Source organism: Diaphorina citri, unplaced genomic scaffold (assembly GCF_000475195.1).
Source record: "Diaphorina citri unplaced genomic scaffold, Diaci psyllid genome assembly version 1.1 scaffold361, whole genome shotgun sequence".
Lineage (NCBI taxonomy): Eukaryota > Metazoa > Arthropoda > Insecta > Hemiptera > Psyllidae > Diaphorina > Diaphorina citri.
The window spans coordinates 155,978-221,428 of NW_007377796.1; the positions used below are offsets into that span (position 1 = coordinate 155,978).

At 36.1% G+C, this 65,451-nt stretch overlaps 3 protein-coding genes across 3 annotated transcripts in view; 2 read left to right on the forward strand and 1 right to left on the reverse strand.

Annotated features, from left to right (window-relative positions):
- Positions 1 to 8,429, reverse strand: part of LOC103508040 (ras-related protein Rab-23) — a 55,504-nt gene extending 47,075 nt beyond the window's left edge. The window contains exon 1 of the mRNA XM_026822755.1: positions 8,332 to 8,429. Within this exon, the coding sequence (XP_026678556.1) occupies positions 8,332 to 8,394 (63 nt within the window). The 5' untranslated portion in view covers positions 8,395 to 8,429. The remainder of the gene's footprint in view (positions 1 to 8,331) is intronic.
- Positions 8,430 to 29,155: 20,726 nt separating this feature from the next.
- LOC103508041 (cilia- and flagella-associated protein 57) lies at positions 29,156 to 37,641 on the forward strand. Its single transcript, XM_026822756.1, is given in 12 exon segments — positions 29,156 to 29,478; positions 29,874 to 30,044; positions 30,092 to 30,293; positions 30,502 to 30,580; positions 30,871 to 31,516; positions 31,519 to 31,671; positions 32,646 to 34,160; positions 34,381 to 34,675; positions 35,140 to 35,361; positions 36,256 to 36,432; positions 36,716 to 36,901; positions 37,403 to 37,641. Coding segments are annotated over 12 exon segments (3,984 nt in total). The 5' UTR covers positions 29,156 to 29,269; the 3' UTR covers positions 37,532 to 37,641.
- Positions 37,642 to 39,848: 2,207 nt separating this feature from the next.
- LOC103508043 (tubulin polyglutamylase complex subunit 2) lies at positions 39,849 to 54,755 on the forward strand. Its single transcript, XM_026822757.1, has 5 exons — positions 39,849 to 40,077; positions 43,924 to 44,091; positions 48,300 to 48,467; positions 48,908 to 49,158; positions 54,681 to 54,755. Exons 1-5 carry the CDS (start codon positions 40,002 to 40,004, stop codon positions 54,753 to 54,755), a joined length of 738 nt encoding a protein of 245 aa, XP_026678558.1. The 5' UTR covers positions 39,849 to 40,001.
- The last annotated feature ends 10,696 nt before the right edge of the window (positions 54,756 to 65,451 follow it).

A 65,451-nucleotide genomic window follows, 5' to 3' on the forward strand; every position in this document is an offset into this window, starting at 1 on the left:
TATTAGAGGTACCTACAGCTATACCTACCTAAATAGTAGAGGTAAGTAAGTAAAGATACCTACATAAATAGATATAGAGACTGGTAAAGATAGAAGATATTCAGGACATTTCAGTAATTTCAGTGGCAGGAAGGATAATGAAAAATGACTCATGTTTTCAGCGGGGGATCTTGGAAAACTACACAATGTGTTAACGTGAATTTCAATTCTTGATTTACTAGTAAAAAACTTGGATGATCTGACATTCGAAGTCGCTTCGGTTATGAATCGAATGTCTTAGCAACTCCATTACTGAAACTATATAAGGTAAGAACCGACTAATAACAAGATCACCTGAGCAACACTGATACAATAAAAGCCACATCAAGTACATATTAATATACCTACAAAAAAGTCCGTCTGAGTCTAATACTATTTAGACCCAACAGGTTAATAGACCTAATAAGGAATGATATAGGTACACTCTTCTTGTAATGGTATAATAGTTCACTCTTCATTGTGCAGAAGATAGACTACTTGAACATCATCATAACAAAACATACACTCCAAGTGCCTAGGAGATACACAGATGACCAGGTGGTGCTCATCTAAATGTTTTCATTTTGAATTGCACACTTTCCAAACTCTCTCGTGAAATTTTGTTTGTGCTTCATACATCATTCGTTGTATCAGATGGAGGGCTGGCAAATTCCAGCATGGGTTTCTTACATTGGTCACTAATCTTCCCAATAGGATATAGTATTACCAGAAGAAGTATTGCATTTGTAGACAAGTGCCTAGGAGATACACAGATGACCAGGTGGTGCTCATCTAAATGTTTTCATTTTGAATTGCTCACTTTCCAAACTCTCTCGTGAAATTTTGTTTGTGCTTCATACATCATTCGTTGTATCAGATGGAGGACTGGCAAATTCCAGCATGGGTTTCTTACATTGGTCACTAATCTTCCCAATAGGATATAGTATTACCAGAAGAAGTATTGCATTTGTAGTTATAAAGTGGTCTTTTGACACCATGGACAAATCAAATAATATCATAAAACTGATCATGGCAACCGTTTTGAACACTGAGAATCCAACAGCACGCATCTTGGTTGGTAAATTTTCCAATATTATCAATTCTAGTAAAATTGAGCTTGCTGAAGATAGAGCCAACATCAAACATATGAAAACAGTCATTAGAGTTGTGGTTGTTGTAATGGAACTCGAATGTATCACTGTGTACATTATACATAGCAGTACAGCATGGGCTAATATAAGACTTGACAACATGGATGTTCTCTTTACTCTATCACTCAATGGTCTCAGGATCAATAGCAATAGCACGGGTGATACACAGAGGGCTACAACATGAACTGTGGTTAATGCTTTCATTTCGGGAGTCAAGTAGGATATTGGCACTAGTTGATTTACTAAATGCTTCGGAAATGGAATCACATGATTTGCAGCATAATTGATAATAACATTTAGTAAAAGGAATTGACTAAGTAACATGTTCGTCCACACTACAATAGATATAAGCAGTAGGCATAGGGTTTTCTTCAAATATTGGTTGGCAGTAAAAGGAATTGACTAAGTAACATGTTCGTCCACACTACAATAGATATAAGCAGTAGGCATAGGGTTTTCTTCAAATATTGGTTGGAAACTAATTTCAATGTTTTCTTTCTTATTTGAATGATTTCAGAAGGTGTTGTTAAGGCCTCCTTCAAATCCATGAATTCAATTAATTTTCGAGCATGCACTTTTTTCGGTACCTTGTAATCTTTTTCATGTTGAATTGCATTAAGTGTGAAGATATGTCGAAGATATGCACCAACACGTTGACGTTGATAAAGAAGAAAACGAAGACTTGGATGTAGCACCTGAGATAATTGAAACATCACCAGACACAGTGTGGCAAACACTGCTAGGAATTTCAATGTGTCCATAGAAAATAAGAGGGGTGGATCTAACATGAATAGTAACAATGGAAGAGCCGTGCTTGAATAGTATGCAATTGTCAATGTAAAATATGATTTACCTCTTGTTTCCACCAGACACAGTGTGGCAAACACTGCTAGGAATTTCAATGTGTCCATAGAAAATAAGAGTGGTGGATCTAACATGAATAGTAACAATGGAAGAGCCGTGCTTGAATAGTATGCAATTGTCAATGTAAAATATGATTTACCTCTTGTTTCTACAAAAGAGTACTCGACAAAATAGACTCTTGTGCTAATGTAAATTCCACTCAAAAGAATACTTGCTGCTATGACATTGGTGTAACATAGTCCCATGTTGCTCGATAAAACCAAACAAACAATACAAATAGGAAGAAGATGCAGTCCAAAGTTGAACATAAATAGTCTGCCATTGATATCCACCAGAAATCCCAGGGAGAGATATCCCATTATTTGACCCACGAAGAAACAATTGTACATGTAGAAAACATTCACATGCTGTTCTTTGTAATAGCTAATTGAAGGTATTGCTGCAAAACATGCTCCCAATAATGCAAATGTACTCACACCGACAAGAAACATGATCAAGCACAAGACAGACGTTGTCATTTTGTTGAAGAAACCATACTTGGATGTTGCCAATAACTCTTCAAAACTAGTATACATGATAATGACCAATACCGCTCCCGCCAAGACATGGACTTGGACTTACAGTAAGCTAGAGACGTTGTTAGTGAAACTGGCGTGTTTTTACTAAGATTTTGAAGTGTTTAGTTATTCATTTAATACACATTAACAATTAATTATATCAGCCATATAGTAACTTCAAAGAAATAATTGTTACATATGCTTTAGGAAGTTATTCCGTTTCAGGAATCTCATCGCAATATTGGTATTTCCTCTCTTTTGAAAAGGTGAGAATGTATGATCTTGGTATGACCGATTCTCATTCTCATAAGGCACATTACAACACTAATCTTGGTATTAATATTGCGTTCTTATTGGGACACCCTTTATGTTTGTTTACTTTATTTGAAATAGGCTTAACATCACTGTTAAATTGCCAAAGTCCTTTAGTGACGGGACTTTACCCTCTCTATTGGACGAAAAGCTATACCTAGTTGTGTACCTACAATAATATTACATCAAATTTAATAAATTTTATGGGAACATGGGTTAGGTATTCTTTCCTTTGAATTTTCGAAGCAGCCTGAATCCAATCCTGAATAGATTCAAAGTTTGTTTATCACCATAGAAATAGGTGGATTCCTTGAGCTTCAGTAGTACAATAGGTATAGGAAGGCTCGAGTAGGTAGGTATCTAGGATTCTAGGCCTAACCCTCACCTCTTACCTAGATTTAGATTTAATGGAACCCTTGAAGTTAATGTACATATGTCATAGGATGACTATCAAAATGAGTAGGTAATTTTAAGTGCGAGAGTTATGATATGATTATCAAAATTGAAGACCAAATGGTGGAGATTTCCCTAGGCCCTTGGGCAATAATTTCGCCCTGTTTGTCATGTAAAATGAAGTAGGGAGTGCAATAGTAGACAATAGTCACAAGTTTAGAATTATTGCAATAGGGGTACAATATCTGTAACTTTAGAATTATTGCAATAGGGGTACAATATCTGTAACTTTAGAATTATTGCAATAGGGGTGAAATAGCAAAATATTAAGTATGTACCTATTTTGCCATTTTGTCCTTTTAAGCAAAGATCTTCAGCTTCAGATACTTTTCTGAATGGGCAACAATATTCTTTACCCTCTTGGGAGGTGAGGAAAGATAATGAGAAGTTTTACCAAATGTTTGGTAGCAATGTACTTGTGTAGGGTTAATAGCCTCTAGTATTTTAGCTACCTTCAATCCTTCATCCATATTTCAGCTGAATTGACTCGGAATTTTTCGTTCCAAATGATTCCTCCTTCTCTTTCAACCGTAGAGCAGAAAGTGTAAGGTTCGATGCTTTTATGCTTAGGCAACAATCTTCTTGAAGATGGCGAGGAGTTTATCAAATGTTTGGTAGCAAAATGTACTTGTGTTGGGTTAATAGCCTCCACTCTAGTATTTCAGCTACCTTCATAGATATTTCATCTCCCTTCATCCATATTTTTCAGCTGAATTGACTCGGAATTTTTCGTTCCAAATGATTCCTCCTTCTCTTTCAACCGTAGAGCAGAAAGTGTAATCATCTCACGTCCTCTTTGGAGTCTATGGCTTCCAGCTTCTAATATCCGAACTGATCTGGGATCGGGATTCGTAATTACCTACTCGGAACATAATTATTTCTTAAGCTCCAAGCTGTGTATGATATCTGTAATGGGGGCTCTTAATTATCAGGTAGGCCCTATTAGAACAACTCCTGGTCTAGATATACATACCCAGACAGTTATAATCTCCGTAAGTCCAACACAGCCAACTTCTGTTCTTCGTAAACCGTGGATCGTGGGGAAGTTGATTTTGAATGAAGTGGTGAATCTCTCTCCAGGCATTTTCCTTCAGCTGTGTCCACTGTCCACACATATTCGACGGCCGTAGATAGACAGTCTATAATTCTATATCGACTGTAATCGTCCACATTGCCTCGAGGAGGCAACACATAGACACTTAGAAAGACAATCTATTTCACCTAAATAGACTATCTAATAGTTTACCGTCACTGTCACTACCTAGTCGTACAATACCGTCACTATCTTCGTACAATACTGTCACTATCTGGTAGTACTCGTACAGTACTACACTCAATACTCTGGTCTATCTATTCCAGAAGAAATTCTATTGGAAATGGACGTTGTTAATAGGCGGACTTCATTCCATACCAACGTTCCTTCTGATGGAAAATCAATTTCATCCTAAATTCTAAGCTCCAAGCTGTGTATGATATCTGTAATGGGGGCTCTTAATTATCAGGTAGGCCCCATTAGAATAACTCCTGGTCTAGATGTACCTAGACAGTTATAATCTCCTTAAGTCCAACACAGCCAACTTCTGTTCTTCGTAAACCGTGGACCGTGGGGAAGTTGATTTTGAATGAGGTGGTGAATCTCTCTCCAGCCTTTTTCCTTAAGCTGTGTCCACACATATTCGACGGCCGTAGATAGACAGTCTATAATTCTATATCGACTGTAATCGTCCACATTGCCTCGAGGAGGCAACACAAAATTTTTTAGTAAAGATGGTAATGTAAGAAAATTTCAAGGTAATTATGATGTTAAAAGGTTGAAAAAACTAGAATCATTATCATCTTCCCTGTTGCCATCACTATCATGATTCATTACACTACAACAATCATTATCAACAGCATAATCATCATCATGGGCAGTGCCTATTCATGTAATGAAGTCTTGAGAATCGAATGGAATCATTATCATCTTCCCTGTTGCCATCACTATCATTATTCATTACACTACAACAATCATTATCAACAGCATAATCATCATCATGGGCAGTGCCTATTCATGTAATGAAGTCTTGAGAATCGAATGTTTTGCCAAGCATGAGCTATGAATGTACGGATAATGTATCTTGCCATTACGTCTCGACTGTATTTAGATATAACATTACAATGTTGATTCAACATGAGCTGTCTGTCATAACTGATCCATCGCTCATCATCTAACATCTTTGATAAAATATGGTCCTGTTGATCCAGGCACAATTCTTTCTATTGTGCTCATATTATTAAGATGGAAAATTAAATTAATAATAAAATATATATCTTGCAAAAACTATATGACTAATACCTAAGTAGATAAAAATTAAGACAAGCCGTACCGCATTAGAAAAGCCGTCTTACTCAAAAAAGGATTAAGCCTGCTTAGGTTCGTCTTCCATAAAAGGTTTCATTTGAAAGCTCCTTAAAAGCTCAAAACAGTCAAAACCCTCGTTATTTTTAAAGTGCGTGCTCATTACGGATTATACCGTCTGGCTTTGTTGAGGTACTTAGAGATACGAGTATAGCCATTGGTTTAGCTTGGCTCATGACAAACATAATGCTGAATCTCTGGGTTTTAAGAGGTTCGATAAAGGGAACGGTAACTGCTGAGGTCTTATTGTACCGAAAGTAAAGAGAAGGAAGACAGGATAGCAGAAGGCCAGCCTTTCCGAGAACGAACATTACCCCCTGAGGGAACTATAACTGCTGAGGTCTTATTGTACCGGGTTTAGTAAAGAGAAGGAAGACAGGATAGCAGAAGGCCAGCCTTTCCGAGAACGAACCTTATCTGTTTAGAATAAAGTTTTCCCCAGGCGGAAATCCAATCAGCAAAATCTCTAGTGAGGACACACCAACACTTCTTCCGTCCTCAGATTAGAGGAAGCAAAGGTGTTAGCACGTCGCATTACCTCACGTGTTTACTATTGGAAGGGTCAACTGTCAAGTGTAATAATACTGAATGATTTCTCTCTTTGCAGGTTGTGATAGTTGGGAATGGTGCTGTGGGAAAGTCCAGTATGATCCAGAGGTATTGTCGAGGGACGTTCACCAGGGACTACAAGAAAACCATCGGGGTCAAGTCCAGTATGATCCAGAGGTATTGTCGGGGGACGTTCACCAGGGACTACAAGAAAACCATCGGGGTGGATTTTTTAGAACGAATTATTGAGTAAGTACATACATCACCATATTTAATCATAAATTATTTTATCTGCAATCTCCAATAAATACAATTTTACTCAAGGTACTGAGTACTCGTTTGTACATTGTTAAGTGAACTTTGAACCTTAGGAAAGCGGTCCCTTAGGCCAGCCACTCACGCCCCGAACGTCACAGTTAAGCTGTGTCCACACGTAGTTGAAGTCGACTGATAAGTAGATATTCTGTTATGAATATTATTACTTACATTACGCAACATGCATAATAATTATATGCATAAAGGAGACAACTTTAAGCCTAGATCATTAATCTAAAAGAAAGTGAAGAAATTATTATAATTATGCTCAAGATATATCAATTACGTAGGAGAGTGCAGTGCCCACAAGTGTTAACACTTGCGTAATATGTGGAAAGTATAACTTGCTAAATCCTGGTTACTATAGACTCAACCAAAAAAAGTTTTTAAATAAAACAATAAGGTATAACTTTAGGTATAATGTCTACTGTACACGGTATAAATTTATAAAACTACCTAATTTCTCGAAAATTATAAAAACACAAGCTCTATTTATGATTATGACACCAACATTTTTTTTTTCCTTTTAGGCGCTTTAACTACCTATGTGTTATAACATGTCGTTCGCGCCGGTCCTCGTCTTATATTTTATCGATGATGTACCCACAAGTGTTAACACTTGCGTAATATGTGCAAAGTATAACTTGCTAAATCCTGGTTACTATATCGTGGATGGATGTCGTCAGTGTGGAAAGTGATTGCGAAATATACCTCGTTACAAGTTCAGTTTAAGATCGGAAGAGCGGTTCATCTGTTCTCTGAACTATTGATACTCACATTGAATTCAAATTGGCAGGATTATAGAATTTTAAGATCCATTTCAAGCATTGAACTCCAAACTCATGGAAGTCGTGATGATTTTTATATTGATTCAAGTTTGAAATTTTTTAATTGGTTTTCATGGATAAATATTTAATATGAAGAGAAGACAAGTTTATCTTGTCTGCTATTTATTGATCGAGTTATAGTTGGGCCTTGTATTCAAAGTGCTTCAAAGAGCTTGTCTAATGAGGACTGCGGGGGAAAGCATGGTATTGAAAGAGGTCTCAAAGAACCAAAGGAGGGACAACCAAGCCGGGCTCAAGTATTCTCTAAGAAGGCTTTATCTAAGTAGCACCATAACTGTTTGGTCTTGGTTTAATGGAAATAAATAAATGTCTTTAAGTTTTACTAGGTATTTTTAATGTACACTTAAAATATCTTCCTATATCTTCAATAATAATTGTTAGAAACTGCAAGATTCTCGAGTTTCTTCTCACAATTCTCTGAATATTATTGTAGCTGGATAATACTGCAGATACCTAAAGTAATAAAAGCACACTGCATACAATATGCATACCAACAAACCCGTCAATCACAGAATGGTGACAAGTAAATTAGCAAAACAGTTCTAATATGACCACAAAGAATAGATAATGATCTCCATGTCTATCTAGAAGAGTTCGAGATGGAACTAAAGAATGCAAAAGAAATCATTCAAGCACACACGAACATTCTGTATAAAAACCAATGCATCAGAATCAGACGTCTAATCTACGCATACATAGAAATAGAAACTGACTTGATTCACCCATACATTGTTGATAAATTTTATTATTGGAAATAATGGTCCTTCTTAGAAAAAATGGTCTTTCTTAGCCAAAATAATCTGATACTCTCATCCAGATCCAATGTTAATTCTGGAACCTGGAAGTCCTTTTAATTATCAACTTACCTTGAGGGCAATCTCCAAATCCTCCTCCCTCATGGCAAATCCTACTGGAATTTTCTCCAGCATGAGGTAAACCTATGATGTGTATTCAGTCACTGGAATTCCTTTATTTTTTTAAGAGCTTTGTTTATTATTTTTATTTTGCAGAGAATATTCTTAATATTTAAAATATTGAGATAATGAGGTATAAAATTTTCTACCGCAGAACTTGTAGAGTGCCAAGGTTCAACTTTTTTAAGTCGACTTCATATTAGCTCAGTCGTGTAGGTACAAGGTAAAATTCACTTTTGCCAAGTATGATAAAGACCTCATTGGGACTGCAGCTTTCAAGTTTTTCAACACGGTAAGCTCCTGATGATATTTGTGATTCAGAGATAAGGGTTGTCAGTTTAATGTTCATGTTCAAATGATATGTCTGGCTCGTATTTCTCTTATAAAAGAAATGGAATGTTAGGTTTCTCGTTTGTTGAAAAAATCAACACATCATACCTATCCACGTAGGTACACGTATGGTATAGGTTCCGTAATATTTCCTTGAAATTGTTGTGCTCTATAACTATAGCGCGTTTGAAAATCCTATATTATTTTACCTCCTTTGCTACTGAATTTACAAGATATAAAATTCTTCGAATTTGCAAAATTTAACTCCATTGATATATATGTTAAGAAGTACATTGATCCACCGATCCACATTCCACCCTAAAGTGCCAAGCAGAAATCTGGTAGGATCAATGAAGATCAAGGATAATTTCTCATCTCGTCTCGAAAAATTTTAAGGCAAGAAATAGATTTTGTTTCGTTTCATGGAAAAATTGTGAGAAGAGACAAGAAATGTCTCGACAATCAAGAGATGAGACAAGGCTCAGCATAATTATATTCTTAGATTAATTTATTTGACGTGATAATCATCGGCATTCAATTTTCGTAAATGTCAACATCAATTTTGAAATTTTGCAGTTTTGAAAGTTTCTTTTAACTCCATTGATATGTTTTAAGAAGTACATTGATCCACCGATCCACATTCCACCCTAAACTGCCAAGCAGAAATCTGGTAGGATCAATGCAGATCAAGGATAATTTCTCATCTCGTCTCGAAAAATTTTAATACAAATAGATTTTGTTTCGTTTCATGGAAAAATTGTGAGAAGAGATAAGAAATGTCTCGACATTCAAGAGATGAGACAAGGCTCAGCATAATTATATCTATTCTGTGATTAATTTATTTGACGTGATAATCATCGGCATTCAATTTTCGTAAATATCAACATCAATTTTGAAATTTTGCAGTTTTGAAAGTTTCAAAAAATCATTCATGTCATAAAATTAGATAAGGATCCTAATTTCACCAAAAGTGAATATGTGGGTCAATTTCATCATCAAATTATAAGAGTTGATTCTTTGTCTCACGATCTTTACCTGTGTAGCCCAAAGGTATCTGATGTATCACCTTACTCATTGAAAATTCATAATCAAAATGGCAAGCTCCGCTGCTCCAGAAATGAAACCTACCACTGATAAAAAGTTCAATGACAAGAAATAGATTTTGTTTCGTTTCATGGAAAAATTGTGAGAAGAGACAAGAAATGTCTCGACATTCAAGAATCAAGAGATGAGACAAGGCTCAGCATAATTATATCTATTCTTTGATTAATTTATTTGACGTGATAATCATCGGCATTCAATTTTCGTAAATGTCAACATCAATTTTGAAATTTTGCAGTTTTGAAAGTTTCAAAAAATCATTCATGTCATAAAATTAGATAAGAATCCTAATTTCATCAAAAGTGAATATGTGGGTCAATTTCATCATCAAATTTATAAGAGTTGATTCTTGGTCTCACGATCTATACCTGTGTAGCCCAAAGGTATCTGTATCACCTAGTGATGGGCCGAGTGAATGATTTTACTCGAGTGGACTCGAGTTTGACTTCACTCGAGTGCACTCGATTATTATTTTGTTCCACCAAAAGTGAATATGTGGGTCAATTTCATCATCAAATTATAAGAGTTGATTATTTGTCTCACGATCTTTACCTGTGTAGCCCAAAGGTATCTGTATCACCTTACTCATTGAAAATTCATAATCAAAATGTCAAGCTCCACTGCTCCAGAAATGAAACCTACCACTGATAAAAAGTTCAATAAAAGTTAGTAATCTAGAGCAGGCTTAACGACCAGTTGTGATTGTTCATAAATTAGCAAAACAGTTCTAATATGACCACAAAGAATAGATAATGATCTCCATGTCTATCTAGAAGAGTTCGAGATGGAACTAAAGAAAGGAGATCCAAGAAGAAATCAGTATGAACACTAAACTAGTTTCATAAATAGTTTTTAAAATTTCAGTATAACATACTCGTAGTCATGAGATTCTCCACATTGATTTGAGAAGAACAGGAAATATTGGATGACAGTCCAATAGGTGCCCATTGACTTGTGACGCAGACTTGCTGAGAACTGGATTATTAGGCGAGGAGATCCAAGAAGAAATCAGTATGAACACTAAACTAGTTTGATAAATAGTTTTTAAAATTTCAGTATAACATACTCGTAGTCATGAGATTCTCCACATTGATTTGAGAAGAACAGGAAATATTGGATGAGGAATACATAGAGTGGAAATGAGACTTCAAGTGGTAATATGTAAGTATACTGAATATGCCTTCAGCTCTGCACTTTCATGTAATGAACCATCTGAAATATATCATACGGATTTGATAAATAGTTTTTAAAATTTCAATATAACATACTCGTAGTCATGAGATTCTCCACATTGATTTGAGAAGAACAGGAAATATTGGATTAGGAATACATAGAGTGGAAACAAGACTTCAAGTGGTAATATGTAAGTATACTGAATATGCCTTCAGCTCTGCACTTTCATGTAATGAACCATCTGAAATATATCATACGGTTGGATGGAGGTAAAGTCGTTCAGGGAAACAAAATCGATTCTTAATATGACTCATCGAAAGATAAGATAAATTATTTAATATTTATTAATGGCGAGTATTGTGCTGTTTGGTGCCCCTTATACCGGCATCGGCAGCCCAAAGCAATCACCCTAGTTAGGGCTGATTGTTGACTCATCGAAAGATAAGATAAATTATTTAATATTTATTAATGGCGAGTATTGTGCTGTTTAGTGCCCCTTATACCGACATCGGCAGCCCAAAGCAATCACCCTAGTTAGTGATTGAGAAGCTGAAGAAAAACACCGACCCCGTCTGTACACGGGAAAAGGCGAAGAAAATAGAGACTGACTTGATTGACTCATACATTGTTGAGAAATTTTATTATTGGAAATCATGGTCCTTCTTAGAAAAAATGGTCTTTCTTAGCCAAAATATTCTGATACTATCATCCACAGATCCAAAGTTAATTCTGGGACCTGGAAGTCCTTTTACAGAGACTGACTTGATTGACTCATACATTGTTGATAAATTTTATTATTGGAAATCATGGTCTTTATTAGAAAAAATGGTCTTTCTTAGCCAAAATATTCTGATACTATCATCCACAGATCCAAAGTTAATTCTGGGACCTGGAAGTCCTTTTAATCATCAACTTACCTTGAGGGCTATCTCCAAATCCTCCTCCCTCATGGCAAATCCTACTGGAATTTTCTCCAGCATGAGGTAAACCTATGATGTGTATTCAGTCACTGGAACCTGCAATTGGGGAAGGGAAAACAAAATCATTAGATACATATCAAAGAAACAAACAAGAAAGTGAGTGTCCCGAAGGCTTCCTATCTTCCTAAAATATATCTAATTAATTGATTCAATATTTGATTAATACTTCATCACAGTAGGAAATCATGATATCCATAAGAAACCAAGTACAATTACGTTATAGAATTATTGCCTACCGAGATTTGATTTTCAACATAAAACCAATGTCTACAACCAAACATTAGATTTTTTCTTCAAGAATGGCTAGGCATAGGCAAATATCTTTTCGTACCTATTGTATGTATCAGTAGAGTACCCTAACAAAAAACCAAAACCCACTAAACTAGGTAAATGAAATTTTGCGCTGCGGTACCACTACTGTGGCAGCTTTTCTGCTAAGTTCAATTTACTTTGTGGTCTTTGTGTGTTTGATTCATGTCTTGTGGTAGGACATTACAATTATTGTTAGGTAAGTATAACAAATTTCAATTATTGCCTACCGAGATTTGATTTCCAACACAAAACCAACGTCTACAGCCAAACACTGGATTTTTTCTTCAAGAATGGCTAGGCAAATATCTTTTCGTACCTATTGTATGTATCAGTAGAGTAGGTATAGGTACTCTAACAAAAAACCAAAACCCACTAAACTAGGTAAATGAAATTTTGCGCTGCGGTACCACTACTGTGGCAGCTTTTCTGGTAAGTTCAATTTACTTTGTGGTCTTTGTGTGTTTGATTCATGTCTTGTGGTAGGACATTACAATTATTGTTAGGTAAGTATAACAAATCTAGATACCCTACAGAAAATCTTGGATGTTGTAGGAGTAGGACTTGAGATACCTGTCTTGCCATAGGTACCTATGTAGGCACTTCAAAATGATTTGGTGTCTCCACATAATACAAACTAACAGATCTTTATTAAAAATTTGTACTTGTAAAGGCAAGCACCAAAAACTTGTAGGTAACAAACTCAACATCTTAGTTGGTACCTACATTTCAATTCAATGATTTTCAAGTCAAGTAGGTATTAGCTCTAAATTCTTATCCGAGTATTCCTAAATTCCTAATAAAGGCAAGCACCAAAAACTTGTAGGTAACAAACTCAACATCTTAGGTCTTAGATAAATGATCTCCCTTTATTAGTTGGTACCTACATTTCAATTCAATGATTTTCAAGTCAAGTAGGTATTAGCTCTAAATTCTTATCCGAGTATTCCACTATTCCTAAATTCCTAGATAGATAGATGTCTTGTCAAAATCAAGTTGGGATTTTTTCTACAAAATTAAAGATATCTTTGGTGAGAAAATAAATTCCTAGATAGATAGATGTCTTGTCAAAATCAAGTTGGGATTTTTTCTACAAAATTAAAGATATCTTTGGTGAGAAAATCAATTGAACAACAGCACCAATAATCGTGGGAATAGAATGATAGACCATCAGTTAAAACAAGACTCACGTCTTATGAGTAAGTACCCAGTACCCACTGATGTTGGAATGGTAATAAGATACCAAATATTAGGTATTATTTACTAGTACCAGCCATAGGTAATTTGAACAGTTTCGAAAACTTAGTCGTTCGTGAAAACAGAAATGTGCTAGAGGTAGGTAGTTAATCTAGTCATGTACCTACCTACACATAAATAGGCAGTGGGCACTTGCCGCTAATAAGAAAACAATATCATATGTACCAATTAGATGCATTTACCCACTTTCAATAGGCCCTTACTAGGTACTCAAAATAGATATGTTCCAGGATAACGAAAGCTAAAGGAATTAATACACAAAATGTGGGATCCATGCATCATAAATTTTTGACAAAAGGATCAAAAAATAGTACCCTCCATAGGTACCTCTACAAAATTGTATAAATTTTACCTATGAAGGTACTCTCAAACTTCCAGTTGGCTATTACAAAAATTGTTTTTGTTTGCTCGTAGGTACTCAAAATAGGTATGTTCCAGGATAACGAAACCTAAAGGAATTTATTAATACACAAAATGTGGGATCCATGTATCATAAATTTTTGACAAAAGGATAAAAAAATAGTACCCTCCATACCTCTACAAAATTGTATAAATTTTACCTATGAAGGTACTCTCAAACTTCCAGTTGGCTATTACAAAAATATAGGTACTCAAAATAGGTATGTTCCAGGATAACGAAAGCTAAAGGAATTAATACACAAAATGTGGGATCCATGTATCATAAAGTTTTGACAAAAGGATCAAAAAATAGTACCCTCCATACCTCTACAAAATTGTATAAATTTTACCTATGAAGGTACTCTCAAACTTCCAGTTGGCTATTACAAAAAACAACTGCTGATGCTAAGGTCTTATCGTCCCGAAATCGAAGAGAGAAGGAAGTCTTGCTAGGGGACGTTACTTGGACGATAAATTGTTACTAATTTTCTAAAATATAAATGTACCTAACTACGAGTATAACCTATAATACCTAAATACCTAGGTACCTAGTATTTTATTGACTGAAAGACCTGCAGCCAAAGTAACTGCTGATATTAAGGTCTTATCGTCCCGAAATCGAAGAGAGAAGGAAGTCTTGCTAGGGGACGTTACTTGGACGATAAATTCTTACTAATTTTCTAAAATATAAATGTATCTAACTACGAGTATAACCTATAATACCTAAATACCTAGGTACCTAGTATTTTATTGACCGAAAGACCTGCAGCCAAAGAAAACAGGAGGCACAGGAAGATACTTTATCCTCAGATGTACTATGGAGGGTTCAGTCTAAAATATTCTCGTCTTTTTAAACATTGTGTCTTGTCCGTGTTATTCCCAGGCATCTTTTGTTTGATGTTTGGTTCACCAAGTCTATTGATGGTATTTTTACTTTCTATTACCTTTACGTATAGGGAACCTATACAAGGTAATGAGAAAGTATTGCAATCGGTCCAAATTTTCAAAATCAAATATTCTCAAGGATTGGTTCCATTATAAGAAATAGATTAAGGACAAAGATGTGGGTATTGTTACTATTGTTCTAATTTTAATCTCATTTGTCTTGGTGCCTATAGGTTTATTGACATTGTTAGAGGACAAACTTGGAAGATTTTTACTTGACTATAAAGTTGACTATAGACTACATTAAGCATAAGCAGGTACCTACCTAGATAAGTACCTTTATTCCCAAGTATCTAAGTAAGTTAGTGAATTTCCAAGGCCCATCCGATGAAGACCACCGAAGTATATACTCCTATTTGAATGGACACTAGACTGGAAAGGTTTTTTCTTCCTATTAGGCGTTTTAACACTCTTGTGTCGTTCGCGCCGACCCGACGTATAAAGTTGACTATAGACTACATTAAGCATAAGCAGGTACCTACCTAGATAAGAACCTTTATTCCCAAGTATCTAAGTAAGTGAAATTCCAAGGCCCATCCGATGAAGACCACCGAAGTACATACTCCTATTTGAATGGACACTAGACTGGAAAGGTTTTTTCTTCTTATTAGGCGTAACACTCTTGTGTCGTTCGCGCCGACCCGACCCCTCTTGTTCTAGATTTTAGTATACTTGTAGTTCCGATACATTTTATATGGGTATCCGACCCGACCCCTCTTGTTCTAGATTTTAGTATACTTGTAGTTCCGATACATTTTATATGGGTATCCTACATATCTAACATAAGTGTAGAATACCTATACAATACAATATTACAATAACTTGAGTATAACGTACTTCACCACAAGCTGTACTAAATTTCATTTATTTATTTGGCAATTTGGTATTTGGCATGTTAGCGGGTCATCAATATTGCATCTCATCTTTCATGTTCCTCACAAACATATGGGTATTTATTTTTTATACCCGCTTATAGGCCTTAACGGAATAATTCTGGGAAAAGAACCAGTTCATTAAAACCGAAGTACTGATATATAGAGAACTAAAGCACTCTGGAGGATAGATATTGAATTTTTTCCTCTTCGATAATGGAAGTGTACTAACACCTGAAGCAGTGTATTAGAACTAATGAAATATAATAACATATTGTTTTTACATAGGTACGGGGAGCAAGTTGCATAGGTAGGTACTGTAAAGTATAAATCATGATCATGATGTATGGGAGAAATAATTATATGATTTTTATTCCAGTTCAGCAAAATGAAATATAATAACATATTGTTTTTACATAGGTACGGAGAACAAGTTGCATAGGTAGGTACTGTAAAGTATAAATCATGATCATGATGTATGGGAGAAATAATTATATGATTTTTATTCCAGTTCAGCATACTGCATAGTTTTTGCAGAGGCAGTACGTAGGTATAATAAATGCACGATCTAAATTGCATTTCTGTTAGTTTTGCGAAATCCAGAGCGGATTCCAAAGTTTGATCTAGAAAGCGTGCGTACACTACTGATCTCAACAATGATCTATGTGGGAGGCTGAGACTGAAAGATCTAACAACATTCTCTTGTCTTGTAAATAACGAGTAAAATATGTAACTACCTGATTGCCAGAGTCAGAAGTTATCTTCCACAATCTACAATATATCAAGGCTCATTAGCTCACCATCAATCACACATGATAAAATCATATCTCTGAGTTCTTTGCTCATTTGCCTATATGATAATGTTAATAATTCAAACATTAAAAGCACACGGTTGGATATTGTATATCAAACTTTAACATTAGGATGAAGATGTTCTTCACTTTCACTCAAGGTTAGACATAGGTCATCCTTGAAGTTATTGTTTGCTGAGATGAAGATGATTTCCATATCTTTCTACACAACAGCGACGTCAAAATCAATACTCTATCTATCAATAATGCATCTACACATACATCAAGTCGAAATCATCTATCAAGTCTTTTTAAGGTTCCACACAAACATACAGTCTGACAAGGCGATTATGAGCTCACAATCATTTGAACATGATATTCTAACATGGTGAATTTCACACACAAGTTTGCGATATAGCCACATTCACACACAAGTTTACCAAATGGTCTGTTTAAGATCAAGCGATTATGAGCTCACAATCATTTGAACATGATATTCTAACATGGTGAATTTCACACACAAGTTTGGATATTGAATTTTTTCCTCTTCGATAATGGAAGACATGTACTAACACCTGAAGCAGTGTATTAGAACTAGGTTCTTGAAGTTTCCTCATAGACTTCCTCGTAGTTCTACATTTCTACACCTATTTACTGAATTTTTTCCTCTTCGATAATGGAAGTGTACTAACACCTGAAGCAGTGTATTAGAACTAGGTTCTTGAAGTTTCCTCATAGACTTCCTCGTAGTTCTACATTTCTACACCTATTTAACTCCATTGATATATATGTTAAGAACATTAGCCCTCTAATGAAATATAATAACATATTGTTTTTACATAGGTACGGAGAACAAGTTGCATAGGTAGATACTGTAAAGTATAAATCATGATTATGATGTATGGGAGAAATAATTATATGATTTTTATTCCAGTTCAGCATAACTGCATAGTTTTTGCAGAGGCAGTACGTAGGTATAATAAATGCACGATGTAAATTGCATTTCTGTTAGTTTTGCGAAATCCAGAGCGCCATATATTGCCGGGCGAGTTCCCTTGCCTATCCCTACCTCTGGACTCGCACGAACTGCCTGGCTCACCCTTCCAAGCGAGGAAACGCGTTTCGTGTAAACAGTGGCGCGAGGATGAGTCACTACCTACTGATCTCAACAATGATCTATGTGGGAGGCTGAGACTGAAAGATCTAACAACATTCTCTTGTCTTGTAAAGAACGAGTAAAATATGTAACTACCTGATTGCCAGAGTCAGAAGTTATCTTCCACAATCTACAAATTCTCTTGTCTTGTAAAGAACGAGTAAAATATGTAACTACCTGATTGCCAGAGTCAGAAGTTATCTTCCACAATCTACAATATATCAAGGCTCATTAGCTCACCATCAATCACACATGATAAAATCAAATCTCTGGGTTCTTTGCTTATTTGCCTACATAATAATGTTAATAATTCAAACATTAAAAGCACACGGTTGGATATTGTATATCGCTTTTTAACATTAGGATGAAGATCTTCTTCACTTTCACTCAAGGTTAGACATGGGTCATCCTTGAAGTTATTGTTTGCTGAGATGAAGATGATTTCCATATCTTTCTCTACAACAGCGACGTCAAAATCAATACTCTATCGATCAATAATGCATTTACACATCCTTCAAGTCGAAATCATCTTTCAAGTCTTTGTAAACATTGTGTCTTGTCCGTGTTATTCCCAGGCATCTTTTGTTTGATGTTTGGTTCACCAAGTCTATTGATGGTATTTTTTAATACCTAGACATCCTCAATTAACTCTCTGGTATGAGTGCTATGTCTATTAAGCTAACATTATTCCATTCCTTTCCTTTCTTAGTGCGTACAGATCTTCTTGCATCGGAATGAAACAATTTCGGAGAGTTAATCTGTCCCCATTTTGTTCCTTGAAAATACTCTAACAACTTTCATCGATCAATTAATTACTTACGTACCTATATTATTATCAAGTTTTTTTTAACCTTTTTTTTATAAGGTTTCTTCACTTGAAGATAACTTTTTCTCAAATCACCGGATACTGACGAGATCTTTCTACTTTAAGAAATGGCTCCACATGTTGAGAGTTTTCTCTCCATTGAAGTTTCAAATGATCTTGTGTTTCCAACATGGTTCTCGAAACTATTGATACTCACATTGAATTCAAATGGGCAGGATTATAGAATTTTACGATCTATTTTAAGCATTGAACTCCAAACTCATGGAAGTCGTGATGATTTTTATATTGATTCAAGTTTGAAATTTTTTAATTGGTTTTCATGGATAAATATTTAATATGAAGAGAAGACAAGTTTATCTTGTCTGCTATTTATTGATCGAGTTATAGTTGGGCCTTATATTCAAAGTGCTTCAAAGAGCTTGTCTAATGAGGACTGCGGGGGAAAGCATGGTATTGAAAGAGGTCTCAAAGAACCAAAGGAGGGACAACCAAGCCGGGCTCAAGTATTCTCTAAGAAGGCTTTATCGTATTCAAAGTGCTTCAAAGAGCTTGTCTAATGACTAATGAGGACTGCGGGGGAACGGGGAAAGCATGGTATTGAAAGAGGTCTCAAAGAACCAAAGGAGGGACAACCAAGCCGGGCTCAAGTATTCTCTAAGAAGGCTTTATCTAAGTAGCACCATAACTGTTTGGTCTTAGTCTTAGTTTAATGGAAATAAATAAATGTCTTTAAGTTTTACTAGGTATTTTTAATGTACACTTAAAATATCTTCCTATATCTTCAATAATAATTAAGTTTTACTAGGTATTTTTAATGTACACTTAAAATATCTTCCTATATCTTCAATAATAATGCTATAATGTAGAGTTATACAGTAGGTACACCTTGATGTTGTATCTTAGAAGTAAGCCTAGTCATAATTTTATATGCAAGAAGCTTCTGAACACACTACATGGGTACTAGAGTTAAGAAATGTTCCTGGGAACTTGGAAGTTCTTGCTATGTTGTGGTCAATGGATGAAAGCTCATTTCTTTGTTAATCTAAATAAGGAAAGAAAAAAGAACCTTCTATATTGTGTGTGTTATATCAATAGATGAACAGGACTTATGCACTAAAACTGCAGCTTGTGCAGCAAGTTTGAACCATCTATATTGTGTGTGTTATATCAATAGATGAACAGGACTTATGCACTAAAACTGCAGCTTGTGCAGCAAGTTTGGTTTCATTCGGATTCAACTGTTTTGGAAATTTAGGCTATCAATTATCAATCTTTTACTGACTATATTCTATCCATATCCCTAAGAAGAACATGATAAACATCAAGTTTCAAGCACAATACGAGTCAATGCTTGTAGTTTTACTGACTATATTCTATCCATATCCCTAAGAAGAACATGATAAACATCAAGTTTCAAGCACAATACGAGTCAATGCTTGTAGGTGTAGTGCTCATTAGCCGAATGTTAGATACCCTTCAACAGAGTTTTTACAAGAAATACCACAACATACATCTGAAGATAAAAAGCAAGATAGGAACTTGTATTGGCCATCAGCTCTAGAAGATTAGATACCCTTCAACAGAGTTTTCACAAGAAATACCATAACATACATCTGAAGATAAAAAGCAAGATAGGAACTTGTATTGGCCATCAGCTCTAGAAGTTCCAGTAGAAACTAGGTGGGTACTAGGGGTCACCATCCTCCAGTAATTATATCTCACGCTAATTATTATGTTAATTTCACCACTACGTATGACTATAATAGTAGCGGATGTCTTATAGTCCAAGACAGCTAATATTATGCTGTAACATTTGCACATTTTGATATCTAGCGCTCTGCCACTTGGCTTGGGGACTTTGAGAATGCTTCCAAGTATTTGCATAGGGAAGTGTTTGCTATATCAGCTTACACATAATCTCATAACTAGAATCATTTTTTATTCTTAATGACTTTGTCATATTTTATAAATTTATAATTTAAATGCTTTCTATATCTCAGCTTTATTCGGTTTTACAAGATGTTTTAGCACCACTATGTCTAGCATTAGTGCTACTTTGCTACTTAAAAGTGGCCTATAACATTAGGCCACTTTAACACAAGTATAGGTACCTATAACATTTGACACTATGTAGGCAACTCTGTACTAGTAGGTTGGTACGTAGACAAATTATTACCTACCTGGGGATTGTTTTCCAGTTTTATTAGCATATCTAGAGTTGTAGAGTTCTGTTCCTTCAGACAAAGTCATCAACAAACTGACCCTAATCATTTCATAAGAATTAAAGGAGTTAAAAGTTAAGAAGTTTGTTGACCCCTTGAGTAACCAAGAGTAATATAATGGGAAGTTTATGACTGCAGTGTGAAATATTTTGCAACTTTTTAATACTAAACCGAAGTAGGTGATAGATTTTGCTTATTTCTCGGTGTGTCTCAGAAAAAGTTGACGAAACTTGTTCGATTACATCGCCATAGAAATGTTATTTTGGAGGCATATAAGTAACCAAGAGTAATATATAATGGGAACTTTATGACTGCGGTGTGAAAGATTTTGCAACTTTTTAATACTAAACCGACCCGAGAAGTAGGTGCTAGATTTTGCTTATTTCTCGGTGTGTCTCAGAAAAAGTTGACGAAACTTGTTCGATTACATCGCCATAGAAATGTTATTTTGGAGGCAATGGGTAGGAGGTAACTTCTTCTTTTTCTTTACCTTTTCTTGTATACAAACGGGGTCGGCGTTTTTCTTCAGCCTTTCAATCAGCCCTAACTAGGGTGATTGCTTTGGGCCGACATTTCTCTTTTCTTGTATACAAACGGGGTCGGCGTTTTTCTTCAGCCTTTCAATCAGCCCTAACTAGGGTGATTGCTTTGGGCCGACATTTCGTCCTTTTCTTGTATACAAACGGGGTCGGCGTTTTTCTTCAGCCTTTCAATCAGCCCTAACTAGGGTGATTGCTTTGGGCCGACATTTCGTTTTGACTGGTAAAAGTCCCCCAGCCAGACAAAGGAGGTACCTATTACAACTAATAGATTATTCACCCATAGAGAATAGAGATATATATTTTTTTATTATTATTATTTTTACTTCTCGTCCATCTAATGAGATGTTAAATAAGTGTTAATGTGCCTAGTTAGCCTAGTCAATGGTAATAAGATACCAAATATTAGGTATTATTTACTAGTACCAGCCATAGGTAATTTGAACAGTTTCGTCAATAATCGTGGGAACAGAATGATAGACCATCAGTTAAAACAAGACTCACGTCTTATGAGTAAGTACCCACTGATGTTGGTGTGGTAATAAGATACCAAATATTAGGTATTGTTTACTAGTACCAGCCATAGGTAATTTGAACAGTTTCGAAAACTTAGTCGTTCGTGAAAACAGAAATGTGCTAGACGTAGGTAGTTAATCTAGTCATGTACCTACCTACACATAAATAGGCAGTGGGCACTTGCCGCTAATAAGAAAACAATATCATATGTACCCCAGCTTTTCTGTTAAGTTCAATTTACTTTGTGGTCTTTGTGTGTTTGATTCATGTCTTGTGGTAGGACATTACAATTATTGTTAAGTAAGTAAAACAAATCTAGATACCCTACAGAAAATCTTGGATGTTGTAGGAGTAGGACTTGAGATACCTGTCTTGCCATAGGTACCTATGTAGGCATCCTTAAATTAATATTTCAGGATGTTTTCAAATTCTTAGGATAAATAAGGGACCCAGATTACCATTATAACATGTAGTCGCTCTGTAATATTAGAACATGAAGTTTCATGATCTACTTTTCGTCTGCCCCATAGAACATTTGGTTTGAGCAAAGAAAGAAATAGACAAAAATGGCACTCCTTGATCCTGCCCCATGTTGTACAACATAATATCTTCGGCCCATTTATGCCCAAGGAAGGAGTTTTAAAGCATTATCATGCCAATCCTTCCATCACCCTAAGATAGGTACCATGTCTGCCCCCCGATCTCCCGAACACGAAAATGTAAGTACCAATAGGTAAATACAAACAAAGTGTTAATTGGTGTGGCCATTTGGGTAGATGGGTACATAGTTGAATGAACTTTTCTCATGTCATCAATCCCCCAAAATGTACAAGTGAAAAGAAAATGCTACACCAGACACAAGAGCAGTAAAAAGTAGGAAAAGAGAGGGAGAGAAGCAAGAGCTTTCAAACTTTTAAGAAGACTTTTCTTCATTGCACTTGTCCTAATAGACCGAGTGCAATATAAAATATTAGCCCTCTAATGAAATATAATAACATATAGTTTTTACATAGGTACGGAGAACAAGTTGCATAGGTAGGTACTGTAAAGTATAAATCATGATCATGATGTATGGGAGAAATAATCATATGATTTTTATTCCAGTTCAGCATACTGCATAGTTTTTGCAGAGGCAGTACGTAGGTATAATAAATGCACGATGTAAATTGCATTTCTGTTAGTTTTGCGAAATCCAGAGCGACTATAATGTAGAGTTATACAGTAGGTACACCTTGATGTTGTATCTTAGAAGTAAGCCTAGTCATAATTATATGCAAGAAGCTTCTGAACACACTACATGGGTACTAGAGTCAAGAAATGTTCCTGGGAACTTGGAAGTTCTTGCTATGTTGTGGTCAATGGATGAAAGCTCATTTCTTTGTTAATCTAAATAAGGAAAGTATATACTACACACTACTGATCTCAACAATGATCTATGTGGGAGGCTGAGACTGGAAGATCTTAAGGTAGATTTAGACGAAGCGAGTCTACTCGCGCACCAAAACTCGTTTCCTCCTCGCACATCAAAACTCATCCTCGCGCCACTGTTAAAGAAAAAAGAACCTTCTATATTGTGTGTGTTATATCAATAGATGAACAGGACTTATGCACTAAAACTGCAGCTTGTGCAGCAAGTTTTTTCCAAGTATCTAAGTAAGTGAAATTCCAAGGCCCATCCGATGAAGACCACCGAAGTATAAACTCCTATTTGAATGGACACTAGACTGGAAAGGTTTTTTCTTCCTATTAGGCGTTTTAACACTCTTGTGTCGTTCGCGCCGACCCGACACCTAGACATCCTCAATTAACTCTCTGGTATGAGTGCTATGTCTAATAAGTTAACATTATCTCCATTCCTTTCCTTTCTTAGTGCGAACAGATCTTCTTGCATTGGAATGAAACGATTTCGGAGTTACCTAATCTGTCCCCATTTTGTTCCTTGAAAATATTCTAACAACTTAAACAATCAATCAATTACTTACGTACCTATATTATTATCAAGTTTTTTTTAACCTTTTTTTTATAAGGTTTCTTCACTTGAAGATAACTTTTTCTCAAATGGTAACTAGAATCATTTTTTATTCTTAATGACTTTGTCATATTTTATAAATTTATAATTTAAATGCTTTCTATATCTCGGCTTTATTTATCTGTCCCCATTTTGTTCCTTGAAAATACTCTAACAACTTTCATCAATCAATTAATTACTTACGTACCTATATTATTATCAAGTTTTTTTTTAACCTTTTTTTTATAAGGTTTCTTCACTTGAAGATAACTTTTTCTCAAATCACCGGTTACTGACGAGATCTTTCTACTTTAAGAAATGCCTCCACATGTTGAGAGTTTTCTCTCCATTGAAGTTTCAAATGATCTTGTGTTTCCAACATGGTTCTCTGTTCTCTGAACTATTGATACTCACATTGAATTCAAATTGGCAGGATTATAGAATTTTAAGATCCATTTCAAGCATTGAACTCCAAACTCATGGAAGTCGTGATGATTTTTATATTGATTCAAGTTTGAAATTTTTTTAATTGGTTTTCATGGATAAATATTTAATATGAAGAGCAGACAAGAAGTTTATCTTGTCTGCTTTTTATTGATCGAGTTATAGTTGGGCCTTGTATTCAAAGTGCTTCAAAGAGCTTGTCTAATGAGGACTGCGGGGGAAAGCATGGTATTGAAAGAAACTATTGATACTCACATTGAATTCAAATGGGCAGAATTATAGAATTTTACGATCCATTTCAAGCATTGAACTCCAAACTCATGGAAGTCGTGATAATTTTTATATTGGTTCAAGTTTGAAATTTTTTAATTGGTTTCCATGGTGAAGGAAAAATATTTAATATGAAGAGAAGACAAGTTTATCTTGCCTGATATTTATTGATCGAGTTATAGTTGGGCCTTATATTCAAAGTGCAAAGAGCTTGTCTAATGAGGACTGCGGGGGAAAGCATGGTATTGAAAGAGGTCTCAAAGAACCAAAGGAGAGACAACCAAGCCGGGCTCGAGTATTCTCTAAGAAGGCTTTATCTAAGTAGCACTATAACTGTTTGGTGTTGGTTTAATGGAAATAAATGTCTTTAAGTTTTACTAGGTATTTTTTAATGTACACTTAAAATTATCTTCCTATATCTTCAATAATAATTGTTAGAAACTGCAAGATTCTCGAGTTTCTTCTCACAATTCTCTGAATATTATTGTAGCTGGGGTACTTTACTAAATATTTATAAGTAGCTACCAAGGGGTTAGTGGTCGTCGTGTTACATGCACATTGGGGTTAACTTTAACGAATAAGAACGATCATTTTATGGGTTTTACTGCACAACCCAATTCGCGTATTTCATAGCTGGCATTTACTACTTTTTGCAACACAAATATTAAACAAATTATAAAGGTAGTCTGCAAAACAGTAAAACTATAAGCAGAGAGAATATTGTGTCGTATATGTTCAGACCTAGACGTCTTGTCTTATCTCTTAACCCTCCGATGAATAATGAATACAGATTATAATTATTATTAGTGGATGTGTATGCCGCACCAAATGTTATACGAGTACTCGTAATATTAGTGGATGTGCCCATCACACCAAGCATTATACTCATGAATTATTCATGATATTGGTGGATGTGCCTCTTGCACCAACCATTATACTTTTGACATTCGTGGATGTACGTGTACATGATAGGCAGTGCGTTGGTCTGCAAAACAGTAAAACTATAAGCAGAGAGAATATTGTGTCGTATATGTTCAGACCTAGACGTCATGTCTTATCTCTTAACCCTCCGATGAATACAGATTATAATTATTATTGGTGGATGTGTATGTCGCACCAAATGTTATACGAGTACTCGTAATATTAGTGGATGTGCCCATCGCACCAAGCATTATACTCATGAATTCATGATATTGGTGGATGTGCCTCTTGCACCAACCATTATACTTTTGACATTCGTGGATGTACGTGTACATGATAGGCAGTGCGTTTAGTAAGTACTCGTAATATTAGTGGATGTGCCCATCGCACCAAGCATTATACTCATGAATTCATGATATTGGTGGATGTGCCCCTTGCACCAACCATTATACTTTTGACATTCGTGGATGTACGTGTACATGATAGGCAGTGCGTTATGTTTAACGTATCATGATAAAGGGACTTTTCAGATCTTTTTGGTAAAAATTCCCTTGGGACTTTTTAGAGCACTTTCCATAGTCTTAGGTTGTTCGTGCGGACTTACTAAAATACCAAATATGCAGAGTTTACTTACCAAAATATGGAGACTTGTCCTTAGTTCCTTGTTGGATAAAGTAACTTTTAATGTCCACACTTAGAACAAACTGCATAGTTTATGCATAAAACTACCTAGGTACTTTACTAAATATTTATAAGTAGCTACCAAGGGGTTAGTGGTCGTCGTGTTACATGCACATTGGGGTCAACTTTAACGATTAAGAACGATCATTTTATGGGTTTTACTGCACAACCCAATTCGCGTATTTCATAGCTGGCATTTACTACTTTTTTCAACACAAATATTAAACAAATTATAAAGGTAGTCTGCAAAACAGTAAAACTATAAGCAGAGAGAATATTGTGTCGTACCTATATGTTCAGACCTAGACGTCATGTCTTATCTCTTAACCCTCCGATGAATACAGATTATAATTATTATTGGTGGATGTGTATGTCGCACCAAATGTTATACAAGTACTCGTAATATTAGTGGATGTGCCCATTACACCAAGCATTATACTCATGAATTCATGATATTGGTAGATGTGCCTCTTGCACCAACCATTACACTTTTGACATTCGTGGATGTACGTGTACATGATAGGCAGTGCGTTATGTTTGTATCATGATAAAGGGACTTTTCACATCTTTTTGGCAAAAATTCCCTTGGGACTTTTTAGAGCACTTTCCATAGTCTTAGGTTGTTCGTGCGGACTTACTAAAATACCAAATATGCAGAGTTTACTTACCAAAATATGGAGACTTGTCCTTAGTTCCTTGTTGGATAAAGTAACTTCATGCAGAGTTTCCTTACCAAATGGAGACTTGTCCTTAGTTCCTTGTTGGATAAAGTAACTTTTAATGTCCACACTTAGAACAAACTGCATAGTTTATGCATAAAACTATACTAACCACTGAACTTCATTATTTAGGATCAAAGCTTTTAATTATTTTTGTTATTACTATAGTAATAATTAGAAATAGGTAAGTAAAACAGGTAATTTATATAATGTGTTTGTTACTTAACCAAACCTTGCTAGATAAATAGGTATCTAGGTATTACGAATCCTAGAAATTAGAAGATTGGGTAGATTAGAGATTACCAACTGATTTATGAAAATTATGAATTAATCTATATTGGGATTCCATTATTAAATTTAAGTAATAGGGTAACAGGGTAGAAAAATAAATACCTAACTCCTAAGAGATAAATATCAAAACAAAACACAGGTAAACATGAGAAATTAGTCGAAATTTATTTTGGTTATTATCGGATTAACGTTATAACCCTAAGAGATAAATATCAAAACAAAACACAGGTAAACATGAGAAATTAGTCGAAATTTATTTTGGTTATTATCGGATTAACGTTATAAAATAATTAATCAAATATTGCACAAATTAAAAAAAAAAAATAAAATAATAACAAACTTTTTTAAATACCTATTCGAAAATATTTTATCGAAAATAAAATTAACCATTTAGATTTTTGTATTATTTTCTAAAAAACAAGGCATCTTAAAACACGTTAGCGAGTAGCGACTTAAAATTCAAACTGAAACTAAAAATAAAAAATAACAAACACCCCTCTAGAAACTCACGCTGAAAAGTTTAAAATACTGACTGTAGACAACAGAGACCAGAAGAAGTAGAAGACCTGTTTCTTGTGGTGATTGGGTGGTAATAGCCTCTAGACTTGAATGAAGGTTAATATGTCTGCTAGGACACAGGTAGCAGCACGATACAGAGTATCTATCTCAGCAAGTTGTTCTTAGGTCCGTCGCAAGTTGGAAGCAAAGTCGTCTGAAAAATGAAACCTAGGTATGAAAATTATTTTTCATAAGTTTGTTTTTTCAGGAGACTATGCTCTACTAAAAAGTCGCGAAACTACGATTCCAATGTACAACGGGCCTTATTCTTATCCTATCTCGATTATTCAGAATGCCATAGATTGTGGTACCTAACCTACTGCGGAAGAGCGCCTAGGTACCTATGAAAATTATTTTTCATAAGTTTGTTTTTTCAGGAGACTACGCTCTAAAAAAAGTCGCGAAACTACGTTTCCAATGTACAACGGGCCTTATTCTTATCCTATCTCGATCGCTCTAAAAAAAAGTCGCGAAACTACGTTTCCAATGTACAACGGGCCTTATTCTTATCCTATCTCGATTATTCAGAATGCCATAGATTGTGGTACCTAACCTACTGGTATTGATGTAAACAGCCACATTACCATGGAAACATGTTTTCTGTTCAGTTTCTTTCACTGGTTGTGCTAATTCCGAGAAAAGGCTTTTCACTTTTCATAAGAAAAATAAGAAAATTCCTTCAAAGACTAAAGTACTCCCAATTAAGTGGATGTGACATATTTCAGGATCAAGTTTTACTCCTTTGGTTTTTCATGAACCTGTCAATAGAATTTTAGATTCATATTATTAAAAGTGCTTGTTTGGGGGTGGTATTTCTTGTAAAAACTCTGTTGAAGGGTATCTAACATTCGGCTAATGAGCACTACACCTACAAGCATTGACTCGTATTGTGCTTGAAACTTGATGTTTATCATGTTTTTCTTAGGGATATGGATAGAATATAGTCAGTAAAAGATTGATAATTGATAGCCTAAATTTCCAAAACAATTGAATCCGAATGAAACCAAACTTGCTGCACAAGCTGCAGTTTTAGTGCATAAGTCCTGTTCATCTAACCTACTGGTATTGATGTAAACAGCCACATTACCATGGAAACATGTTTTTCTGTTCAGTTTCTTTCACTGGTTGTGCTACGGAATAGAAAAGGCTTTTCACTTTTCATAAGAAAAATAAGAAAATTCCTTCAAAGACTAAAGTAGGTACTCCCAATTAAGTGGATGTGACACATTTCAGGATCAAGTTTTACTCCTTTGGTTTTTCATGAACCTGTCAATAGAATTTTAGATTCATATTATTAAAAGTGCTTGTTTGGGGGAAAAACATCCCTGAAAGTTTTATCTTATTCCGTTTGATTTTTGACAGCATCTGATCAATTATTAATGGAGGAACATTTTAGATAGGGCGAAAAGGAAGATCCTTAAAGGACACAAAGAAGTCCATCCATATCGGATTATTGTTTTTAAATGGAGGAACATTTTAGATAGGGCGAAAAGGAAGATCCTTAAAGGACACAAAGAAGTCCATCCATATCGGATTATTGTTTTTAACCATTTTAACTCTTTTGAAGTACTCGTACTAGAATATGTCTACTTTCAAGCTTGAACCCGCGATTGTGCACGGGATATCCACCGACATTCCAAACTCGGTGCATTTCTTATCCGATGAGGAAGTTCTGTATCCATCCGGTGGAGTTCTCACCATTCACAACATTCCGGAAAAGTCTCAGAAGTTCATACACATAAAGAGTGACCCGGATAAAGTTGTGAACTTGATAGCTGTGCATCCGGAAAAGTAAGTCAGTTTTTCCTTTGTTAAACGTTAGAAATTCTCTTGAATGGTCAACTTCCAGCAAAACAAAAGAACCTCCCGAGTAGTAAGCTGTTATTAAAAGGAAGGAAAGAATTTTAAGGATTCCTTATTTAAAAGGTTTAAATTCATTACATAAACCACTTCTAGTGATCGCCTCATATGTACTTTCAGAAATTGTACGATAAATATGGGAAAGGAAAGACTGTCGACACTCTGGTCAAAGAACTGAGGACGCTTAGGAAGGAAAGAATTTTAAGGATTCCTTATTTAAAAGGTTTAAATTCATTACATAAACCACTTCTAGTGATCGCCCGTATGCGCTTTGTCAAGAAAAGAACTTACCATTTATTGATGTTGATACCCTTCCTGTTTTTCAGAACTTTCGTAGCAATATCGTCGACAGCCCCCAAACCTGTCATCGAGATTTACAGCGTGCTGACCAGAAAATTGGTGAAGACCATCGTCGTGGTTGCTCCCACGATCACCATGTGTTACTCTTGGGATGGAGATCATTTGCTATATGTTACCTCAGAGACGGACCCTGTTATGTACTTATATCGTCGACAGCCCCCAAACCTGTCATCGAGATTTACAGCGTGCTGACTAGAAAATTGGTGAAGACCATCGTTGTGGTTGCTCCCACGATCACCATGTGTTACTCTTGGGATGGAGATCATTTGCTATATGTTACCTCAGAGACGGACCCTGTTATGTACTACTTCAGTTTTGAGCTGGACAAAGTCGAAAGTTCGACGGTAGCAACTCAGCCCCCAGCCTATTTGGGACCCGTTGCGATGGTGAGTTGAGATTTTCTATCAATTTACCTTTTAACCACGTACTAAATAGCTAAATACACACCTGCTTGTGTGTGGTAAACCTACTCGATAAAATATGTACTCGTGGGTTCTGTATTTGGTGTCAATAATATCATGATAGTGTGTAGGAGAGCTAGATCAGTTAGCCGATCTGACTTGCAATAAATGACTCCGAACATCTTGTTCGCAGGAATTGGAAGCCACAGCTCGAAAGCTACATGAAGAATTGTTTGAAGTTCAGAAGCAAATATTCACACAGAAAAGACACAGCTTGGAATCGAAAGCTCTTGCTTCAGTGACGATCACTAAACCATCTTAAAATGCCATATTTGGTTAAAATATAAATGTTCTTTAAAGTTGGACCAGGATAACTTTAAATAAGTTTTTTTCTTCTTGTTAATATAATAAAAATAAACCGCTCTATTGTCACACTTTCTCTAAAGGTGATAACTTGCAATCATAGATGGCGCATAAACACAAAAAGTAGATAGTACTTGCTAAAAAGAATCTAAACCTGTGTCCACATATAGTCAACATCGTCGATCCACGAGGTGAAGAGGTGAATCTATGTTGTCGGTATGGAGACAGTATGGTTTTCAGAAAGCAGAAATGTACAATTTCCTCTCAGTGAGCTGGATTAGTGCGGAGAGACTAATCGCTGGCACATCTGATGGTCGTATTATCCTGGTAGATTCTGGTGAACTCAAGGGTATTTACAAGGCATATGATGCAGATGTCATCATGCCTGCTTCATCAAAAGAACAATTGCAGACCATGATAAACAATACATTACCTAAAGGATCCACAACAGCAAATCAAAAATCCATTATATTCGCGGTTGGATTTCCAAAAGGATTTTCATTTGTCATTGCACCAAATACCGTCATTGTTTTTGAGAAGGAATCAGATAAGAAATACGTCAAGAAGAAAGAGTTTTTCACGAGAGGCGAGAAAATTAGAAATGTCTCAAGTGAAGAAATAGACAAAATATTTTCTCTCGCGGTCAGTTCTGATCAAAACACAGTGATCTGCTGTACTTTTCGAGCCCAGATATATTCCGCCAACTTATCGTGGAATGATCCACCTGACCCAAAAAACAAAGTTCCCTTTGCACCATTTGGCCAGAAATTACATTATGGTGAAGTCAAAACCTTAGCAACGTGTGTATGGAAATCATTGATAATGACAAGTGGTCTTGTGGATCGTTATATTCCGCCAACTTATCGTGGAATGATCCACCTGACCCAAAAAACAAAGTTCCCTTTGCACCACTTGGCCAGAAATTACATTATGGTGAAGTCAAAACCTTAGCAACGTGTGTATGGAAATCATTGATAATGACAAGTGGTCTTGTGGATCGGGTATGACTATAATAGTAGCGGATATCTTGTAGTCCAAGATAGCTAATATTATGCTGTAACATTTGCACATCTTGATATCTATAGCGCTCTGCCACTTGGTTTGGGGACTTTGAGAATGCTTCCAAGTATTTGCATAGGGAAGTGTTTGCTATATCAGCTTACACATAATTGGATGTCTTATAGTCCAAGACAGCTAATATTATGCTGTAACATTTGCACATCTTGATATCTAGCGCTCTGCCACTTGGTTTGGGGACTTTGAGAATGCTTCCAAGTATTTGCATAGGGAAGTGTTTGCTATATCAGCTTACACATAATCTCATAACTAGAATCATTTTTTATTCTTAATGACTTTGTCATATTTTATAAATTTATAATTTAAATGCTTTCTATATCTCAGCTTTATTTGGTTTTACAAGATGTTTTAGCACCACTATGCCTAGCATTAGTGCTACTTTGCTACTTAAAAGTGGCCTATTAAAAGTAGGTATAGGTACCAAAAACATATGAAGGCAACTCTGTACTAGTAGGTTGGTACGTAGACAAATTATTACCTACCTGGAGATTGTTTTCCAGTTTTATTAGTATAGGCTTTATTTGGTTTTACAAGATGTTTTAGCACCACTATGTCTAGCATTAGTGCTACTTTGCTACTTAAAAGTGGCCTATTAAAAGTACCTATAACATATGAAGGCAACTCTGTACTAGTAGGTTGGTACGTAGACAAATTATTACCTACCTGGAGATTGTTTTCCAGTTTTATTAGTATAGGCAGAATTATGTTCCTTCAGACAAAGTCATCAACAAACTCACCTTAAACGATTCATAAGAATTAAAGGAGTTAAAAGTTAAGAAGTTTGTTGACCCCTTGAGTAACCAAGTGTAATATAATGGGAACTTTATGACTGCAGTGTGAAAGATTTTGCAACTTTTTAATACTAAACCGACCCGAGAAGTAGGTGCTTGTGGATCGCAGGGTATGTCTATTTAATTATGAAAAGAACAATCTCATCTTTTCTCAATATTTTAACAACGATATCCACTGTCTCGTATTTCATCCTACAGGACTCTTTTGTGTCATTGCTTCCACAGACATCTGTCAAATAGCTTACATTATGATGGACAAGTTAGCGATGGGTAAAACACTAAGTGGCAAAATGGAAGGCGAAGATTATACTCCAATCCGAAGTTGTAAAGTAATGGGGTTTAGTACGTATGGTACAATCTTAGCAGTGGCGGATGGTGTTCACATAAAACTATATGATTATATTCAGTTTCATCTGATGTATATCCTACAAGGTCATAGGATGGAAATCACATCCTTCAAGTGGTTGTCAAATGATAGTAATTTAATTTCATGTGGATTAGATGGAGCAGTTTACATGTGGGATGTAAAATCAGGGAAAAGAGTGGCAGATGTCGTTACCAGACACTGTCAACATCATGATATAGAAGCAACCTCTGACGGTAAACTCATATACACTGTAGGAAAGGATGGACACTTGAAGGAAATTAAAAATGAAGTTGTCATACAGGACTTGGAAGTAACCACCTGTAGTTTAAATCGAATTGTGATGTCAAGGAACGATCAAATTGTTGTGATTTCGGATGAAAGGGGTCTAGTCTTGGTTGTCAACTATCCTGTTGTTCAGAAGGTTGATTATGAACAATACTGTGTTCATACAACAGCCGTGACACACATGAGACTTACATATGAGAATACTCTCCTAATAACTTGCGATCGAGATGGTGTGGTATGTATTTGGAAGATTTTAAATGCCGATAATATCCCGCTTGCTCCTCCCAAAAACGTTTACCGCTGTGCTGAAATATTCATCTCAGAGGATGAACTTACAGAGAAAACCGATACAATAAGTAACCTACAAGCTAGAATCAAAGAAATTGAATTTGAGCAAAAGTTTAAAATAAAAGAATTGTACAAATCTCATGAAGATAGAATGAAAAAGTTAAAGAGTGAAAAAGAAAGTACAATTATGATGTTGAATGAAAACATAACTATGTTGGTAGAAGAGAATAAAAATCAGGTCTCACGACTCACATCCGAGAAAAAAGAAATGAGTGAAAAATACGAGAAAGAACTTGATGCCATTGAAAAACATTTAAAATACAAACTGCTAGTACGAGAATGTGAGAAAAGTAAGAGTTTAGAAGAAACAATCGATAAAATGGTAAAAACACACGAAGATAAATTACAAGCTTTGAAAATAAAATGTGAAGAGGAAATGAAAACTTTGAAAGAGGAAAATGCGAAAAAATTGGCCACAGTAGACGGCAAAGTACAAGGTCTTTTGAAAAGAGTAGAACAGGAAGTTAAGAACCAAGATTTGATGAAAGCAATTGTGGAAGAAGATGCGGATAGAACTATCATAGAAATGCAAAATCTGTATGAGAGCGTGATGGCAGAGGAGTCCAAAGCTTATGTGAAGTTAAAGTATAATGTGGGTGTATGCAAAGAAGTAATTAAAGCGTAAGTAATCAATATACCGGGTGATCTAAATGACAAGACACAATTCTTTTAGATACAATTTGAGAAATAGTTAAAGCACTTGAAAAATACCATGGGAGTTTTGTCACATCCACTAATAATGTTTTTGCGTTTGTAACTTGCATACCTAGGGAAGTTACATTAGATGATTTTATCATGGTAGATACAATGAAAAATAATTACTTGATTTTTTCTTCCTCAGGATGGAAAAAGACATCCAAAACGGAAAAGTCGTGAAAGCAAAACTTGAAGAAACAATAAAACACTTGGAAAGTCAAAATCTGAACTCCGAATCTCGTATTGAAGAATTGGTGAAAGAAATAATTGAAAGAGACAACATCCTGATTCCCAAAGAGAGGAGAGTTCATTTTATGAAATTGAAAGCAGAAGGTTTAAAACAGGAGCTTCAAATTATGAAAATGAAAAATGCGGAGCTAGAGAAGAAAATCAAACCTAAAGACGAAGAAATAGCAGAACTGGATGAGACAATGAAACTTGTAAGTAATGAACACCGTTAGAGTGACATTCAGTGAAGTAAGTGCCTCAGAGAAAAGAAACAAAATAGTGTCATAATAATTCCATTATTAAATTTAAGTAATAGGGTAACAGGGTAGAAAAATAAATACCTAACACCTAAGAGATAAATATCAAAACAAAACACAGGTAAACATGAGAAATTAGTCGAAATTTATTTTGGTTGTTATCGGATTAACGTTATAAAATAATTAATCAAACATTGCACAAATTAAAAAAAAAAAAAAATAAATAAAAAATAACAAACTTTTTTTAAATACCTATTCGAAAATATTTTATCGAAAATAAAATTAACCATTTGTGTCATAATTAAAATTAATTGTTTCTCTTTTTTCAGCTAAAAGAAGAGATAGTACAGAAGGAACATGAAATCAAACAAATGACGGCCTAGTGTCATAATTAAAATTAATTGTTTCTCTTTTTTCAGCTAAAAGAAGAGATAGTACAGAAGGAACATGAAATCAAACAAATGACGGTCAAAACCAGATATCTTGAGGAAGGCATCAATGCCAAAAACATAACTCTAGATCAGGAGATTCAGAGGCAACGTGAACTCAAAGCTTTGATAACCAAGATGAAGAGCGACATTTATGACGTGCATGAGAAAATGAAGGACCTCAATCCTGATGAGTTGAAAGCTGCTACTCAGGTATGGAAATTCAATTTAAATACAATTCTAAATTTAAGAATCTGCCAGGTTACCTGCTGAGGGTTAAGTTCTGGGTCTTTCTTACGAAAAAGTCTTTATTACGAGCAAATGTTTTTATTACGAGTAATTTAAACATGCAAGAAGTACTTGGGCTATTAATTTTCTTTGAATTACAGACTTAATGTCTATAATTAAATTGATCTAGGCGCACGGCAGTGCACCAGGCCAAGTTCCGGCCTCAGCACGCCGGTGTGTACTATACACGAAACATTTCGAGCCATTTTTACCCCTATCATAACTCTGGTAATTTTGCACGTATTGTTACGAAATTTGGACCATATGTTAAGCTATACTTGCTTATTATGCCTGCGAAATTTTGAAGTTCTAGCTTTAAAGAAAGGGGTAGAAAAGGGGCCTAGAAAATCGCTTATTTTAAGAATTTAAGACTAATGTTACAGGGAAACAAATAAAAAATAATAATACCTATCTAAGTACCTCTCCCATTTATTTTATTTAGGTAGGTATTTTTTCCTAGAAAATAGAGGTACATAGAGGAAGAAAATAAATTAACCCTAGCGTGCCAGTTGTATTTTCGGAAAACTGTTGAAATATGGCAAATATGATGATGACTGTGCCAAATACGGCAAATTGCAAGCATATCACCAGTGTATTAAATTTGTGAGTAAATACATAGGATTTAAGACTGACTGACTCACTGATTCACTCATCAAAATTATGAAGCACTTCCCGCTGTCGTAGAAACTTGAAATTTGGCAGGATGGTAGGTCTTGATGAGTAAGTAAAGAGAAAAATCTGAAATTGGGCAAAAGTTGCTCTGGGCTCGGACGACATTTTTGGATAGGAACTTGGCCTTTTTTTCATATGTACTTTCAGAAATTGTACGATAAATATGGGAAAGGAAAGACTGTCGACACTCTGGTCAAAGAACTGAGGACGCTTGCCTGTGAAAATCTTCAGCAGAGGCAGCATCTAGACAACACAATCAAAGGTCTGAAAAGGCAACTGGAAAGAGAAAAGGCCGTTACTTGTGGAGACAAACTATTACTTCAGGTAATTCCTTCATTTTGAATTTAAAAAAAAAGATTCATTCTATTTCTTAGAACAGCTGAAAGAAATGCTGAACAGATTGGAAAAAATATGTATTGGGAAATACCCATCCTAAATTCCTAAACGTTATACCCAAGGATACCACAAAAGGAAAAAAAGACGAGTCAGCTTTTGGTGACTGACGTGACGTGAAATAGCATTGGTTCTCTGAAGATCAAAGCATCTTATAATACTGCTCTGGAAAACAAGGAGTAAATTTATCTTTTCTTTCGGTTGGATATTTCAGGAAGAAATGCAATTTCAAAACTGTAACAATAGCTTGCGGAGAGTCTACAAGCAAAGAGTGGACAAGCTGGACAAGATACAGGAAAAGTTAGGTGATACTGAGAAGGCGACGCTCATTCGAGACAAGGTCCAGACTATCACTGAAGAAAATGCGAAGATCCATGCTGAGAACCAAAAGAGAATCGAGGTGAGCTATGCTTTGGTCTGCAACTTTTCTGACGAAATTCCTGTGTGTGGAGTCCAGTATATAGGACTATTGCACCCAATGTCGGTGGTGGTTAACAGAAGGTTGTGATAATCCTTAGTTACAAATAGGAGGACAGCACCTCAAAACACTATACCTAGTACCTACTAGTATAGTATGTAGGACTACTGTAGTAAAACTCAAAGAGACTAGATAATATTTAGCAATTAGCGACATAAACACAAAAAGTAAATACCTAGTACTTGCTAAAAAGAATCTAAACCTGTGTCCACATATAGTCAACATCGTCGATCCACGAGGTGAAGAGGTGAATCTATGTTGTCGAGGTAGTGTATGGTTTCAGACGACGTCGATCGATGGCGTCGACTATTTGTGGACACAGCGGATAGTTTTGACATTGAGAATACAACAATCTGTGTAGGAGAGCTAGATCAGTTAGCCGATCTGACTTGCAATAAATGACTCCGAACATCTTGTTCGCAGGAATTGGAAGCCACAGCTCGAAAGCTACATGAAGAATTGTTTGAAGTTCAGAAGCAAATATTCACACAGAAAAGACACAGCTTGGAATCGAAAGCTCTTGCTTCAGTGACGATCACTAAACCATCTTAAAATGCCATATTTGGTTAAAGTAGGTATAAATGTTCTTTAAAGTTGGACCAGGATGTTGTTAATTATTTCAAAGAAATATCATCGTTTTCTTGATTTTTACAAACTACCTACCTACTTACACTCTAATTTATTTTACCTTATAAGAAGTAGGTAAAATGGTTAAATAATAAGTTTTTTTTCTTCTTGTTAATATAATAAAAATAAACCGCTCTATTGTCACACTTTCTCTAAAGGTGATAACTTGCAATCATAGATGGCGCCAGTGTTATCATTCTAGGGAGTTTGTCCCAAAAAATTCAAAGCACCAAGATCTTTTCCTCCTTCCGAACTCACCCTATCATTCCTGCGATTGTGTTCGGGATTGAAGTAAATGGAGGATTTTTCCTGTCTATACCTAAAATCTGGGTCCATCTAGAAATAATAGAGAATGAAATATGAAATGTGTATAAATGTTCTTTAAAGTTGGACCAGGATATTGTTAATTATTTCAAAGAAATATCATCGTTTTCTTGATTTTTACAAACTACCTACCTACTTACACTCTAATTTATTTTACCTTATAAGAAGTAGGTAAATGGTTAAATAATAAGTTTTTTTTCTTCTTGTTAATATAATAAAAATAAACCGCTCTATTGTCACACTTTCTCTAAAGGTGATAACTTGCAATCATAGATGGCGCCAGTGTTATCATTCTAGGGAGTTTGTCCCAAAAAATTCAAAGCACCAAGATCTTTTCCTCCTTCCGAACTCACCCTATCATTCCTGCGATTGTGGTCGGGATTGAAGTAAATGGAGGATTTTTCCTGTCTATACCTAAAATCTGGGTCCATCTAGAAATAATAGAGAATGAAATATGAAATGTTTCACGTGGTGTAGGTTGTCCTCTACACGAGTGACGTACCTATTTTGTTTACTTAAGCATACGCGTTTCCATGACAACAGGGTATTGAAATATCAACTTGTGTGATAGGTATAACCATTCCAGTGTGCCGCAAAAGCTTTTGTGATTATCCAAATATTTTTATTCAGATAGGAACTATAGCCAGGTCTGACTTGTCTTCAACAAAAGTAACAGAAGTACCTACCTACCTTTGAAGAAGTACCTAACATGGTTCGATCAACTTGACACTTGGATTGTGTCAGTCAGTTCAGAATGTCCACAGACAGTGACCATTTGGTAGACGCCAGCTTTTATGACAATCTGACATTGGGACTCATCAAAATTTTAGTATAATATTTAGCAATTAGCGACATAAACACAAAAAGTAAATACCTAGTACTTGCTAAAAAGAATCTAAACCTGTGTCCACATATAGTCCAGGGGCGCTAATAGCGACATAAACACAAAAAGTAAATACCTAAGTACTTGCTAAAAAGAATCTAAACCTGTGTCCACATATAGTCAACATCGTCGATCCACGAGGTGAAGAGGTGAATCTATGTTGTCGAGGTAGTGTATGGTTTCAGACGACGTCGATCGATGGCGTCGACTATTTGTGGACACAGCGGATAGTTTTGACATTGAGAATACAACAATCTGTGTAGGAGAGCTAGATCAGTTAGCCGATCTGACTTGCAATAAATGACTCCGAACATCTTGTTCGCAGGAATTGGAAGCCACAGCTCGAAAGCTACATGAAGAATTGTTTGAAGTTCAGAAGCAAATATTCACACAGAAAAGACACAGCTTGGAATCGAAAGCTCTTGCTTCAGTGACGATCACTAAACCATCTTAAAATGCCATATTTGGTTAAAGTAGGTATAAATGTTCTTTAAAGTTGGACCAGGATGTTGTTAATTATTTCAAAGAAATATCATCGTTTTCTTGATTTTTACAAACTACCTACCTACTTACACTCTAATTTATTTTACCTTATAAGAAGTAGGTAAAATGGTTAAATAATAAGTTTTTTTTCTTCTTGTTAATATAATAAAAATAAACCGCTCTATTGTCACACTTTCTCTAAAGGTGATAACTTGCAATCATAGATGGCGCCAGTGTTATCATTCTAGGGAGTTTGTCCCAAAAAATTCAAAGCACCAAGATCTTTTCCTCCTTCCGAACTCACCCTATCATTCCTGCGATTGTGTTCGGGATTGAAGTAAATGGAGGATTTTTCCTGTCTATACCTAAAATCTGGGTCCATCTAGAAATAATAGAGAATGAAATATGAAATGTTTCACGTGGTGTAGGTTGTCCTCTACACGAGTGACGTACCTATTTTGTTTACTTAAGCATACGCGTTTCCATGACAACAGGGTATTGAAATATCAACTTGTGTGATAGGTATAACCATTCCAGTGTGCCGCAAAAGCTTTTGTGATTATCCAAATATTTTTATTCAGATAGGAACTATAGCCAGGTCTGACTTGTCTTCAACAAAAGTAACAGAAGTACCTACCTACCTTTGAAGAAGTACCTAACATGGTTCGATCAACTTGACACTTGGATTGTGTTAGTCAGTTCAGAATGTCCATAGACAGTGACCATTTGGTAGACGCCAGCTTTTATGACAACCTGACATTGGGACTCATCAAAATTTTAGGTAAGTAGTAGATAGGTACAATGTACAAGAGTGAAAAAAAAAATGTTCGAATTTAAAAACGCCTGATATGTCAAAAGTTGCGTATTGATGAGTAGATTAATCCCTGAAATTTTCATATGTACATACATAATAGTACCTACCTACGACCTACTCAGACATTTATTGAAGAAACACCTATATCGATATCTAACCATGGATTTAAGAGGAAATCATGTGGTAGGCCTTTTTTTACATCTAAAAATTTAGATGATGTAAGTAAGTACTTGATTCGATTTGGGATTGTTAAGTGTATTCATGTTTTTTTTTTTTTTTTTAGTAACTAAACCTAATTAGTTTGACATTATCCGCCATACCATCCACCCATTCGATAAAATTGAGACGGAAAGTTGGAGAATTGATAGTATTAAAATCAAAAGCCAAGAAAAAGGGGACATCGTTATTAAAAATCATAAATGTCAGAACCCTCGTTCATAAAGTCAAACACTAAAAGGTCAATGTGAAATCCTGAAAAACCAGCACAAACTGATTAGAAATCGCCTTTGTCTATTAATTTTACATGGGGAAAGCTTATCCCCCTCTCCTCCCCCTTTCCCCCCACCCTGGAATATTGTCCTCACACAGAAGTGCACTGGAATCAGGGACGCGTTAAGGGATTTTTGAATTCCGCTGGAAAGTTGTTCTATTTTTTTTTAATTTATTTTAATTTTATATTTATGTATTGTTGTTTCCAATGAAAAAATTTCAATGTCTCTCTTCCTAAAAAAAAGGTGTTAGGAAGGTAGGTATAAGGGAGCAATTATGTTTTGTTATCACAGAAGTGGTCAAATTCTCAAATGGACAATTCCCGGAGCTACATTGTGAAATTCAATCAAATTGCATTTTTAGAATAATATTCCTTGAGTTGTTTGGGATCGTTGGGATTTTAACCCCCACCCTTCCGCTTACGAGGCGAGGGCCGACCAATGCATTATATTAAAATTAGTGTCATAAATACATAGGTACCATATTTAGTTGGGATGGTAGGGCTAGGATCACGCATCTTATGTGCTTAAAGTTCAAAGTATGTATAAGTATAGGTACTTACTTACCTTTGTACGGATTATAGTTCTAAGATAATTTTGTTCATATCCCCATCCTCCCTCTTTTATCTCCACCTGTAGGTATTCCCCCTCAATTTAACCTTTCTTGATAGATATGAATTCCTATATCCCCCTTCTTGCCCTCTCCGGAGGTATTCTCTATTCCTGTATCACAAATCGTTTCACCTCCACTCTCCTGTTCATGATGGGTATGTATTCCTATATCCCATCCCCTCCTCGTCCCTCCTTTAGGTTGGTATTCCTGTAACACAAATCATTTCTGCCCTCATTTATTTCCCTCTTCCTTACAGCATTAGCACATTTACAGTCATGTGGCATTTTAAAATGCAGAGATTAACAACAAGCGTCTCCTTTTACAAGGATAATATATTGTTTGTCATATGGCAGGCTCGGATATCACCAGGGGGGTTTTAGACTCACAGTGAGAGTTGTATTATAGACCCGAAAACCTTTTAACGGCTACACATAAAATACTTGTTATTAAAGATAGGTACCTATTGGCTATTGGTATATTTTGATATCCCTCCTCTCGTTCGAACTTTTTTGAACTTTTATTAAAAAAAACCTATTTATTTGTAACGTATGATTGCTATCTCTATATAGACCTAGTTACCATATTATTTTAATTTTTTTCTGCGTCATAAGTCCCCCTCACTTTGACGGGCTTCACCCCATTTGAGTTCCGGCCCTGGTTCAGACTGCAGGAGTCTATGCAGCAGTGTGGCATTTTAAAATGCAGAGATTAACAACAAGCGTCTCCTTTTACAAGGATAATATATTGTTTGTCATATGGCAGGCTCGGATATCACCAGGGGGGTTTTAGACTCACAGTGAGAGTTGTATTATAGACCCGAAAACCTTTTAACGGCTACACATAAAATACTTGAGTGAGAGTTGTATTATAGACCCGAAAACGGCTACACATAAAATACTTGTTATTAAAGATAGGTGCCTATTGGTATAATTTTGATATCCTTTTTTTCCTTAGGTACCTATGGATTCTTTTTATTGTCGCTTTTTCTCTTAGTTAATTAAGCCCAAAGCTGCTAAAGCTTACACCAAAGAAAAAATCAATCACCAATCATCAGATTGGTCAATTCTAATACAATTTATAAAATGCTGAATTCCGGTAGTTTCATCCAAAAGGAACTAGATTCGTAGAAGCTTAACCCATCCTTTTACGGTTGTTTGTCCTGTGTATGAAGTGTGTGACCAATAGGAGCTATGTATTGGATTATGTTATGTAGATTATATGTTGGTGGTTAAGTTTAATTTTAAAAGTGTGATCCTCAACCCCCCAGCATAAGTAGGTATGTAGGTACCTTATTATTTTAAATATTCCCTCCCTACTTGTTTCCTTGGTCAGAGAAAACCCCCGGAATTCAAGACGTCGAGTTGGAACAGCGATCACCCTGTGAGAGAGCCTTGTTGTCTGCGTGGGAACAAAGAAATGGATGTGTCCTTCCTGATGACCTACGCCAGTTCTACACCTCCGTGGATGGGTTCAAGTTGATCTGGAATTATAACTATGCAGGTAGGAATTACCTATACCACTATTTACGTAAGTGGGGGAAGGTCGTCTAAAACCGGACACCTATTTTTCAAACGGTATAGAAAAGTTATATTGGCGTTAGTTCCTCAGAACTGCATGGAATTGATTTGAAATTTAATTTTCTTTCCAGCATTAGTACTAAAAGACCGTCAAATACTATTATACTATTCGGTTTTACAGGACTTACCTCTATAGCATTTACAACCATGTAGGTACGAAAATCGTGACGATATCATGATTACAACATATTAAATTTCTATACGTTTCAGATCGCTGGAAATCCGGCAGACTCAATGATCGTAGTGATAGTGGGATCCGGATTGTTTCGACTTTTGAATTTATCTGACTCAGTATGGAGACGGTACCATATTATTTTAATTTTTTTCTGCGTCCAAAGTCCCCCTCACTTTGACGGGCTTCACCCCATTTGAGTTCCGGCCCTGGTTCAGACTGCAGGAGTCTATGCAGCAGTGTGGCATTTTAAAATGCAGAGATTAACAACAAGCGTCTCCTTTTACAAGGATAATATATTGTTTGTCATATGGCAGGCTCGGATATCACCAGGGGGGTTTTAGACTCACAGTGAGAGTTGTATTATAGACCCGAAAACCTTTTAACGGCTACACATAAAATACTTGGTTTAGACTCAGAGTGAGAGTTGTATGTAGGTAACTTGTATAAAGGTTGGACTCAGAGGACCTCAAAACGAGTACGGCACAATAGACCCGAAAACCTTTTAACGGCTACACATAAAATACTTGTTATTAAAGATAGGTACCTATTGGCTATTGGTATATTTTGATATCCTTTTTTTCCTTACCTATGTATTATTCTTATTGTCGCTTGTTCTCTTAGTTAATTAAGCCCAAAGCTGCTAAAGCCTACACCAAAGAAAAAATCAATTACCAATCAGATTGGTCAATTCTAATACAATTTATAAAATGCTGAATTCCAGTAGTTTCATCCAAAATTAACTAGATTCGTAGAAGCTTAACCCATCCTTTTACGGTTGTTTGTCCTCTGTATGAAGTGTGTGACCAATAGGAGCTACTCGTATTTATTGGATCATGTTATGTAGATTATGTTGGTGGTTAAGTTTAGTTTTAAAAGTATGATCCTCAACCCCCCAGCCCCCAGCATAAGTAGGTAGGTACCTTATTATTTTAAAAATTCCCTACTTGTTTCCTTGGTCAGAGAAAACCCCCGGAATTCAAGATGTCGAGTTGGAACAGCGATCGCCCTGTGAGAGAGCCTTGTTGTCTGCGTGGGAACAAAGAAATGGATGTGTCCTTCCTGATGACCTACGCCAGTTCTACACCTCCGTGGATGGGTTCAAGTTGATCTGGAATTATAACTATGCAGGTAGGAATTACCTATACCACTATTTACGTAAGTGGGGGAAGGTCGTCTAAAACCGGACACCTATTTTTCAAACGGTATAGAAAAGTTATATTGGCGTTAGTTCCTCAGAACTGCATGGAATTGATTTGAAATTTAATTTTCTTTCCAGCATTAGTACTAAAAGACCGTCAAATACTATTATACTATTCGGTTTTACAGGACTTACCTCTATAGCATTTACAACCATGTAGGTACGAAAATCGTGACGTGTAAGTAGGGGAAGGTCGTCTAAAACCGGACACCTATTTTTAAAACGGTATAGAAAAGTTATATTGGCGTTAGTTCCTCAGAACTGAATGGAATTGATTTGAAATTTAATTTTCTTTCCAGCATTAGTACTCAAAGACCGTCAAATACTATTATACTATTCGGTTTTACAGGACTTACCTCTATAGCATTTACAACCATGTAGGTACGAAAATCGTGACGCATGGGGGAGTGAGATGAAGAGGTAAAGAGAAAAAGAGAAGGACAAAGAGAGAGAGAGAGAGAGAGAGAGAGAGAGAGAGAGAAAGGGACGGAAAGAGGACCTAGAGGGAGGTAGAAGGAGATAGACATAATAAATTATGATATTATTCTAGAAATATAAAATATAATTTAAAATTATAAAAAAAGTAAGAGGCATTAAATGTTACAGGGAAACAAATAAAAAATAATAATACCTATCTAAGTACCTCTCCCATTTATTTTATTTAGGTAGGTATTTTTTCCTAGAAAATAGAGGTACATAGAGGAAGAAAATAAATTAACCCTAGCGTGCCAGTTGTATTTTCGGAAAACTGTTGAAATATGGCAAATATGATGATGACTGTGCCAAATACGGCAAATTGCAAGCATATCACCAGTGTATTAAATTTGTGAGTAAATACATAGGTACTTATCCTTTGGTTTTTAGACTACTCAGAAGAACCCTATTAGTTAAAGTTAATCAGTTAAAATAATAATAATAATAGTGCTTATTTATACTGCTCGCATAGGACTGAAAAGTCCCTTTACTCCAGCAGTAGGCTACTACTATTATTGTGGTCAATTACTCAAATTATATGAGGATAAAATTCCATACCTCGGCTGGGATTGAACCCACGTCTACTCATTGAGTAGACGGCTGGGATTGAACCCCAAGGATGTTGTACCTTGAACCCTAAGGATGTTGTACCTTGGACCCTAGATGTTTTGTAGATGTCTCAACTTTATGGGGGCCAAGGTACCTTATCCTTTGGTTTTTAGACTACTCAGAAGAACCCTATTAGTTAAAGTTAATCAGTTAAAATTTGTAATCTATGGACATATTTCGCTTTGGTTTTTAGACTACTCAGAAGAACCCTATTAGTTAAAGTTAATCAGTTAAAATTTGTAATCTATGGACATATTTCGGTAGTGTAAAGAACTTACATTTTTAGATTTTACGGCCTCCATTATTTGCCAGAAGGCAAAGAAGGGTTAAAGTTTCACTAATTAAGTTAAATACCTACCTAGGTACCTTACCTAAACAACCTAAACAGCTACTTGTGGACATAACTCAGAATAATATCTGGATTTACAAAGTAGATACCTACTTCTAACAAGATCGTCTGAGCTTTTCTAGTGCAGACGTGTACCTAATAAGAGTCTTTTTTCAAGGTAGTTTTTATTTCTGGAGTAATTACCATTGGTCACCCGCAGCTGCTTGCTACCTGCTACAATAATGCTTCCAGCTGCTACGGTTTTGATCTTATTTAAACTAGGGTGAAGTTCTAAATCTTCGTGCGTGTGCCCTCTCTTTCAAAATGAATTCTATTATCTTTTTTAGGGAAGGAGTGAATGATTTACTGTTTCCCTGCAATAGATATTATTGAAGGAAACTCAGTTCACAATGTTTCAGGAGGTTTCCTTTGCTGACCCTTTTGAAATTAATATATTGATGGGAAAAACAAAAAAAGAAAAAAGAACCTAAAAAAAAGAAAGATCAGTACATATTAAGGTCGTAGCGCTCATTGCACACTTCTCTCGAGAAAGGGAGCAACCAAACATAAACAAACACTCAAATACCGATTTTCTTCTTTGGGTCCTTCTTGAATAAATTCTTGAATGATTTGAGGGAGAGGGATCGTGTTGTGGAATAGTTCACTTGCATTATCACCAGTACCTATTGAAGCGGAAACGAAGAATATGAGGGAAGCTGTGATAACATCATCAACAGCATGGACACATACAACATGGAAATACCTAGAGAAAACATTACGAAACCAGAGGGATTTCTGTTGTCATTGTTTCCTGTATGTTTCTACGACGTAGGATTTGGGACACTATATCGAGTCTTTAGCTGTATGAACAGTTCTGTCTGAGAAGTATGCTCTGTGTCGTTTTAGCAATCCAAACTTAGGGCAGTCTCAATAAACCTTTATTGATTGTTTCTCTCTCTAAAATATGTAAAACTTAGATAGCTAGTTATCAGTATATTAGTGTGAACTAGTAAATTACTTGGTTCCACTGGGAGTCGAACCTCCAAACTCCAGACCAAACCTCTTGTCCAACTGAAGACACGCCAATTTGCACATGAAGAATCTACTGAACTGAGCAACAATAAGATCAGTTATCTGTTATATCATATTATTTTCCATCTCTTCTGCCATTGTGCTGACCGATCCATTGTAAATGAGAAATCGGTCTGTATTTCCTTTCCACATTGCGAAGAGAGTTTCATTTATGTCTATCTATATTTTTTTATGATTTCCTGTGAATTAGAATCTGCTGATATTTTGCGAGGAATGCAAAGAATGGGTCTCTCTCAATGTCCTTGACTCTCGGGAAGATGCCATTTGTTAGTAGTTCAGAAACAGTACTTGGAAACTGAGAAGTAGTGACCGCTATGGAATGGAGATGTTCTGAGAATGATAGTCATGTCTAGGACGGAAATGCCACATATTTTGCTTCTAGTTGATAACCTAGGCCCAGGAGAAGAAAATATCAGCGGAAATACCGATGAGACCCCCCCTTTCCTTTCCTTTGTTGAACATTTTGTCAATGAGTCCGTTGGCAATTGAACATGGTAGGTATATTTGCAGACAGCATTAGGCAAAAGAGCCATCCAAACGGATGGACGAGTGAATTTAACTGACCAAAAGATTTTTTACTCCCAGTTTTACAAAACTGAGGAGCTATGAGTATAATAATCTATTTCATGGTCTAGCTAAGCTCACATCACAATAACTTCATTCACCTACTGAAAAAACCTAAGCGTGATTGTTTTGAACTCTACTTACACTAAATCAAACGATAATCACCTAAAACAACCGTATCTAACGGTTCCACCATCTCAAGTATCAGCACATTCAGCGGTGTGTACCGGTGACTAGAATTAATGAATACGATGTGTACGAAATGGAAACGAATGCCAAAAAATTCCGAGACTTCTGTTGCAGAACTAAAAAATATCATCAAGATGATTATTTCATTAAGGTATTCGGAAGTTATAAAGAGGAGTTATACGGTAGGTAACTCTGCCAGAAGACGTACCCTTCTTGCCCTCTCCGGAGGTATTCCCTATTCCTGTATCACAAATCGTTTCACCTCCACTCTCCTGTTCATGATGGGTATGTATTCCTATATCCCAACCCCTCCTCGTCCCTCCTTTAGGTTGGTATTCCTGTAACACAAATCATTTCTGCCCTCATTTATTTCCCGCTTCCTTACAGCATTAGCACATTTACAGTCATATTCATAATAATTTCTGAACATAAACTTTTTTTTTCTCCTCTCGTTCGAACTTTTTTGAACTTTTATTAAAAAAAACCTATTTATTTGTAACGTATGATTGCTATCTCTATATAGATCCTCAGGTTTTTATTGCTCGTTTGATACCATGTATTATGTTTTCATTGTTTGCAGAGAGTAATAAAATTTACACGTTCCTCCACCAATGTATTTTCATTAGGTTTTTATATTTTAGGGATATTGATTTATATTTTCCCCGTCACACATTATTGCGTGTTACAGGATAAATCGGGAAAAGTACATTTTCGTGATTATCGTTTTAGATTGACAACTCAAAACCCGGTTTGTGTTTGTTTTTAATGCAGGATTCTCACACAGTGAGCTCTTCCACCCAATTTCTCGGTTCCTCTGCTTGGGGTTTTTCAAAATGATTAGACAACTTCGCTTGACTATGAAATCTCTCTTTTTGTTTTCAGGAGAAATTTTACCCGTTGGAAACATGGTAATCAACTCGTTGTCTGGCCTGAAGAAGATCAACTGTCTCAAATGTCAACTTGACCCAGACACGCCTACTTTTCAAGACTTGGATAACTTTGTCAAGCAAAATCCCAGCATGAAGATAACGACCAATAATAACAGTTATGGTAGATAAGTAACTCTATTATAATGTTAAATAAATACCTACTATTATTATTTTTTTCTAATTGAAAGCCTAGTATTGTAGATAAACCTTTTCCATTGAGCAACGTTGCTCGTGGTGTGTGTCCGGATGGGTGATCTGGTCGATCGCTTGTTGTTTCCTTTCCCACCCCAGTTAAGCAGTTAGGGTGAATTCCTATCAAAAGTATCAAACAAAAAACTTAAAGTGCCATTATGTAAATACATCTAAATTTTTGATCATTTCAGGTGCAAAGACCAAATTCTTCGAGCTAGACGCATGTCAGAACGCGGGCAAAGTTTGTCTAGTGTATCTGTTTCCTTTCCCATCCCAGTTAAGCAGTTAGGGTGAATTCCTATCAAAAGTATCAAACAAAAAACTTAAAGTGCCATGATGTAAATAAATCTAAATTTTTGATCATTTCAGGTGCAAAGACCAAATTCTTCGAGCTAGACGCATGTCAGAACGCGGGCAAAGTTTGTCTAGTGTATACGGAGCGTCAGAAAGAAGAACTGTTCAAACTGGAGGAGTCATCCATCTGGTTCTTGGACCGCAGTTACTGTTGGCACTTCCTGGCTGAGAGCTTCTCCAAATATTTCCGCATGATGCTGGTACATTTGGGATTGCCTCAGTGGCAGTTCCTGTTTACATCCATGGGACCTACACCTTGGGTGGAGGTGAGTGTTGAAGGACCTTATCAATTTCCTGAGAACAAGTAGGAGATATAAGTACAGTAGAACCTCGATTATTTTAACTTCAGTTATTTCAACTTCAAAATCCATTGTTTTTTATATCTTTCAAAGGATATCTGATCTTATCTTATCAGAGGAAAAGATCATAGAAAGTGATCATTATTTCAACCTCAATCATTTCAACTACCACCGGTCCCAATTAGTTGAAATAATAGAGGTTCTATCTGGGCACGAATCACATTCTCCTAACAATTCTCGACCATCTCAGTCTGGGTGAGGTGACGGTGGGAAACTAGTAGGCAAATAGAGGGTTAAACTCCCGTCGTTCTAAAACCATTAACCTAAGAACACCCACTGTTTCATTCCTTTGTAGCGAATTGCAGCGAAATTGTAGATCACCTCGTGAATTCCTTGTTTTACTCCTTCTGAGGTAATTTACCCACGAAGGAATCTACTGTTCAACGGAATTCTACAGTCTATAATATCTATAGCTACAGTGTAACGACTTATAAAAGCTAATCGCCTTTTTTATTATAAGTTTTTTTTTTTTTTTTTTTTTTTTTTTGTGAAACTGACTGGTACATCTGGGATTGCCTCAGTGGCAGTTCCTGTTTACATCTATGGGACCTACACCTTGGGTGGAGGTGAGTGTTGAGAGACATAATATCAATTTCCTTTTTAGATTATTATTAATTAATTAGGTTCTTGATTAGATGATTATTGTGTCAATAAGAATATTCTGAACATGGCTCCTAGCCCCTCTTGGGGTTGAGTGGATTGGAACGCATCACATACCTTCAGGCACACTTCATTTGTAAAGGGTCTAGGCATTACCTGATTACCTTACCCTTGGGATCAATCAATTTAATTTGAACAAGTAGAAGCTATAAGTACCTATATCTGGGCACGAATCACGTGTTCCTAACAATTTTCAACCAACTCAGTCTGGGTGAGGTCAAGGTGGGAAACTAGTAGGCAAATGGAGGGTTAAACTCCCGTCGTTCTAAAACCATTAACCTAAGAACACCCACTGTTTCATTCCTTTGTAGCAAATTGCAGCGAAATTGTAGATCACCTCGTGAATTCCCTGTTTTACTCCTTCTGAGGTAATTTACCCACGAAGGAATCTACTGTTCAACGGAATTCTACAGTCTATTGGTACATCTGGGATTGCCTCAGTGGCAGTTCCTGTTTACATCCATGGGACCTACCCCTTGGGTGGAGGTGAGTGTTGAAGGACTTATCAATTTCCTGAGTAGAACCTCGATTATTTCAACTTCCATTATTTCAACTCCAAAATCCATTGTTTTTTTTCTATCTTTCAAAGGATATCTTATCTTATCAGAGGAAAATATCATAGAAAGTGATCATTTCAACCTCAATCATTTCAACTAGCACCGGTCCTAATTAGTTGAAATAATAGAGGTTCTATCTGGGCACGAATCACGTTCTCCTAACAATTCTCGACCATCTCAGTCTGGGTGAGGTCACGGTGGGTAACCGGGAAACTAGTAGGCAAATAGAGGGTTAAACTCCCGTCGTTCTAAAACCATTGACCTAAGAACACCCACTGTTTCATTCCTTTGTAGCAAATTGCAGCGAAATATTGTATAGATCACCTCGTGAATTCCCTGTTTTACTCCTTCTGAGGTAATTTACCCACGAAGGAATCTACTGTTCAACGGAATTCTACAGTCTATATCTATAGCTACAGTGTAACGACTTATAAAAGCTAATCGCCTTTTTTATTATTAGTTTTTTTTTTTAATTTCTTCCTTTGTGTATCTCTTAACTTCTTTGTCACCTTCGACCTTCTTATGTTCACTTGTTAGAATTAACCCTAATGCTAGCTAGTGGCAAAATGTATTGTTTTTGGGGAAATTTCCGAACATGGAAAGTTTTTTTTTAATCTCTTCCTTTGTGTATCTTTTAACTTCTTTGTCACCTACGACCTTCTTATGTTCACTTGTTAGAATTAACCCTAATGCTAGCTAGTGGCAAAATGTATTGTTTTTGGGGAAATTTCCGAACATGGAAAAGCGAAATCTTCAAAGCAAACAACAAGCTGATATCACCTCAAGCTGTCAGCTACAATTGCCCCTTAGCCCATTTCTCGCTAACACTTCACAAGTTTATATCTTAGAGCTGAATAGGGCTGTGGTCCGAAATGTGGTATCCGTACAACCCGTCAATAATGTTTGATTAATTCGGGATTTTGGATCGTAAGAAAAACTATGTAAAAAATGATCAGTTCTTCAATCTTCAATTGAACAGTCTTGTTGGTTTATTCTTGAAGGTTCGATAAGCAACCATTTTGCTTGATCTCATAACTCGGATTTTCCCGTCACTTTCAAAACACAGTATCTCCCACGTCTGTAAGGCCAGCCAGGTAGGACTGACAGACGGACCTTTTCAGCCGTACCTGTCAGGTCTACCTGATAGTGGCTGGCCTAACTAACCGACTTTATCTAACCTCCAAGGTCCTATATTGGGTCCACATGTCATAAACGGAGATAAACATAATCCCGGACCATATTTTTATCCCCACCACTTTACAATCCTCCCATTCCCGTTTCAAAACATCAACAGTAAAACTTGTAAAACTCTTCCCCACGAATAATTAAGTTTATATCCATGGGTAGAGGAAGAGGGATGAGAAGGAGGAAGAAAAAGAAGAAGAAGAAAGATGACGAGGAAGTTAAGGGTAGAAAGAGAATGAAGAAGAGGGAGGGGGAGGGGAAGAAAGAGGAAGAGATGAGAAGGAAGAGAAGAAAGTACATAATGTTTATTGGAAAACGTACAATTGGTTTTAGGTTTTACTTCTGACTTGATTGGAGAAGTGTCTTATCGTTTCGAAATCAGAGAAGAAGAACAGGATGGGAGAGCAGTCGTTCTGAGAACGAACCTTATCTGCTAGGATGAAGGAAATAAACCCACACAACTTAACAAGCACAACCTTCCAAGTTAACTAGGTTGCCAGAGAATAGCTTGAATAGAGATTAAAGATTACCCACTTTATATGGAGATAGAGCGGCCAGAGACATATGGAGAGAGACCAGAGATTCAAAATATTGTCCAAGAACATGCCATAAAACCGAGAAGATCATCACAAGTGATGGGTTTTTTCGCTGAAAGTCTGTGGTCGCTAATTTACCCGGAACTCAAGAAATGTTTATTGGAAAACGTACTATTGGTTTTAGGTTTTACTTTTGATTTGATTGGAGAAGTGTCTTATCGTTTCGAAATCAGAGAAGAAGAACAGGATTAGGATTAGAGAGCAGCCGTTCTGAGAACGAACCTTATCTGATAGGATGAAGAAAATAACTTAACAAGCACAACCCTCCAAGTTAACTAGGTTGCCAGAGAATAGCTTGAATAGAGAAAAAAGTTCACCCACTTCATATGGAGAGAGACCAGAGATTCAACATTTGGTTCAAGAACATGCCATAAAACCGAGAAGATCATCACAAGTGATGGATTTTTTCGCTGAAAGTCTGTGGTCGCTAATTTACCCGGAACTCAAGAAGTGAAGCAATAAGAGTGCCAGCTGTGCTTTATGATGCTAAAACAAAAATCAAAACAAATAATATCTTGAACTCAGGAGGAAGAAGAGAGCTGAGGGGAAAGTTTATACTCTTTGGTCAAAATTATTACTCCCTCTTTCGATAAATAAGATGAGTGTGGTGTGTACGTGGAGGGGGAAATGAGAGGAAGAGAGGGTGTAATGAGATCAATTTCAGGGGGTCATATAAGTACCCTCCCTCCCCTAATTCGGGATTTCGGATCGTAAGAAAAACTATGTAGAAAATGATCAGTTCTTCAATCTTCAATTGAACAGTCTTGTTGGTTTATTCTTGAAGGTTCGATAAACAACCGTTTTGCTTGATCTCATAACTCGGATTTTCCCGTCACTTTAAAAAAAACAGCTTCTCCCACGTCTGTAAGGCCAGCCAGGTAGGACTGACAGACGGATCTTTTCAGCCGTACCTGTCAGGTCTACCTGATAGTGGCTGGCCTAACTAACCGGCTTTATCTAACTTCCAAGGTCCTATATTGGGTCCACATGTCATAAACGGAGATAAACATAATCCCGGACCATATTTCTATCCCCGCCACTTTACAATCCTCCCATTCCCGTTTCAAAACATCAACAGTAAAACTTGTAAAACTCTTCCCCACGAATAATTAAGTTTATATCCATGGGTAGAGGAAGAGGGATGAGAAGGAGGAAGTTAAGGGTAGAAAGAGAATGAAGAAGAGGGAGGGGGAGGGGAAGAAAGAGGAAGAGATGAGAAGGAAGAGAAGAAAGTACAAAGTAGAAGGAAGGAGAGGAAGTAAAGAGTAGAAGAAGAATGAAAAGGAGGGAGAAGGAGGAGGAAGGTGGGAGAGAAGTAGGAAGAGGAGAAGGAAGTAGAGAAGGGGAAGTAAAAAGTAAAAGAAAAGTGGAAGATGCTGAGGGTTTAACTTTAGTCCTCATATCCAGCATGCCCGGTTTTAGAAAATGATAAAGGAACCAGTGGATCAATTATCCAATAAGACGCTATCTAGACGTTAAACTCAAACAGGTTTAATAGATGACAAAAGGGTCTACATTAGCTGATGTCTAATATTTAGCAACTTATTCATGAGAAGCTGTAGGCATCAAGGACCAATTAAAGCTGTTTCACCGAAACCCAAGTCTCGAACCTCATACTGTCTGGTGTTGTACAGAACAAAGAAGGAGGAGGAAGGTGGGAGAGAAGTAGGAAGAGGAGAAGGAAGTAGAGAAGGGGAAGTAAAAAGTAAAAGAAAAGTGGAAGATGAACGAGTAGAAGGGAGAGGAGAAAGTAGGGAGCAGAGGAAGAGGAGGAGAAGGAAGTAGATTGAAGGAGGAGGTAGAAAAATAAAAAAAAGTAACGGGAACACGGATAAGGAAGAGTAGGAATGATTTTCAGAGTGGAGTAGAAGGGAAAAAGAAGGAAGTAAAGGGTAATTTTGAGCAGGTGTTGAGAAATAGTTCTTGGGTGAGAAGAGTGAACGAAAAGAAACTCTGCCCAAGTACTCATTGCAAATACTTTCTTTGTCGCAGTAACGGGAACACGGATAAGGAAGAGTAGGAATGATTTTCAGTGTGGAGTAGAAGGAAGTAAAGGGTAATTTTGACCAGGTGTTGAGAAATAGTTCTTGGGTGAGAAGAGTGAACGAAAAGAAACTCTGCCCAAGTACTCATTGCAAATACTTTCTTTGTCGCAAATAAGTACTCATTGCAAATACTTTCTTTGTCGCAAATAAGTACTTCTTGCAAATACTTTCTTTGTCGCAAATAAGTACTCATTGCAAATACTTACTTCATTGCAGATAATTGCAAATTACTCATTGCAATTACTTATTAGTATAACCATCGGATATCTTAAGGTGGTCTCTTCTTGATCCCTTGTGTGCCGCGTCCATTTCAGTTTAGGACTATTGCACTGTGACCATCGGATAATGTAGAAACTTGAACGATGACTTATTATTATTATTTTCAGCAAATGATCGTCCTCATCGCTCCTCATCTGCTCTCCGACACCAAGGTCCCCATAGCCAGCATGGAACCAATGTGACCATCGGATAATGTAGAAACTTGAACGATGATTTATTATTATTATTATTTTCAGCAAATGATCGTCCTCATCGCTCCTCATCTGCTCTCCGACACCAAGGTCCCCATAGCCAGCATGGAACCAGACGAAGTTATCAACCGAATAGACCCGAACATTTTCAAACCCAAAAGCAAGTCGCTCAAAACGAAGAAAACTCTGCGCGAAAACGAAAAGAACGCCAAGTAGGCTCCAGACTGATTCAAGCATTATGAACGTATGACGAACTTATGACAAATCAGGCAACGGAAATCTTCAAAATGTGATAAAGGTAGTTTTTATTATTATTATTAATATTATTATTTTCAGCAAATGATCGTCCTCATCGCTCCTCATCTGCTCTCCGACACCAAGGTCCCCATAGCCAGCACGGAACCAGACGAAGTTATCAACCGAATAGACCCGAACATTTTCAAACCCAAAAGCAAGTCGCTCAAAACGAAGAAAACGCTGCGCGAAAACGAAAAGAACGCCAAGTAAGCTCCAGACTGATTCAAGCATTATGAACGTATGATGAACTTATGACAAATCAGGCAACGGAAATCTTCAAAATGTGATAAAGGTAGTTTGTTACCTGGTCACTTTTCATTACAGGAAAATGCTTAAAACGAAGAAAACTCTGCGCGAAAACGAAAAGAACGCCAAGTAAGCTCCAGACTGATTCAAGCATTATGAACGTATGACGAACTTATGACAAATCAGGCAACGGAAATCTTCAAAATGTGATAAAGGTAGTTTGTTACCTGGTCACTTTTCATTACAGGAAAATGTCTAGGACCTAGGACTAGCTATTGCTATACCTAGTCTTACAGGATGAGGTAGTATTTTTAGTTTTTTTTTTTTTTAGGTCTAGAGTTGCCAATACTTCTATTCTCTGAGATATTCCCAAATGACTAGATACATACCTATCTAAGAAGTCTCGAGGAAAATATCCATGCTCTCAGAACAAATAACGATCTGGAGGAAGCAAAGTTTCAAGCACAAGTAAAAAGAGAACAGCAAAAAAAGTGGAGAATCAATTTCACAATATTTCAACCTCCAGCTAAATAAATAGTTTTTTTATTATTATTACGGTGCAATCTATATTTATTTCTCGCTACATCTTCCTGGGGATTGTTTGCATTTTCTTTTATTTTTATTTTTATTCCCAAATGACTAGAAACATACCTATCCAAGAAGTCTCGAGGAAAATATCCATGCTCTCAGAACAAATAACGATATGGAGGAAGCAAAATTTCAAGCACAAGTAAAAAAGAGAACAGCAAAAAAAGTGGAGAATCAATTTCACAATATTTCAACCTCCAGCTAAATAAATAGTTTTTTTTATTATTATTACGGTGCAATCTATATTTATTTCTCGCTACATCTTCCTGGGGATTGTTTGCATTTTCTTTTATTTTTATTTTTCCATTCCATTCTCCTAGAATAATGGAAGGGAAAATAATCAAAAATGAAAATCCTGAAGTAAGCAGCATGGATATAGGTGGGGATCTCATTATAATCCACAGGAATGTTGAGAAAAGAAACTGCTTTTTCGTAATTGTTTTTCCCGACCTCAAACATAAAATCTAAGGTACCCTAGCATGGATATAGGTGGGGATCTCATTATAATCCACAGGAATGTTGAGAAAAGAAACTGCTTTTCCGTAATTGTTTTTCCCGACCTCAAACATAAAATCTAAGGTACCCTACCCCACTATCCAGTTATGTGGTTCACTGCTTCAGTGTTTGATTTTTGCTAGTACGTAGTAGGTGCCTCCCTAATATGTACCTACTCTATAAATGTTTTATTTACTTGCACGTTGTGAGATACTGAGATGGGCGGGGTTTTCTAGTGAGTGGAAGATGGGAGGCCAAAGAGTGGTGTAGGGGGAGGGTGGATGCTTCAATTTTCTTGATTCTGGCATACAGTGGGGGGAGGCCACTAAATACGGCCCTGAGTACTAATAAGCAAGGTACCCTACCCCTCTATCCAGTTATGTGGTTCACTGCTTCAGTGTTTGATTTTTGCTAGTACGTAGTAGGTGCCTCCCTATGTACCTACTCTATAAATGTTTTATTTACTTGCACTTATGTTGTGAGATAATGAGATGGGCGGGGTTTTCTAGTGAGTGGAAGATGGGAGGCCAAAGAGTGGTGTAGGGGGAGGGTGGATGCTTCAATTTTCTTGATTCTGGCATACAGTGGGGGGAGGCCACTAAATACGGCCCTGAGCACTAGTAAGAGCTGAAATACCTCATAGCTCATACCTATTTTTAGGTACATTTATTTATAGCAATAGGAAGGTAGGGAACTTAGGGAAGTGGGAATATCCACTTCCCAGAGTTTCCACTCGTGAAAACCAAGTTATACCTACCGCATGCCTTATCTCACAAAGTCGAGTGTGCGAGGGAAAAAGAAGATACTAATAAGAGCTGAAATACCTCATAGCTCATACCTATATTTAGGTACATTTATTTATAGCAATAGGAAGGTAGGGAACTTAGGGAAGTAGGAATATCTACTTCCCAGAGTTTCCACTCGTGAAAACCAAGTTATACCTACCGCATGCCTTATCTCACAAAGTCGAGTGTGCGAGGGAAAAAGAAGAAGAAGATTTCAACTTAATTTCCGTCAAACTCAAGAACCCAGAAACTTTCCACCATATCTTCATGTTCACTCTCTAGTGTGCGTTTCCTGCTAACATTTCGCAAATTTAATTAGTGTGTAGATTATTATGATTATTCTCAGTTTGATAAGTATAGCGGATTCATATACTTACTACCTACCCCGTTAATGATTTACGTATAGATAGATATACATAGATACTTACTTATACATGGAACTCGTTATAGGTAGGATCTTTTTTCCTGTAATTTAGTCATGTAAAGGTTTTTTTTTTAAAAAAAAAAAAAAAAAAAAAAAAAAAACAAGAGAGAAAATAGATTTGTGATAAAAGTTGAGGGTTAAGACGCATCAAATGTTACAGTCAGCATTTTTAATAATAATATTATAATAATAATTTACTTAATATCGTTTATCAATAATATGTCTATCTTATACACATATAAATTTGAATAATTTTATGATACAAAAAATACAAAGTATCTAAATTTAGAGTAAATAATAAACCTATAAGTACTTGTAAAGTAGTTAATAATGGGGATAAAATAATTAGACTAATTATAAAATACAATAGATAGGTAGGTATTACATAGAAAAATTATAAATAGCTAACAAGAACTTTTACATAATATAATCTATAAATCAATTGTTTGATGGCCAAGTGATAATCTCTCCAGAATATGTTGATGAAAATAATTTATCTACATGATGTTTATGATAACAACTTCCTAGGCAATCCCTCAGGAATTGCATGTTTCCGAGAGAAAATGTTCCCCTAGCCGTTAAAGGACAATGTGAGTATCACACCAAATCAACAAAAAAATATTTTCTCCTACCTGATGCCAAGATAATTTCAATTCTTGCTGAAGAGGACACCTATTATTTATTGTATGTATGTAGCTTATGTAGGTACTACGACAATTAATTTTCTACATATTAAAATGGTTATAAAAATAAAGCAGGAAATTTCTTTAAACAAAATAATAATTGAATTAAAAAAAAAATACCTACATGAAAAAAAAAAAAGTTCAACCAAACATAAAAGTTGGCATAAACGACATTGCACATGAAGAAAGACTTTCAGTAAAAAAAGTAAAATTTAATAATGAAATCCTATCCTCAGGTTGGAGAAATTATACCATTTAAAGACGGTCTTTGTACCAAAAACCAACATACATAAAAAAAAAGTTCAACCAAACATAAAAGTTGGCATAAACATTGCACATGAAGAAAGACTTTCAGTAAAAAAAAGTAAAATTTAATAATGAAATCCTATCCTCAGGTTGGAGAAATTATACCATTTAAAGACGGTCTTTGTACCAAAAACCAACAGAGATACGAACAAAAATTAACAAAATAATAGAGCTATCTATTTTATTTACAATAATTTTCATTATTTTTACAATTTGAGATAAATTTTTTTTTGAATAGGCTTGTACCAAAGTAATTATCTTCATACACAACACAAAATGAGTCCGCATTCAGGGTGGTACAATTCAATTGCATGATTTTTACAATTTGAGATAAATTTTTTTGAATAGGCTTGTACCAAAGTAATTATCTTCATACACAACACAAAATGAGTCCGCATTCAGGGTGGTACAATTCAATTGCATTGAATCATGATCAGCACGAGTCCAGTCAGTAAGAGTTTGGTATTGTTCCATCGCAGACACACTTGACGACATCCTGAAACAGCAAACGAAACAGGCGAAAATTAGACGTTAGGTTCATTGGTAAGGGTTATGAATTTCAAAAGTTTATCTTTAGAGGAAGCCGATCTATGGAGGTGGGAAAAACCTGCCGAATAGGTTCGTCTAAAGATACATCTAGGCGTGCTTACTGGAACTTGTCCTGGCGCACTGCCGAGGGTCAGATTTCAGGATTTAGTTTAGAGTAGCTAACGTTATTAATGTAGCTACATAAATTATTTAGTTTCTTTAATTAAGTACTGTAGGTAAACCGATGACTTGGATGAGTAATGAAACAAAATGACATTACAATATGTAAACAAACCCAGAATACCCAGATACAAATTTTATTGTTGCAAAAAGCTAGTCGCAATATGCGGGTTCATGAAACGTGTTAAAATATTTATTAGGGAAGAAAAAGCAGAAAAATAGAAAAAAAAAAGCATTAATTCACCAACACCTGATGATGACGACAATGAAAAGGAAGAGAGAAATTGAGTTAAATGAAACTTGGAAGAGAAACGCATTAATTCACCAACACCTGATGATGACGACAATGAAAAGGAAGAGAGAAATTGAGTTAAATGAAACTTGGAAGAGAAACAAAAGCGTACATACCGAAGTATAATAAGGACAAAGAAAATTAAACTAAAAGGAATGCTAAGGAATAATGAAGAAAAAATGGAAAAAAGAGGGAGTAAATACGTTAACATGATATAAACAGAGCTGAATTTATTCATTTGTACCGGGTGGGAGAAAGATTGGTGAGAAAACCCTCTTTCTCTAGGTCTCGATCACTAGGGTAATCCTGTTAATTTTGAGGGTTCCAAGGTAATTTTCAATAACTGTGATCTTTATAATTTTCACAAACACATTATAAGTTCTTAAACCGAGGGCTTAACTTTAGTTCATATCCAGTACAAAGAAAATTAAACTAAAAGGAATGCTAAGGAATAATGAAGAAAAAATGAGGGAGTAAATACGTTAACATGATATAAACAGAGCTGAATTTATTCATTTGTACAGGGTGGGAGAAAGATTGGTGAGAAAACCATCTTTCTCTAGGTCTCGATCACTAGGGTAATCCTGTTAATTTTGAGGGTTCCGGGGTAATTTTCAATAACTGTGATCTTTATAATTTTCACAAACACATTATAAGTTCTTAAACCGAGGGCTTAACTTTAGTCCTCATACCCAGCATGCTCGGTTTTAGGCAATGATAAAGGAACTGAAACAGGTTAAGTTTAATAGAAATCAAAATGGTATCCATCAGCTGATATCTAATATTTAGCAACTTGTTTATCGACTGTGAAACTGTAGGCATAAAGAACCAATTAAAGCTGTTTCACCGAAACCCAAGTCTCGAACCTCATACTGTCTGGTGTTGTGTGTTGTACAGAACAAAAGTTAGATAGAATCATCCCCAGTACCCAGTCCTCTTTGTTCTTGCAATGAATGTTTTCTAAAAGTCCCCATGGATTTGGAATTTACAAGAGTAGCTCAGGCGGGGGTGTAGAGGATACCTGATATCTAATATTTAGCAACTTATTCATGTGAAGCTGTAGGCATCAAGGACCAATTAAAGCTGTTTCACCGAAACCCAAGTCTCGAACCTCATACTGTCTGGTGTTGTACAGAACAAAAGTTAGATAGAATCATCCCCAGTACCCAGTCCTCTTTGTTCTTGCAATGGATGTTTTCTAAAAGTCCCCATGGATTTGGAATTTACAAGAGTAGCTCAGGCGGGGGTGTAGAAAAAGGTATGTGATGGATAAAGGAATTGGAGTGGGGATGAACATGATGGGGATGGGGACTTTGGAGGGGGCAGACAACCAAGGCCTGAAGATAAAGAGGATAGGGAGCAGATGGGATAAAGAAAATGGGAAAGAAGTGAAGATAAAAGAGGGTGGGATAAAGAATAGAGGACAGGGGTAGAGGATAGAGGAGTGGGGGGGTGTAGAAAAGGGAATGTGGATAAAGGAACTGGAGTGGGGATGGGGACTTTGGAGGGGGCAGACAACCAAGGCCTGAATATAAAGAGGATAGGGAGAAGATGGGATAAAGAAAATGGGAAAGAAGTGAAGATAAAAGAGGGTGGGATAAAGAATAGAGGACAGGGGTAGAGGATAGAGGAGTGGGAGGGGGTGTAATCGGGATAAGGATGAGGGAATAAATTGGAGTGGGAGACAAGGGAAGGTGAACAATATGGGGTGGGAATATCAGTGAAGTAGCTTTGTTAGTGGAGGTGGGGCTGATTTCCAGTAGGGGCTGTAAAATTTCCCTTCTTCCCTTCTATAGCTGTTCAGACCGAAAGAAATCACAATCAGTTTGTTAACTGAAACGTCAAAATTGATCAAGGAGTTTTCTCGTGACAAAAACAGGTCTATCAGCATATTAGACTAACAGAATTTTTCAAACATTAGGTAATAGTAAGTATAATATATGTTAGTATTTAGATTCCCTTATGCTCAAGAAGCAAGGACAAGAAACGTCAAAATCGATCAAGGAGTTTTCTCGTGACAAAAACAGGTCTATCAGCATATTAGAGATTGGACTAACAGAATTTTTCAAACATTAGGTAATAGTAAGTATAATATATGTTAGTATTTAGATTCCCTTATGCTCAAGAAGTAAGGACAACTAAAAATTCCAGGATTCCAAGAAATGTCAGGACAAAATGGAAAGTTCATTTTTACATGACTGATCTCAAGGTAGAAAAACAAAGTTAAAATTTCCCTGATAAATTGGATAACCCTCACTCCCTGCTATAGTTCAGACCGAAAGAAATCACAATCAGTTTGTTAACTGAAACGTCAAAATCGATCAAGGAGTTTTCTCGTAACAAAAATAGGTCTATCAGCATATTAGACTAACAGAATTTTTCAAACATTAGATAATAGTAAGTATAATATATGTTAGTATTTAGATTCCCTTATGCCCAAGAAGCAAGGACAACTAAAAATTCCAGGATTCCAAGAAATGCCAAGACAAAATGGAAAGTTCATTTTTACATGACTGATCTCAAGGTAGAAAAACAAAGTTAAAATTTCCCTGATAAATTGGATAACCCTCACCAAGGACAACTAAAAATTCCAGGATTCCAAGAAATGTCAAGACAAAATGGAAAGTTCATTTTAACATGACTGATCTCAAGGTAGAAAAACAAAGTTAAAATTTCCCTGATAAATTGGATAACCCTCACAACTCCGCGACTGAACAAACACATATGAGAGAGGTTTGATATGCTTTCAGTCTCAGTGCAACAGTAATGCAATTTAACATTTTATTAAACTGGAGAGATGCAATATTATTTACCTTCTCTTTCTCTTCCCTTTATCTCTTCCTCTTCATGCCTCTTTGTCTCCTCTTCATCATTCTCTGTTTTCCACTTCATTCTTTTTCCCTACTTCCTTTATTCCTTTATCCTCTTCCCTTTCTCTCTCTTTCTCCCTTTATCTTTCTTTCTCTCTCTCTCTTCCTCTTCATGCCTCTTTGTCTCCTCTTCATCATTCTCTGTTTTCCACTTCATTCTTTTTCCCTACTTCCTTTATTCCTTTATCTCTTCCCTTTATCTCTCTCTTCCCTTTCTCTCTCTCTCTTTCTCTTCCTCTTCATGCCTCTTTGTTTCCTCTTCATCATTCTCCCCTGTTTTCCACTTCATTCTTTTTCCCTACTTCCTTTATTCCTTTATCTGCCTCCCTTCATTGCATCTCTCTTGCTCCTTTTAGCTCTTTCTCCACTTTTTCTCTCTTATGTTTATTCCCCTGTTCTCTTTTTCTTCCTTCTCTCTCTCTCTCTCTCTCTCTCTCTCTCCTTCTCTCTCTCCGGGCATTTGAAACACCAAGGGGCTTATTTCATTAAAGGAGGAATCCTGTATTGTGTTATATTATTTACAAGATAAAGTTGGCTGTAGCATTTAGGCAGGAGGGAGGTACCTCTGTACAGGCGAGTGTTTGAGAAGGGCCTATGTATATGCTGATGTATTATTCATACACTGAGCTACTGGCTATGGGTAATAAATGGGATACTGTCTTGGTGTCTTGAAACATTGTGAGATTGGTCGAGAGCGGGAGAAAAGAAAATGTGAGATAGGTACGTATGGTAAAAAAGAGAAGCATAAAAAATGCTCTAGCTCTGGATGCGTATATAGGTGATACTTCCAAAAATAAATTGACATATTAACAAACAATTAACAAACAACCAAATAGGTACATAAAAAATTAAATACCTAGTCACTATCAAAAGGAAATGACAAATGGACGACCAAACTTATTCGACAAATGTCACAACAATGTTGATCGATTGATAGTTATAGGCCCAAGACGCCCAAGTTGTACGCGACATGAGACGCGACGAAAATAATATGATTCCCTCTCCCCACTAAAGATATTTGATTCCTGAAGAAAGTATGAGAATCTTTAGCTAGATATTTATATTATTTATACGTATAGGTATTGGAGTATCAACGTTATAGCAAGCTGATAAAAAATATAGAAAAGCCATCATCCAGAAGCATTTGTTGAGCTTTTCTCTTTTCCTTTCTTGTGAAAATCCTCTAATAATTGGAAAACTCAATAGATAATGCTGGTTTCGTGACATTTCATAATATTTTTCAGCTATCTGTTGATTTTATTTACTTTCCATTTCATTACAAAGATGTTTGCTGACGTGCTATGGGTTGGAACAGGATAGGTTCTGCTCCAACATAGCTGCTGCCACTTACCAAACTGACTTGTAGTAGATACAATGTACTCTTCCTATGAGTACATTCATAATTTAATTTCATTTTATTGTTTTGGTGGTTTCAAATACTTACCTACTGATGAACAGCATTGAAAGATCTTTATGGCATTATGTCGTGTAGTATCAAGCCCAAGAGGAAAATAGCATGATTCAGTAAATAAACTAATGGAAATTCTACCTTTTTATATGTCGTGTAGTATCAAGCCCAAGAGGAAAATAGCATGATTCAGTAAATAAACTAATGGAAATTCTACCTTTTTATTCTAGCGAATTCTGTTAAAATGATCCTTTGATAGTTAATAATATATTATTTCCAACAAGTCTTTATTTCCAACAAGTATCGATTCAGGGAAGTTTGCCTGTACTTCTTTATTTACTTAGCAAGGACTAAAAGGGCGTTTTGCAAAAGTCCTCAAATGAAGGTAATATTTTTACTTTAACTGCATGATGTTCTCCAGATTGTTAACTATAAGCTCATTGTCTAACTATCTATTAATATTATTATTCCCTTTTAAATCTCCCCTGAGCGGCACTGACCGTTTTCAAACGGCCCCACTAAAATGATCCTTTGATAATTAATATTATGTCTTTATTTCAAACAAGTATCGATTCAGGGAAGTTTGCATGTACTTCTTTATTTACTTAGCAAGGACTAAAAGGGCGTTTTGCAAAAGTCCTCAAATGAAAACTTATAATCCCGAAGACTAACTTTTGAAAATGAAAATGCTAAGTAATGATAATTTTCTAACCTTTATGTAGACCTACTTTTACCTGAGAACCCCATAACTGTAAGCTCATTGTCTAACTATCTATTAATTATTATTCCCTTTTAAATCTCCCCTGAGCGGTACTGACCGTTTTCAAACGGCCCCATTTCAGTCAAAAGTACAATGAACTTTGAGAAACTTCTCTATATTTTTGTAAGATTTTTTCTCCGATTATTACATTTTTCGGAACCATTTCCTCCTTTCTGGGGGGAAACGCTTCTATCCCAAGAACAACTTTGAGAATCTTCTCTATATTTTCCAAGATTTTTTCTCCGATTATTACATTTTTCGGAACCATTTCCTCCTTTCTGGGGGGAAACGCTTCTATCCCAAGAACACAACATGTGTTCAATAGTTCCCCCTGTTGTCCATGCTACAGTATTGCCGATGTTCTCAATAGTAAATTGAACAAAGTGGCACCCAGAGTCACCTCTTCAGTGCTATAGGTATACCTGCCTAGCTTCCTAACGTGGTTTTATTGGAACACATGGAGTGCAATAGTCCTACATAGGTACTGGACTCCGCACAGGGGAATTTCGTCAGAGAAGACCTCCATTTCAATGTAATGTTTATTTGGAAAACGTACAATTGGTTTTAGGTTTTACTTTTGATTTGATTGGAGAAGTGTCTTATCGTTTCGAAATCAGAGAAGAAGAACAGGATGGGAGAGCAGCCGTTCTGAGAACGAACCTTATCTGCTAGGGTGAAGAAAATAAACCCACACAACTTAACAAGCACAACCCTCCAAGTTAACTAGGTTGCCAGAGAATAGCTTGAATAGAGATTAAACATTACCCACTTCATATGGAGATAGAGCCGCCAGAGACATATGGAGAGAGACCAGAGATTCAAAAT

Coding starts and splice junctions, on each gene's coding strand:
- LOC103508043 (XM_026822757.1), top strand. CDS start 40,002: ATGTCCATAGACAGTGACCATTTGGTAGACGCCAGCTTTTATGACAAC. Junction 40,078..43,923: donor GGGACTCATCAAAATTTTAG/GTAAGTAGTAGA, acceptor TTCCTTGGTCAG/AGAAAACCCCCGGAATTCAA. Junction 48,468..48,907: donor GACCAATAATAACAGTTATG/GTAGATAAGTAA, acceptor TGATCATTTCAG/GTGCAAAGACCAAATTCTTC.